This window comes from Falco biarmicus, chromosome 6 (assembly GCF_023638135.1).
Source record: "Falco biarmicus isolate bFalBia1 chromosome 6, bFalBia1.pri, whole genome shotgun sequence".
Taxonomy (NCBI): domain Eukaryota; kingdom Metazoa; phylum Chordata; class Aves; order Falconiformes; family Falconidae; genus Falco; species Falco biarmicus.
Window position 1 is genome coordinate 76,369,518 of NC_079293.1, and position 71,226 is coordinate 76,440,743.

At 42.2% G+C, this 71,226-nt stretch overlaps 2 protein-coding genes across 4 annotated transcripts; both read left to right on the top strand.

The window, feature by feature from the left end:
• The first annotated feature begins 1,861 nt into the window (after positions 1-1,861).
• Positions 1,862-8,127, top strand: LOC130151598 (zinc finger protein 91-like). Of its 3 annotated transcripts, none has more exons than XM_056344074.1 (4): positions 1,862-2,003; positions 2,216-2,845; positions 3,484-4,167; positions 4,519-8,127. In XM_056344074.1, the coding sequence occupies exons 1-4, from the start codon at positions 1,961-1,963 to the stop codon at positions 5,961-5,963; spliced, it is 2,802 nt and encodes a 933-aa protein (XP_056200049.1). In that variant the 5' UTR covers positions 1,862-1,960; the 3' UTR covers positions 5,964-8,127. The 3 variants fall into 3 exon arrangements, with proteins under 3 accessions (XP_056200049.1, XP_056200050.1, XP_056200048.1); XM_056344075.1 differs by having other exon boundaries at positions 4,818-4,953; XM_056344073.1 differs by having other exon boundaries at positions 3,484-8,127.
• Positions 8,128-9,075: 948 nt separating this feature from the next.
• On the top strand, positions 9,076-44,183 carry CDC5L (cell division cycle 5 like). The gene is made up of 16 exons (XM_056343248.1): positions 9,076-9,235; positions 11,462-11,565; positions 12,474-12,635; positions 13,466-13,593; positions 14,414-14,513; positions 14,769-14,987; positions 16,124-16,268; positions 16,393-16,581; positions 17,983-18,131; positions 20,750-20,912; positions 22,362-22,526; positions 24,339-24,419; positions 24,780-25,025; positions 27,688-27,885; positions 41,714-41,926; positions 43,682-44,183. The coding sequence occupies exons 1-16, from the start codon at positions 9,191-9,193 to the stop codon at positions 43,784-43,786; spliced, it is 2,412 nt and encodes an 803-aa protein (XP_056199223.1). The 5' UTR covers positions 9,076-9,190; the 3' UTR covers positions 43,787-44,183.
• The last annotated feature ends 27,043 nt before the right edge of the window (positions 44,184-71,226 follow it).

Sequence of the window (71,226 nt, forward strand, 5' to 3'; positions counted from 1 at the left end):
GTTATGATCTGATTTTACAGAAAAATAAATCATAATCAATTAAATGTTTTACACACACTTAGCTTCCCACATTTTCCTGGTTATGTGCTCACCCTTCTCCTGCCCCTCCCTAAGGCAGGCCATTTCATTCTGGGCTTGTAGGGGCTGTTACAGCAAAGTGTCCTTTGTCTAGAGGAAAGCTCCCTGCACATACAAATTTCCGTGAGTTAAGATCTTCTTTGGGACTATTTAACTTTCCTAGAGATTTTATACTCATGTTTGCAGAAATTGTAAGCCCTTAACCAAGCCGTTAATGAAAAACCAGGACTGGGAATCTGAACCAGATTCAAAGCCCCGTTAGCTCCGAAAATGAAATTAGCGTAGGTACCTGCATAATAATTTTCCAGCATACCCATTTTGTTTGTAATTTGCAGCCACTCTGGATGTAGGGAGCCACAGTACCACAAAACCAGGGGAAGAAGCAACAAGCTATGGCATATGATCATATGCCCTCACTAAGAATGGAAACAATTCACTTTGTGTGAAGGAGTGGTGCCAGTATGGACCTTAGAAGACTGGTGTTACATCATAGGAGGCAGATCAATTATAACTCAGACAAAACATAGACTCTCGAAGTACACCATGTCAGGAAAAGGAACAAATAGGCATGTTTCCACTTTATGGACTACAGGGTGGATACTTGCCTCAATGAACTGGGAAATTACCATGAAATTAGGACTAATTTTGTAACTCACAGCTTATGGACTGTTCAGTACGGGGGCTGAACATGAAAGTCCACTACTGCAAGAAAAAGAAACCAGCAACATCTACACCATATTCTTACTAATGAAAGACTTGAGGATGACAATTGAGGTGTTATTCTCCTCACTGTCAAAAACTTAAACAATGAAAAGGTGAGCATAACACCAAGAAAAGGTGAGAGAAACTAAGTACATATTTTACAGTTCTAATTGAATTGCTATTACTGAGATTTCTTCTCCACAAGTATTCTAAACACCATTTTATTCTTTTTTTCCCCTAATAATTAGATCTAGACTAATAATGATTCTTGAATTAGGCTGTTAAGATATCAGCTGTGCAAACAAATTCTTGGCTTGATATATATATATATCTCAATTCAATATTTATTGATTGATATGAAGTGTGCTGTTTCTCTGCCCATAAACAAGACCTTGAGCACAACACCAGCTATTGCAATGATCTATACTGTGTGTACATATATATAGTATGTGTCACAGCACTCTCCAAACTAGCCAGCTGCAACAAGGTCTTTTACCATCTCATACCAACATACTCTTCATACCAGTTCCTCTGCTGCCTTCTCCTCATCCAGGGCTTACATTCTCTCCTCTCAGCTTCTTCCTCCTCTCTCTTCCTTGACAGCTCCCTCTTAACAGAACAGCTACAGCTGCACCTTATCTACATCACCAACCCGACAACCCTGAAGCCAGCCCACAGTTGTATATTATCAATGCTAATCAACCCAGCTTCATTACTCTACAATTAGTATGCACATACATATATATATGTATGTATGCTCATTCCATTAGCAGAATCCCACTGTGATCAGGCAGTGAAGAGGCACAGGATCAGGCCATCTCTACCACTCGTATTTGTGCGAGTGCTTTACGTTTTCTGTCCGAGTTTACCTGTGTGGCTGGCCATGTGTGTGTAGGTAATGGGTAGGGGTAGGTAATGGGTGAGTAAATTGATTTTTAAACCACTTACACCGAAACGCCCGAGCGGCTCCCACCGCCCGCGCAGTTACCTCAGCTCGGGTCAGACCCCGCCCGCCTCCTCAGGCCACGCCCCCCGCCGCTCCCTCCAATCAGGAGGCAGCAGCTGTGCGCACCGCCCCCACTTTCTCCCCACCCCCGGAGGGTGAGAGCGCAGCGCCGCTGCGGCCCGGAGAGGGTGGTTTCATGCGAGCAGGGAGCCGTCCGTCCGTCCGTGTCGGGACATGTCAGTGAAACAGGGGAGCTCGGAGCTGGCCGACGACAGCGGTAGGTGCCCGTTTTCCTGGTGGGGACCTGGCGGGGCTCTGAGCGGGCCGGGGGAAGGCGCAGGGGGACTCCGTAACTATCCCGTCCGCGCGGCGGCGGGGCAGGTGTGCGCACGCGCAGTGGCACGTAGGCCCGGCGGGGTGTCGGGCGGCCTGCGAGTAGTTGAGATATTTTGAAAATAGCCTTAATAATCTCATTTTTCCTGTCCTCAGAGTCGAATGTCTTTGAAATCGTTCTCCCGATCACTATCTTAGTGCTGAGCGATGATGACTTTCTCTGGGCGGAGGCTGAGGAGCAAGCAGCCAGCGTTCCAGAGCTGAGGAAGGAGAGCAAGCAGGAGGGTCACCTAAACAACAGGGTTTTCCTCAAAAGTGATGTGACACCTGCAAATGACAGTGATAGTTTAAGCATTTTGGAAGAAAACAAGCCTGCTTCAAATAAGGATCGTAGTGTGAAATACTCTGAAGAACATTGGGTTGCTGAGAGTGCATGTAACAACCATTTTGATCTGTTAAGTGACCACTGTGATGCAGACACAGATAAATATAGGCAAAATGACATGTTGCCTACATTGTCTTGCAAAACACAGCTTACAGAGGTAAACAAAACCAGTGACGGAGAAAAATGTGATAGTGATGATGGCTTTCAGATTCGGCTGCCTCTCTCCTCTGCTGACAGTGAGGGCAGAGATGATACCGTTGGGACAAGCGGACAGCTGACTTTGACAGTGGTATCCCAACATGAAGAGGAACTTGTCAGTGTTGCAAGTGTTCTTTCTGATGGTGGTCAAGAGACACAACCAGAAATCCACAAGGAGACGGAGGCAGTTGTTAAAATGGAAGGTAAGTTGTTAATAAGACTAGTGCAAGTTTTTTAAATGGGTGGGAAAGTCTATGGAAAGAATGCCAAACACTTATTTTAGAGTAGGCATTTCAGCGTAGATTATGCAGCAGGAAGAGAACATTGGCTGGAGTATGCTTAGTTCTTTCACAGACTTCTCTGAAAAGTAGTGAAACTACAATAAGTTGGTACTGTTTCGTTCTGCTCCAGTTTGCAAAATGGTGGCGCCTCATGTGGGAAAAAATGAAATACAAAGAAGAAATCAGAAGGAGCATCGTACTTGTGAGATTGGAGTCCTAGCAAAGTCTAGTGGCAATACTTTCACAGTAATTCTGGCATAAAGCTGTTTCATCAAAAACCAGGGGATGCAGCATTCTCCTGTGAAATTCAGAGCTTTGAATGAAAGAAGAAAGTGGGAAGAAGCAGGCTCATAACTAAGATTCCTCTTCTTAAAACATTTAAATGTGGGGGTGGGAAGCATTGAGAGAAACATTAGGAAAGAAGTGGAGATAAGAAAATATTAAGGAAAGAGTGAAGAGCAAGCAAGTCATTAGACAGTTTGGGATTGTTACTACCAATTAATCATGAACATTAGTGATTGTATGAAATGGCATGTATGTGACTTTTTATCCCCATGTAGATCCTGATTCTTCAAAGAATGGAGAAAATGAAGCTAATAACATAAAGGGAAGCAAATATGAAGGTGAAACTCTGAGTTCTCTTTTGGAACATGGCTTGAAAGAACTGAAATTTACCTATAATTGTTCTGCTCCACTTCTTAATGGATGTTCTCCTAATTCAGAAGAACTGCTAAAAGATGTAGGGAAACTGGAGACAAACACTTCCCCTTCTGCTGCATCAAATACTACTGGAGAGCATATTTGTGAGACATTAAGGCCACATGCTAAGAAAAGAAACCGGAAACAAAAAGTTGTTTCTCCTCATGCAAGCCCAAAAGAATTCCAAAGCCAGCAGGAAGGTTTGGCATGCCTAAGTAATAGTGTGACCATCAAACGTCTTTCTAAAGCATCTTGTTCTTTAAATAAGAATGAAAGGTTGAATTTGAAGTGCAGGCTTTGTAATTCTGTATATAAAAGCACTACACATCTAAAGAAACATATTTATTCAGCTCATAAATATAAGAAAATACACAAATTCTACTTTTGTAAAAGAATCTTTCTCTTTTCTCTCAACCTTAAGAATCACCTTAAATTTCATAAGAAAATCACTAGGTTGCAAAAGGCAAGAAAAAATAGAATAAATGCGAGAAAAGTTAGACAGAGAAGATCCAAAGAAAGAAAATCTGACACCAAGAAAAAAGAAAGTAAGTATGAGAAATTTTTCATCAGAATTAAACGGGACTTTACACCTCTGGGTGTGCCGATTAGTTTTTCTTGCAAAATTTGTTTCTTTGCTTCATCAAAGCCTAGGATTTTTATTCATCACATGAAGGGACATAAAGAGAGGCCACCTTACCAGTGTCCTCAGTGCGATTACTCCTGTGTTAGCTTATCCTATCTGTTAAATCACATGTATTGGCATGCTGGGTATAAGCTGTACCAGTGCAGGTTTTGCACCTTTTTTTCGTTGTATTATGCAAGCATGGTAAGGCATAGCTATGTACATACTGGGACTAAACTGTATTCCTGTGAGTTCTGCCAGTTCTCATTCACAGGCACCACGGGGTTAAACAGACACAGAAGATTATGTGCTGGCAAGGAAACATGCCAAGAGCAGCAACTCCACCTACGTGGAAGAAAGAGAACTCAAAGACCTTTAAAGAATTACACATGTGATGAGTGTAACATAGTGTTTTATACGAGAGGACGTCTCAGCTTCCATAAGAAATGTCATGAACAGTTTAAGGCTACTGCTAATAGTTATACAAATTGGAGCAATGAATATCATAAAAGCAAAATATGTGAATCTGACAGTGATTCTAAGGACTGTGTTTCTCTACCTCTTTCTGGTAAGGAAAATTGTCTCAATGGGGGAATGCTGGCTTCTGAAGTAGAATTTGAGTGGGCAGATGATGTGTGTGACAATAAGAAAATGTGCTCTGGAAAGAAATTCCCTGAAAACAGCCATGGAAGCAGCAGCTTACCTGTTATCGGCAATAAATCAGAAGCTCCTCTGAACTCATACAACACAGATGCTATCATTTCCAAAGAGGGACATCTCTTTGACTCCAAGGCCTGTCATTCACAAGTTCAAGATGATAATGCATATCATAAATTTGTGGAAAACACAAAGGATGTGTGGCCTTTAAATTTGTCTACATTCAAAACGTACAAGTGCCAGCACTGCAACTATGCTACCGCTGTTCATAGTGACTTTAAGCTGCACCTAGAAATACATACAGATGGAAGGCCCTTTGTGTGTAAAGAATGCAATAAGACATTTAAAACATCAAACCATTTGCAGAAACACAGTGTTACCCACATAAGGGATGGGTATGAGTTTGGCCATAGCTTCTATGTAGATAACAGCTTAGAGAATCTTGAATTGTGTCGTAAAATCAGCCTGTGTCCAGAAAGAGACTTCGCTTTCTTGGAAGGTTCAAACGGCATCCATTCCTTGCATGGTTCAGAAGTCCGTGGACTACAGCCAGATGTCCGAAGGGGCGAAGAAAATTATTTGCTAGCACAAAGTCAGCCACAATTCTATCAGTGTGCACAGTGTGAGTATGCTACTTATGTTTTAGGCAATCTTGAAGTACATGTAAGAACTCACACAGGTGAGAAACCTTACAGCTGTGGTGTTTGTCAGAAGAAGTTTCGTACTTCCAGTCACCTGAGAAGACACAGTGTGACACATTTTAATATAGGGTATTTAAAGTGCAGGAGCTGTGACTATTCAACAAACAAATGGTTGTCCTTGAAAAAGCATCTGGCCTCACACTCTTCTGAGGAAAGCTCATCTACTGGCTGGCTCTGTGAACAAAAGCTGCTACCTTTCAAAATACATACTTGTGAAGTGTGTGGCTATTGCACACCCCGCAATGGAAACTTGAAGCTACATTTGAGAATTCATACAGGGGAGAAGCCATTCAAGTGTGGTCAGTGTGCTGTTGCTTTCTGCACATCTAGCCATCTGAAGAGGCACTTACTGACTCACTAAAGTTGCGCTGCAAGAGGTGTAAATTTTCTACGGTAGATAAACGTGCTTTCCAAAAGCATGTAAAAGCACACACACAAAAAAATCCAAGTGTGAAAAGTCTGATGTGAGACTGCCTACCAAAAAATGTCTGGAAAAGCATAAGCAGCAACATAAGCTTCAAAATTGCAAGTTGGCATGTGATTCTGGACAGATTTGCATGTCCTGAATTTGTTCATTGCTGTTGTCCCCAGAGCAATGGCTGACCATGGGTGCATCCAGTGTTTTGGCCCAGCGTGAAACTCAGGGTAACTCGGGGTACTAGTTTGCTCCAGGTTCTGCTGAGAGCTTCAGCTTTAGCACCGACTCTGCTAGAGAAGATCATGGAGGAACTTTTTCATGCCCGAGTAGCTTCATAATAGCATGAGGTCAGTTATAATTTGGGCAGTGTTCATCAGTTTAAACAGTGCCACTTCTTTTCTTGTAAAAAATGAATTTAAAAACCCCAAAATAACTCTTGTCTAACTGACACAATGTTTAAAGGGAGGGAAGGAGGTGCACGTTACATTGTATAGTAATAACTTTTCATTTAAAAATTGTGTTTGGAGGCTTCATGGTACATCCCATCTGCTGAAAGTTGCATTCCCTGATCCCAGGTTCTCTTGCAATACTTGTGAGAGGAAAAAAAATAGTATCTCACAAAATTTCAGGAACAGAAGATTTGTGTCATTGCTGGGTAATTGGGATATGAACGTATTTTCTTTATTAGGCAGTTCTCTTGTCTGTACTTCTGATAATTCTTTGAGTAGTCTGACGGAAACAGTTATGTCCTTAATCATATATTTTATACTGAGAATTGATAAATTAATCTTCAGTTTTAAGTAAATACCTGATATTAATCTAGTATGAAATTCCTTTTCTCAAGCTGGTAGTTACTGTGCTCCTTGTTTCTGAAAATAGACAATATAATACTTTTCAAGGAACTTCTGTTAGTTTAACGTCTTGCTGATACATTGCAAATGCTACTTAGTTACATGGAAAACCTTAGCAGTATCTTGAACTGTAAAATGTATTTTCTTTAAGAGCTTTACTGGTTTCTAAAATACCACCTATAAGGACCACTTGTGCCAAACAGCAGCTGTTACCTGGTGCGGTGAAGGCAGGTGGATGCTTCTTCCACTTTATGGTCAAATCTAGACAAAAAAATTGTTTTAGAGAGTTACACAGAGCTGCGTGTGGATGTTGCTGACTGTTCCATGTTCAGTGTTATTGTTAACAGTGGTGTTACCCTCTTGAGCTGAGGAAGGACAGTGCAAAGGGCTGGTGCTACCTGTCCCTTTTGTTTATAAACACAGCTCATACTTTGCAGAGGCTTTCTGGTAACGTAGGAGGCAGGTTGGAATTGACTGTCCAAGGACATAGGGGCGTCTCCCACTTTGGAGATACTCAAAAGCCATCTGGATGTGGGCCTGGGCAACCAAGCTCTTTGTGGCCCTGCTTGAGCAGAGCTTGGACTAGATGACCAGAAGGCTTGCAGCCATTATGTGATTTGGAATGCAGCTTTCCAAGGGCGGATTGAAAATCACAATTGCTGTGTGTTTTTAAGGCCAGCTCAGCAAAGTTATTTAAGTGATCTAGTTCTTTGTAGTTGCACTAAAATCAGACAACTAAATATCTGACCCCTGGTGTTTAGAGATGTTTTTACTGCAAGGGAGGTCACTGTTTGGGAATAAGTGAATGATTGAGTAGCCACCTGATACATTTGTGAGAAAGAAGAACCTTATCCTGATACAAATAAAGAAAATTACTTCTGGGCAACAGTGTTATACAAGCATGGAGGAATTTTTCCCTGCATTACTGTACAACTGATCATTTATTTGAAGAAAAACTCCAAAGAACAGGTACAAAGAGGAAACAAAAATGAAGAGAATTGTAAGCCTATATATCAGATGAGACTAGGAAAGCTAAATCTGGGAGAGTAATTGTTTGAAAGTATGGTGTACAGTGATGAAGAAGGGAGCCCAATTTAAGAGGGATAAATCAATTGATGAAAGCTTTAAAAAGGCTTTGTAAACAGTGTGAATTTCTTTTAGTTGTAAGGAAGAACAACAGAAGATGTTTTCAGTTGGACCTTAATGAGTTTGTATCCAGGTCATTGCCTCTAATAAAAATAAATAGTGTTTCATGACTCCTGAGGTTTCCTCTCTGTTCCTTATGCAATTCACTGCACTTCTAGGGGCTGGAATTCTGATTCTGACAAATCAGAGAAATATAAATGTGAAGGCATACTTGTTTAAAAATAAGGACATGGGCTGTTTTTTATTTTCTATTTTTTTTTATTGATAGCTAAAGGTATATTTTTTATTTTTGCAGAGTTTAAAAAAAATAAATCAAAGCCTTTCCTAAATCATGCCATGAAGTTTTCTATTTCAACCAAGAAATATTTTCTTAATTTTCTTTATGAACACATTATGGATTTGGATAAAGCAGTACAATGTAGCAGGCAATTACACTAATGACATCTCGAGCAAATAGGTGGCAGTTTATCTGCTATGCAGCTGCTGAATAAATGAATAAAAGTTAAACGTGAAGTAAATGTGTATAGGTGAATCACACGGTGCTGCAGTATGGTTCACCACCAAAAAGGTTTATTTGCAGCAGAAGGAAGGAAATTGGATTTATTTATGTGTTTATTTTTAAACTGTACATTACTATATGCTTCAATTTCCTTTTGGGCTACAGCAAAAGCAGGTGTTTTTCTCAAGATTAACCACACTGTAAATGTAGCATTGGTGAAACCCGAATCGCTTCTGCTGTCCCCTTCCTTCCCCGTTTGTTCATCCCCCTTGGATGAACGCTGCCCTTACCGTGGTCAGAGCAGGGCAGAGCGCCCCCTTGAAGCGCCCCCCGCCCCCCCCCCGAGGAGGCGCAGGGCCGCCGAGGCTGCGCCTGCGCACAGCAGCTGCAGCCCCCTCCCCTCCGTTCCCTGGCCCCGGCCGCAGTGCGCCTGCGCACGGCCCCTGCCCCCCCCGGCCCCTCCGTTCCGTGGCCGCAGTGCGCCTGCGCCAGCCGCCTCCGCCCCCCCCACCCCTCCGCCCCCCTACCCTTGCCGCCGCGCGCCTGCGCAGAGCGCGCGCCCTCAGGGCGGAGAGCGCCTGCGCGGGCTGAGGGCAGGCCCCGCTGAGGCGAGCGGCGCAGCCTACGCTTCCCCGCTTCTTCTCTGCAGGGCTTCGAACCCCTCCGCCGCCAAGATGCCGCGGATTATGATTAAAGGCGGCGTGTGGCGGAACACCGAGGTGAGAGTGGTCTCTGTAATTCCTCCGCCCCCCCCCCCCCCCAAGGGCTGGGGCCTCAGGGGCTGGGGGGGGGGGGGGGCGGCCTGCCCTGCGCCAGTGCGCAGGCGCTGGTAGTGGGGTCGCGGCGCGCAGGCGCGGGGGGGGATGTCATCTAGCGGGGTGTCTTGTAACGGCAGGGGGGGAGATGGGGATATTGGTCCCTCTCTGGCGGGGGCTGTAGAGGGTTAGGCCTGTGCAGGCGCTGTGGCGCTGGCTGGCTCGGTTCCTCAGCAGCCTGGCCCAGGCCTGAAACACATAGCTGTCGTTTCTCCTGAAGGCTGCATGTGGAGGAGCGCGGGGGGGTCGGCCACGCCGACCTCCTGCAGAAACCATCCCCACAGCACCCGGAGGGTGTGCGTGGGCCCTGTTGTCTTCAGAGGTGTCCCTTTTGCAGACTGGACTGTGTCTTCCACTGCATAGGCAGGTTTCTTATTCGCTAGGGGTATGAGGCTGCTGAAATCTCTTGCCCTTGAAGACCCTTCTAAATGTGGCAAGGGTGAAGATGGGTGTGGGCTCATCACTTGCAGCCCGAGGTGTTTTGTACACAGAAATTTATCTGTTGTTCCAAAAAAGAGGGGGAAGTCCCCACCAAAACCCAAAGCCCTCCCATTTTTGCCCACACGTGCTTTCGGAACTGCAAGCGATCATGAAAAGGAAAAGAACATGATAAATCAAGGATGTGAGTTTTATTAGTTGCATGTTTAAAGCAAAATGATGTGCCCAACACTGTAAAATCCAGACCTCTGCCACTGTATACTGCGAACACTAGGCATGTACATAGTTCCAGAAAGCAATGAGGAAAAAATAACAGAAGGTATACATATTGTGTGCTGTATGTGCTTTTAACCACATGCGACAGAACAGCTGTGTGCCAGGAGGTAGCTGAGTTGGGGGTGGTCAGCAGAAAGCAGAAGAACCACTGTGTGCTTATCCCATCCTTGCGAGCTTCCATAATTGACTAGTTTTAGCGACTGTTAAGAGAAACAGCAGTGCATTAAATAGATCATTGTTTTACCAGTTTCTGTGTACCAGAGATGAAATAGCTCTCTTTGGTGCTATTTTTTTGATCAACGTTTTGATTATACATACAGCATTAGAAATACAGAAAATGGAACCAGTTGATGTCTGGTCGTTTGTAAAAAGACGGATTACTTGTGAAAAAGCCTGCTTATGTCATCACTATGGCTACTGCCTGCCATATAACACCAAGTAAATTTTAAAACACAAGAGGATTTTTTTTTTAATAGAAATTACATAAATTGTGATTGCTGGCTCAGGCTAGAGCTTGTCATCAGCTTACAGTTAAAGCTGCTGTCGGCTCTGAGAGATGTCTGTGCTAGACAGAGTATCTGTCCTTGATGACTAGCATCTGCATGGTACAGCTGAACAGATTCTGAACACAGCTACAAGTACTTACTGGATACAGAAGAGGAACATCTGTGGTTGACAAGGCTGCAAGAATAGCTTTGATGTGTTTAAAACACTACTTTCTGACCTGTGAGGAAACCAGAAATAATTAACCCGTTTATCTGGGGGGAGGAGAGGGAGGGAGGGATGGACGGATGGGTTGACAGACAGTTGATAGGACCTGTAGCTTTTGATCAAATCTCAGTACATACTTCGAAGTGTATGAACAACCTGGCTCCCAAGCTGAATCCTTTACATTTACACATACCTCCCTGATTTTATAATCTTTGGGATCATCACTTTTGGACATTCTGAACATTAAAGTGATTCATTATGATAATTATATGGTATTATTTAAAACAAGCCACCCAGAGATATATATTATTTCTGGTGTTTTTTTCCCCAATGTTGTGTCATTACCAGACAAACACTTCCTTACCTCTTTATTGCTGTCCTTCAAGGAAGACATAGAGAGCCTTTAAAGACTGTGCTTTAGAGGGCATTGAAAGCAGTTTTGGAAGTTCTGTTGGGTCTGTGAAGTTAGTCACAGTAATCGTCACGTGTCTTTTTCCTTTAATCTTTGTGGATTTGATTTGCCTTTGAAATACAAATCCTCATTAATCTTGAGAATGAGATGTGGAAAAGAAGTAACAGTGCTGTGCTGTTTCTAGTGGGTCGGCCCATTAGATGAAATCTGCTGTGTTCTCCTCTGCTTGAGCTGAGCTTCTGTTTTGCAAGTTTTTGCAATTCATAACAGTTTGTTGGTTTCTTCTTTTTAAGGATGAAATTCTCAAAGCAGCTGTGATGAAATATGGCAAAAACCAGTGGTCTCGTATTGCCTCTTTATTGCATAGAAAATCAGCAAAGCAGTGCAAAGCCAGATGGTAAGTGAGAAGTGCCATGTCTGGGAACGTGAGATTCATAATCAGCAGGAATTTAGAAATTACCACAGATTAATTGATGTCCACAGAGGAACAATAGTTTTAAGATTGTTTGAGTTCTGTTACTGTGATATTTCGAATTCCTGTTGCTTGAAAGTAATTCAACAAAAGTAGCCAGATATTCTCTTTGTCAGTGACTGCAGTGTTAGCGAATGCAGGATCACTTAAAATTGTATATGTGATTTTTTCCCCATATTTACACGTTTTAATCAACATAACAATCATAAGCATTACCAAGAAAGTAAAACTGTAAGATATTAATCTCTCTTACTTTTTTAATTTTCTCATTTTTCATAACGAGAGTTTGGCTTGAGGATAAATTTTTAGAAATTGCACTGTGGAATTTAATTTTATATAAAAAATTGGAAGCTTAAAACTAATGCAGATACATGTATCAGAGTTAGTTTCTTGAGTACTGAGCTGCACGTATTTATTAGAATACTTCTGTGTAAAGGTAACAGTACTGGCACAGTTAAAGATTAGTAAGGTAACTGTTGAACGATCCAGACCAAACAAATCTATCATTTCTGGTACCTTTTGTTGTTGCGATACTTACTTTTCTTTTTCTGGATTAATTTTGTGACTCCTTACCCTGCCAGAATAGAGATGAGGAAAAGAAGAAGAGGCAGTATCTGTATGGAAAATAGTGTGTTTTAAAGCTGAAATACATATGTCATAAAAATACTATGGAGTAACATCCTTTTGTACAGAAAAAAAATGGTATGAAATATGCATGACAGGATCTTGAAATCTCATTGTGATGATTGGGGTAAACACTGTTCTGAATTAATTGAAGACAAGTCAATGGATAGCTTGGATCTGTCATCCTTAAGTTTTTCACTTTTTAACAGGTATGAGTGGCTAGACCCAAGCATCAAAAAGACAGAGTGGTCACGGGAAGAGGAGGAGAAATTGCTGCACCTGGCCAAGCTAATGCCAACACAGTGGAGAACCATTGCCCCAATTATTGGAAGAACCGCTGCACAGTGTTTGGAACACTATGAATTTCTGCTGTGAGTTGCTGTTTTGCTAGAGGTGTATAACAGGAACGTCTGCAAAGTCTGTTGTAGTGATGCGCTCCCACGGTGCTGAAGTATGATGGTCTCAAGTTGACCAAGTCCTTTTGTAAGCAAATCCTTAAGGACCATTCAATGCCTAGCTTGAAAGAAGTTGTTTCTGGAACCTGGAGAGCAAGCTTGAACAGAGATAGGTGTATATTTTCTTGCTTCTGGTCATTCTGGCTAGGGGAATGTCAAGATTGATGGTCTTGATAGGCTTCCATTTCAGGTTTATTTGGGTATTTTTTGATTGGCTGATCAACATAAATGGGTATGTGACAAAGAAGAAAAAAGACAAGACATAAAACACATGTTGAAATGGCTGAATGTGCAGCTGTCATCTCTGTATGCTACAGAGGGTTTCTTCAGGCCATGAGAAAGTGCTATTTTCCCTTCTGAGCTCTCTTAATTCTGGTGTGATTGGTTGAGTATAAAAGCATAATGGGAAACTCGATTGTTTTGTTACACTGCTTGAATTCCTGTTCTTACTGTTACAGATTATCTGAGGAGAGTTCACTGCTATTAGCTTTGTCAATGTTGTATTTTATATAATATTTTATTGTTGTAATGTAATACTATGTTGGCTTCTCTCTCGTCTCAATTTAAGATCATGACTACCATGTTCATGAATCTTTCCTGCAGTAACTGTGTAAGAAGTTTAACGTGTGGTGCATAGTACAAGGTTAAGTTCTTTGACCAGTCTTTAGGGGCATTTAAGGGGTGGTTCTTATGAGTCTGGGGGAACACAAAGAGCCAGTTGTGACATACATGCAATGTGGTTTTAGGGACAAAGCTGCTCAGAGAGACAATGAGGAAGAAACTGCTGATGATCCTCGGAAACTTAAACCTGGAGAAATTGATCCAAATCCAGAAACCAAACCAGCCAGGCCAGATCCTATTGACATGGACGAAGGTAAGATGGGAGGTTGTTTACCATTTTTTGGCAGAAATCTGATCTCTTTGGTTTTCCTTTTACACAGCCTCTGTACCCTGGGTTTCTTTTGTCTTTTTTTTTTTTTTTTTTTTCCCCCTGCTGTTCCCTGATCATTTTTTTCTTACAGGTTTTGTCTTATTTCTGTGTCTGGTCAGTCAGTTACACTTTTTCAGTTTACTTTTCCTTTTCTTGGTGTGCTTTCTGCCTGCTTATCTGTTCATCATCTCTTACCATGACTGACTGTCTTTGCTTTGGCAACTGCTCTGCTTGTTTGCATTCTTATTTCTGTATCTTCATCTTTCCTCATTAGCTCATACATCCCAGATGAATCTGTGTGGAAGCGCAGGAGAACTACATGACTTTTTGCCTTGCAAACAGCAATATTATGAACTGAAATAATGAAGATTGCTAAAATTCCATTAATGGACCAGTGGTGTTTTTGAACAGTCACAGGTTCACAGCGCTTTTGGGTCTGGATGTAAATGAAATTAACAAGTTCTCTAACGTAGTACTCTCAGCTGAAGATGTAAATGAAATTGTAATTTCATTAGTGTGGTCAGTTTGAATATTTTGCAGTTAGGCATTTTTTTTCTTAAGTGCCTTCATGTCATCTGGCCAATGATTTAGAAAATGTATTGGAGCTACTTGGAGAAGACTAGTTTAGCGATCATGCAGAATTCCTGGGAAAACATTGATTCATTCAGCTTTTAAAGATTGCTTTCTGCTCTTACTGTCACTTTTCTCCTTACTTCCATCTGTAAGTGCAAATTCATAGGTGTATTTATCTGTACTATTGTAGATGAACTTGAAATGCTGTCTGAAGCTAGAGCTCGTCTGGCTAATACGCAGGGAAAGAAGGCCAAAAGAAAAGCAAGAGAGAAGCAACTGGAAGAAGCTAGGTAAACTTATTTTTAGTTTTATATGTTGGGACTGCTTTTGTTCACCCTGGAGCATTTACAGTGCATAAAGTGAGGCAAAGCATTAAGTCATTGCAGAGTCAGACTGTTTGGTAGTCATTTGTGGCAAGGGCTTCATTCTTTTTTGAATATGTACGTGCAGCCCTATCTCAGCAGCAACTGATTAAAGTAGTACCAAATCTTAGGAGCCGTCTATAGGTGTGTACTTTAGGTCACATAGTGTTACTGTTTCTTTAGACGTCTTGCTGCTCTCCAGAAAAGACGAGAACTTCGGGCTGCTGGAATTGAGATCCAGAAGAAAAGAAAAAAGAAGAGAGGTGTGGATTATAACGCAGAAATTCCATTTGAGAAGAAGCCTGCCCCTGGGTTTTATGATACATCAGAGGAAAACTACCAGACCCTGGATGCAGATTTCAGGAAGCTACGTCAGCAAGACCTGGATGGAGAATTAAGATCGTAAGTGTGTTTTACTAATGACGTAACAGTACATTTGGAAAAACGACCCAAACAAACAAACCATGTATGTATAAGTGTTAAGTCTTGGAAATGTTTGAAATACAGTATTTTCAGTGGGACAGATAGTAGTGCAGTTTGCTTCTGCCTTTTCAGTCCCCTGTATTTTTTAATCTTTCTAAAAGATCTAGTTGCCTTTTTTCCCATGAGAATAAAGTTCCTCATGCACATACTTGCTCTTTAAATGGAAATGGTAAGTTTTTTGAGGTTCATTTTCTTAGTAGCAGTAGATGGTTTTGTACCAAGTACAAGTAGATTGCTTGTGTATTTGCAGTCCTTTCTCCAAGTAATAACATTAAGACTGCTTACAGGAGTAGATTTTACTTGTAGTGTTGCTTTTGATGGAATTGTTCTGAAGTAGAATCTCCTTAAATGCTTAATTTCTCCCCTTCCCTCCAGAAAATCCCAAAACATGCAGTTGAGAAATTAAATGCCCATCTTCATCTTGAGCAGTATGGTACATATTTAATTGTGGAATTACATTTCCCACTACTTCTGCCAACTGCTTTTTACTGAGGGTGGAGGTCTGATACTACATAATGATTTGGTTTATTAGCTTGCGATCTAATTGATTCTTTCTGTATGGCTCTTAGTTCAGAGGGTCTGGCAGGAGCTTCAAACTGAAGCTTATGATTTCACAGGCTGACTCCACTGCTATTTTAAATAAATACCATTTTTGTTAAATACTGAAGAGAAATTGGTTTCCATATCCCACAGAAAACTTAGCAGCTGCTGGAGAAAAAGGGACTGTTCACATCTGATTCTTGCTATCTAGATTATCAGACTGACATTTTTCTTCTTGCTCCAGTGACACTGTCGATTGTAGCTGAAGCAACCACCTGTTGCTTAATTCCATAGTTTAGAAGCATTATACTGCCTTGTAGGTTCTGCTGTGAGACCTGCAGACCGTATCTAACCACTTAGTTTCTGCACCACAAGGTGGTTGCTCTTCCTGGTATGTGTTTCATTTCCTCATGTCCAGCCTTTGATCAGGATACAACCTTTTTTACTCTGCTTGTTTAGTTTACTGTGTAGCTGTTCTGTGTGTTCTAAAATTACTCTCTCATCCATAATGACAGTGAAAAGGAGGGAAGAGAACGCAAAAAAGACAAGCAACATATGAAACGGAAAAAAGAGTCAGACTTGCCTTCAGCTATTCTACAGACCAGTGGAGTGTCAGAATTTACCAAAAAAAGAAGTAAACTAGTGCTTCCAGCTCCTCAGGTAAGCTATTCATTGATTAAAGAATTACTTAGAAGGCCAATGCCAATCAGTGGTTTCTGTTTTAACAAGTGGATCTTCTGGTTTTATTTTATCTTACTATCCCTTGGAATTTTCTCTTTTAAAGATATCTGATATAGAACTTGAAGAAGTTGTAAAAGTAGGCCAGGCAAGTGAGATTGCACGCCAGACTGCTGAGGAATCTGGAATTACAAACTCAGCTTCCAGCACTCTTCTATCTGAGTATAATGTGACCAACAACAGCATAGCACTAAGGACTCCCAAAACTCCAGCAGCACAGGACAGGATCCTGCAGGTAGAGTATGAACGTAACAGAATGTTTTTTTTTGTGTTAGTGCAATGGTCAACTGAATAGAAGGTGTAAATACCGTAGAAACATTCCTTAGATTATGTGTGGTACTGGGATTTGAACTGACACATGATCTCCAGGACACACTGGAAGGCATAGAAGCAGATCTGCTCCTGTATGATCGGTTGTCACCATGTTTCAAAACACTATGATACTTTTTTGTTTGTTGTAACATATTGCATGCAACTTTTAGCGTTAACCTTTCTCCTGGGGTCTTAGATAATTTCCGTTTGTCTTGGGTACCTCTCAGCATCAAAGATGTAGATGATGTTCATGTCCTTAAAATAGCATATTTTATGTTGTTTCCTACTTAGCTTTGCTATGCAGCTTTTATTTCAATTAACAAGAAGTAATTAACTGCAACAACGCAAGATTATTTTCCTGGAACTTTATTGGGTTAAAATTGCTTAAGACAAAGATTGTAAAAAACCTACCTTTGCAAACTCTGAATTATATATGTTACACTGATTGTGTGAGTGTCTGGGTTCTTTCAAAAACTAATAGTGTTCGTTAATGTTTTGTGGAGTGTGGAGACATGGCTAAATGCCATCAGTGCAGCTAGTGTATAAAACAAAGAAAACTCCTATGTTGATAATGAGCTATAATTTAACAGTTTCATAGGAGAAAAAAAGTTCCTCACTCTACAGATCATAACCTAAGTCTCTGTGCAGTGCCGTTTGAAGGAATGGTCACGTTCCCCTTCAAATGGCGTACTCTGACATCACATATATCACAATGTTATGCCTATAGACAGTTCTGTAGATTGAGGAGTAGCCTTTGTGCAGTTAATTGCTATAGGCAGTTCATTCATTATTTCAGCTCATTTTCAGAGTGACTTAATTTTTCTTTCTAAAAAGGAAAAATAGGGGAGTATTCATAAAAGCCCCAATTGACTCATGGACCAAAAGTCTGAATAGTGACCATCTGTTTTGGAACATTCTCTTTGAAGTGCAGTTTGGATAAACTTCCCTGATTTTGGATTTCAGAGTGCAAGTGTGCTGTTCCCTCTGAAAATCAGTATCCTTAGGATAACTAATAAATCTTGCAGGTGTTTGGAGTCTGGCAAACTGAAGGAAGTTGAAACATTAAGTAACCCATTTATTTTTGCAGTTCCAGTTTTTTCCATTTTACTGAAAATGAAGTTTAGAATACCTTTCAGTAGAACAGTAGGGTTTATAAATAGGAGGCTATGGATGTTGAAGTTAAGTGTTAAGCATTTTCCACAAGCTGATTGATCATCAAATAACTTCAGCTGTTTTTACTGCTACTGAATCTGTTAAACATGTATAATAGAGTGTGGCTGTGAAAGTCTTAAGTGATGTACTGCATGTGTTGTCTGTTATACAGGAAGCCCAGAATTTGATGGCTCTCACAAATGTGGATACCCCCCTGAAAGGAGGTCTTAACACTCCCTTGCATGAAAGTGACTTCTCGGGGGTAACGCCACAGAAACAGGTTGTTCAGACTCCAAATACAGTGCTTTCCACACCCTTCAGGTAAAGCAGACTCCTTTTCTGATGGGTTGTTGGCTGGCTACATATCTAGTGGTGGGGGGACAGAGTGGATTTTGATCTGTGAAACAGTAGGTCATGATCAGCGCTTCAAAACAAATTCTAACTTGCTTTTAGTTGGAGCCCTTAGGCAACTTTCTCCTTCTCTGTGTCTTTCACAAGCTCAGCCACATCATCTGTATTTTTACAGTGTGTAGCGCACTTGAGTTTTGGCCCAAAATGAGGCCTTCTGTGGTCTGGAGCAATACAAATTATACTGGAGTAATACAGGAGTATAAATAGTAAGATGGAGTGTCATTCTGTATGTGGATCCTAGCCTTTCGAAAGTGTTACCTCTGATTCAAAGGTGTGGGAGGTCCCTTAGCCAAACCCACACTGAATTTTTGAGAAGTTGAAGTAAATATTTTATAAGCCATATATATCCAAAATAAAATATTTATTATATTGCCAATCTAAATAGTATGGAATTGCTGGTTTAACTCTTATGGTGGGTCCTGAATAAATATATATCCCACAAATGCCAAATACCATACAGCTAAAAAATATTACACTTGGTACATTTTGTCTGTCAATTTTTTTAATTTAGGTTCTAATTTTACTTGTGTCACACTAGTAGGCAAAGTGGAGAATGAAATAAAAAGGACCTTTATGGCAGCTTTTCAAAAGCAGCTTTATTTTGTTGTTTAAAAGCTGTGTGCAAAAGCCCTGCTTTTTAATTGGATCTACATAAATAAATCCTTTTCTGGAAATCTATTGCTGTCAGTGTGATGCATAATGAATGTAGAGTTTGGCCTGGAGTGATCTGGCTGTTCATTTGGGTTATTTTATATTAAAAAATATAAAGACATTCTGATTTTGTTGTTAATTTGGTGGTGGGGGGGTTGTGGGTTTTTTTTTTTAGCTTCTGAAGTTCAGATTTGCACATGTAAATATGGTGCCTCTCTATGAATTTGGCTTGTTTTGCAGAAATGCTCTGTCAGTGTGAAAATTCAAGACCCTGAGCAGAGAGAAAAAAAATAATCCATTAAATGGTTCAAAAAAATAAAGGGAAGCCATAACTTTTTAAGGAGGCAGAGTAGTGAAGCAGAGCCATCATCTTATTATGTAGGCCAAAAAAGCAAGTAGTAAATTAAGCACACCTTTTTTTCCTATGATGGTATGAAATTTGTAGTATTTTGATGCAAGGTGTTTATGGAAGTTGTTGCCTTGCATTAGGTTTTTTTGGGGGGCGTTGTTGTGGTGGGCTTTTTTCCCCACATCCTAGTTACAAAAATTTTCTTAAAAGGTATTAAGTTGGAAATTGTAATAGGGTTTTAAACACTAAATGGAACTGAGACAACTAGAAAAAACCAACTCCCTTACTTGGAAATTGTTCCTTCTCAAAAGCCAGCATAAAACATTTTCTGCTAGTATAATCAACAAAGTAAATATATCCTATGAAATGTTCATTTGAAAACGTAAAAATTAATTTTGCTGGGTTTTCTTTTGGGGTGTCATCTTACAAATATTATTGCTGGTAGTTTTTTATCCTAATGAGAGTTCATAAAAATCTGTAAAACCTCAAACAAGAGGAAAGAATCACTTGCCTCTCACAGACATACCCAGTAAATAAGGGAATGTTGTATCCCTTGAAAGAGGACCAGTAGCGTTTGTCAGGCCATAGGTACAATTGTGTTTATCCATCATCATGGCATCTTACTGGCACTACAGAATTACAGTAACTAGTAGTGGAAATGACGTATTAAGTCATCTTGTTCAGTTTGTCTCTGCTGGGCTTGTCATCTACAGCACACATATTTGTCATTACTGTTTAAAACTCTTTCCATTAGTGTAGATGAGTACCATAATACAGGCTTTTTTCTAAAAGTTTTTCCTTTTCCTGAACTTGTTTTCTTTGAGACATTTAAGAATATCTTATCAGTTTTTTGTTATCATCATCACTAAGTGAAACCTCATTCGTTGTAAGTTGGCAACAGAAAACCTGTGATTGTATCCAAGACAATGTCTGCAGGCCTTCCATGTAGTAGGTTGCTGGGACAGAGAACGTTTTTTCCCAGTCTAGAGGAGAAGCAACTGAGGCCTACAAAGTCTAAGGCTTAATCCATTTTGCCTAACCTTAGGTGCTTACAAGTAATTATTGTGATGTAATTACTCCTTCAATAATGGGTGAAAGCAAAGAGGCATCTTCAGAGTGATTCATTCAGTTGTAAGATGGGCCAGCTGTTAAGCCTTGATGCATTCAGAATGAATGACTTGTCATGGGCGCTAGGGAAATGACAGCTTGCAATTAAATCCTGATTACTGTATCCCAGAATAGTGCCTGGTAATCCCTTCTCTCAAAAGCAGCAGTTTGTGTTAATATAGTTCCTGGAACTTATCTTAACGTAATGATGTGCCTAGATTTCTGCTGGACAGGTCCTTGGTTACCCCTTGACAGGTTTAAACAACATTTTGGGTTCTTCTAATTGCATATTATAGTTCCACTGCTGCTCCAGAAAAAAAATTAGATTGAATTTATTAACAGTACATAACTTTTTGCAGCATTCACTGAAAGTAGAGCTCTTTAGGAAAAAAATAAATGACTGTATCCGCACTTCCTCTAGAACACCTTCTCATGGACCGGAAGGCTTGACTCCCCGTGGAGGGCTGACTCCTAAACCTGTGGTTGGTACAACTCCTGGTAGAACTCCACTGCGTGATAAATTGAACATCAACCCAGAAGAAGGAATGGCAGATTACAGTGACCCATCTTATGCAAAACAAATGGTAAGAAGCACTTAAGAAGTGGAAATCAGTGCTCTGTTAATTTTCAGGATTTTTAGTTCTCATGTCCTGAACAGAATTTTACTTTATAGTAAAAGCAAGTATTGCTTCTACTGCTTGTCTACAGGTCTGTTCTCACCACCTGATAAATTCAAATCTTTATTTGAAAGAACAGAAATCTTGCCACTTGGAATGGCTTTCAGTGTGCTCAGTAAAAGCACTCTAAAGCTGTTTGTGAAAGAAGACATAGTTCAGCTTCAGTCCTCCTTGTATCTTTGAAGTTGAGCAGGAAATACGTCTCAAGCAAAGATTCATTTTTCTTGCAATCCTACGCAGCCCTCAAATCCCTCATCATCTTGGCTTCCTGATTTAACTACAATACCTTTTCATCAGTCTGTCGTGTTGACAACATTGAGCTAAAGGAGTTTAATTTTTGTCATTAGGAGCGCTTGGGTTTGAGATGTCCAGTAATCTGAGTCCCATCCAGATTCTTTCATCGCCTTTGGCAACAGATGTTTCCGTTCTTGGAGATTCAGCCAGATGTACCCTGCCAATTAGACACGGTATAAAAGGGCATATACCTAATAGGTAGCACCTTGGGAACTCCTTTTATGTGGCTGAATCTGCAGCCTTGACTGTGGCTTTGGGATATCTCCCACCAGAGCTATTGACATTTTTCTTTTTGGGCTAGCTAAGGATATCCACTTCAATTTTTTTGGCATGTTCTTCTCACAAAAATAACTGCAGGTTCAGAATTTCAGGTTTCCTCTTAGCTTGAAGAATGAGGTTTATTTGGTGTCCTTATACTTAGTTTGGTTTTGTCTCAGCCTTTTTATAGTAAAAAAGCTTTTTGCTGCTAGAAGGAAAACTGGGGCTTCAACTTTGTGATTGACTCCACTGTTTCCAGATCTGGTGCTGGTGGTCTCCGTTTTGTACTATGTCACAGTCCCCAGATTTGTGAGCAACGGCAAGGAAACAAGTTCCAGTTAGGCTTGCAAGTAACTGCTGTGTCCGTCATCAGTGTGTGCAGGTTTTTACCTATTTTCAGTTTCTTGAAAGGTATTTATGTGGGTCTCTGCTGTTGTCTGAAACTACTGGGAGGTGTAGGTACCATGCTGCTTTGCTTGAAAGTATTTCAGCCTGTTTGAAGATTTCATTAGCTATCTTTAAGAAAGCTGTCTGATGGGTTTTTTTTTTAGTATCACAGAGTTTCTGTGCTTAAATAGTGCATAAACTCTGGGGTGGTGGTCTGCAGGCCAGCCTGGATTAGTAACATGCCTCTTCTGTTAGACTTCAATTGGATTTTGTTTCTGTTGGCTTTGCAGCAGACTAAGATGGCTAGGTGATGCTAGTTGTGTATTGTTCATATTTGTTAATGTAGGTGAATGGAATTTGATTGTATTGCACCTTAGTGTGTGAATCCAGTGTTATATCTTACTGTTATTTCAACAGGAGAGAGAGTCTCGTGAGCATCTGCGCCTTGGACTCATGGCCCTTCCTGCACCAAAGAACGACTTTGAGATTGTTTTACCTGAAAATGCAGAAAAAGAACTTGAGGAACATGAAGTAGATGAAACCTTTGTAGAAGATACTGCCGATATAGATGCCCGCAAGCAGGTTGGTGTGTGTGTGTGATACAGATAGTGCCTTTTGTGTAAAATAAAAAGATGTTCCTTGTATGGTTCCCATAGTTTCATACCTGTTCAGTGGAAGTGGTACAGCTTCTACAGGATAACAAAGTAAAATTTACCTGGTTTGTGTGTTGCCATCAGAATATACACACACAGGTGCTATATATTAGTTTTCTGTCTGAACCCTTTTCCTAATTTGTTAATGTTACATATCACGTCGTTTTCTATGATGAAGAGTGTGTATGTCCTACCTTGTGTGTTTGTCCCCCAAAAGATAAAAACACAATTAGAAGTTTTTCTACAGGGGCACATGCTTGATTTTAAGCACGTGAGAATTGTGGGGTGGTTTTAGTTATTTTGGGGTTCCTTTTTTTTCATTTTCAGGTTATTTTCTCAAGGTTAAAAGTTACTGTTTGTGAAATACAAGACAGATGTATCCAAATTCAGGCAGGCTGGTGGCACACAGGTAGAAATCTACCATGCAGTGAATTCACCTCTTTTGTGTGACTTGTACCACAGGATTACCCAGACAGCCAAGGTGTGAACAGGTCCCTGGTTTCATTTTCTTTCATTTCAGAATCAAGGAAGGCTGGATAAAGTGCTGGCTTAAATTCTGGTGGTTAAATAGCTGTACTGGCCAGTAATTAGAGACACTTCAAACTTTTCTGTTTTGTCTCTTTTATTGCTTATCCTAATTTTTGTGATGCAAGTCTGATTTTGTTATATACCTTAAATCAGGGGTCCTCAAACTTTTTAAACAGGGGGCCAGTGTGGGGATTAAGTGGCAGGAAGTCATCTGCGGCTGCTTGGTTTCCCCCCCCAACCCCCTGCGGGGGGGGCGGGGCAGACAGGGGGGTTCTGTAAATACCGGGGGCCGGATTGAGGACCCTGGGGGGCTGTATCCTGCCCGCGGGCCATAGTTTGAGGACCCCTGCCTTAAGTAAATGGTTTTTTGAGTTCAGAGAGAGTTTTGCCAATGACACTACTTTGGCAAGTGAACAAAATACTTTAAAAAAATTCTATGCTCTGCTGTCTTCTAGTATGGTAAGCATTTCCCAAAATATGATTCCTAGCATGTCCCATTTGGGGAGGAACACATTATTTGCATATATACGTGTATTTTATGCATAAATACCCTAATGAAAAGTCTGAATAAATACATACAATTTCTGTGTGTAGAATAGAGGAAAGAATTTGATTTGTAATATCATACAAGGGAATATCATCCTGCCTTTTGAATGAAGGTGTGACATGCCTGGGATAAGAACATGGAAAATCCTGGTCACTGTTCCTGAAGTTTTAGACAACACTGCCTTTTCATGTTAGTTATCGCCTGAAAGTGGGATGTAAGGAAAAATCTCATGTTTTTACACTTCTGAAAGTATTGTTTTACTGAAGTAGTTACTTTAAGTCATTGAAGAGGACAAATTGAGTACTAGCTGCAAATTTATGCGTCTTTCTTTTCCTGGTGGATTTCATGTCTGGAGAATTAGAGCAGTTGTCAAACTTGATGTGGAGAAATTTGCAAAGAAAGAAGTCTTCTGGGTTGAGGGTGAAGGAGAATTTTATGGCTGAAAATTACTTTTTAGGGTATCTGCCCTCTTAGAGTTAGTCTGCTGGGCTCATTTACTTTAGAGGCAGTGAGTGTCATCACATTATTTGGTTTTGGCTACGTAACATGAAGTCTTTATAGTAAAGGAATCTTTGCTGCAGTAATGAGCTTTTTTATCATATGCATTTCTGGGAGGCTTCTGATTATATTACAGTAGCTGGAGTAACACTTAGCTTGTTTGTCTAGGCTCTCAGAGATGCAGAGCGTGCAAAGGAACTGAAGAGAATGCACAAAGCTGTTCAGAAGAATCTACCACGGCCCTCAGAAGTAAGTGGAAACAAAATTCAGTTAAGGAAAAAAACAGAAATGAAGGTTTTAACCATTATAGGAGGAAATACAGTCTAAGTAGATCATGAGAGAATGAAATCTTTATTTGAGTATGCTGATTTCACCATTACGGGAAACTTTCACAGCAAAATTGTCATGAGGTATTTCATATGCACAAATGAAAGCACAATTGAGTGTTCAGGTTGTTGTATGCATGTCACATGGCAAGGGATTTTTGCACCTGTTCTGCATGGTTTAGCTGATGTATAAAATTCATACTCAGGTAGAGGTATATGAATTTAATGTGTTCTTTGGTGTATATGTTTGTGAACTTTTTTTTTTTTTATTATTCCTGGGCAGGTTAATGAAACAATACTGAGACCCTTAAATGTGGAACCACCTCTAACAGATTTGCAGAAGAGTGAAGAGCTAATAAAGAAGGAGATGATTACTATGCTTCATTTTGACCTTTTACATCACCCATTTGGAGAACAGCCTAGTGGTAAGAAGGGGAAAGGCCCAGGATTTGGAAGCAACAATGCAGAACATATGGCTTACTTGGAACAAAATCCTTACGAGAAATTCTCCAAAGAGGATCTCAAGAAGGTGAGAATTGTGTGGCCTAATTACCAGTGACCTAGTGTCTCCTTATGTCACGGCTCTGTAATCTTGCAAAAAAAGGTGGATTATTTGGGAGGTCTCCAGAGGGTTGTATGGAGAGCTGTAAGGGTAACTGAAGTGCATATTCTCTTTTCTGTGAGCTGATGTTAATCTAGACACTCAGCAGAATGATGAGAGTGCTGTTATTTGTCGAGACATTGTCTTTTGGATACAATCTTGAATGTGGTGTGATTGCTTATTATTTTAAGTAATGTTAGGAGCTACAATACTCCAACAGTTACCAAATTCTACTTTGCTCTTTCTGGAAATTGGTGTTAAATCATTGAGACTTTAACTAGGTGTGATATTCACCGTCTGCTGCCTATGTAGTTTGTTAAGTCAGAATTATTAAGCATTTTTTTCATAGTGGTGCAAACTAAACATGACCATGGTAGCCAGCTTATAAATTGGAGCAGCAAATCAAGTTGTTTAATTACGCTTGTCAAGCTTGATCCAACAGGGCTGTGCTAGTGCAGAGCCTGCTGGGCTGTGGCAACTGATCTTAAAGCATACCTGGTTAAAAAGTGCTGAACAGGCAAAATAGGTTACTGCTGGTTGAAATGAGTAGGCTGTCTGGGCAGTCTGTCCTGTTTTGCATTGTAATCCCAAGTTAAATAGCAGTCGTGTACCAAAGAGTTCCGGTTCGGGTTGTTCATTTATTTAAGCAACTACAGATGTTGCCTTTTGCTGCCAAGTGACAGATAGACAGTTCAGACGCACAGTGCTGCGGTTAGCTCTTTCAAAGAGTTTCACCTGTGAAGTTGTGCCAGTAACCTTTGACCAAATGCTTACAGGAATAAAAATGAGTGAAAAGGACAAAATCACGTGCCACCGAGTCATCTGTTTTATGCAGACTGCTGCTGAGGCTTGCGTTCTAACAATAGCTGTGGTATCTCTACACCTAAATCCTGTATTACTTTAAAGATACACAAGCAGATTTTAAATCAGTCTCCCTGAGTATATCAGACCAATGAATCAGGGGCCTAAAATGAGAAACACTGAACAGTATGTACTTCCAGTTTGCTGTTAAATGAAAAATTATACTTGAAGATTTCTGAGCAGAAGTTGAAGATGGAAAATACAGTTAAATCATGAATTTCCCTGCTCTGCCAGTGTGAGATTGTTCCCTTAGGAACACTCTCTGAGTGCTTTCTCTGGTGGTTTTGAAGTACAATGAGAATTGGGTTCTGTATCTGTTCCCATAGAGACTACCATGCAGTCCAGTAGTTTTTGTCTGGAAACTTTCTTCAGAGTCACTGAAAATTTTGTCTCCTAACTGATGGGCAGAATTTTTTTGCAACCTTGCGCCTGCTTGCTGTCTACCATTCAACATAATATTCCCTCTTTTGTCTAAAGTCACATTCAAACCAGGAAGTTTTCCTATCTCCATGCTCTCATCAGGGCTTGCTTATTTTGGTGTACTTCATTTGTTTTTAGAACATCTTCCTACTAAAATCCCATCATAAAATGTTTCTTTTCCTGGTGTGTAGTGCTCTTTTGGCAAAGATTAGCAGCGGTGCTAAGCACAGTGTGCTGAGCTCTTAAAGCTATCAAACTGTTTTGATACCACAACTACATAGCCTTAAGTAGTTCCTTATAGTGTACAAATAGAGGCTAATTGAAAGTGAATCTTTATAATATTTAGCTTTGACAAGTGTGGTTGGAGTACTCCTGTTTTACCTGTCCTTTCCCTGGTGTTCCTGGAGTTGTCAAATCTGGTGATACCTGGATTAATTCCTGGGCAATATGTATAAATAATATGCAAGAAAACATACATCTGCTTGCAGTAAGGTATCTACTGGTGATACAGAAATTTGTGATGCACTTGTAAATCCTGTTTAAAGAGAGGACGTGCACTTAGAACCAATGAAGTCCAGACTGGCAAAAATATTTTAGTTATTTAGTGACAAATAAAACGGGAAGTACTTGGGTGCCTGTGTAGTTGTGTGGCCTGTAGCCAGGCTCTTTGTCAGAAATACTAAGTTGTGAGAACAGCATGAATCTCTTCAGTTCTGTCTAAGTTACTTTATAAACTGAACTGGAAACAACAGAATGCTCATATCTCACTAGTAGTTTTCTAGCTACAGAACGTATGTTAGTTAAAGTCAGAGTAGTATTTTCTGCAGGGGAGCTTACGCAGCTCACCCGTTAACGTTTAGAGTTGACTTTCCAGGTTGTGTGGAGAAGGGTAAGCAAAAGGAAATGAAAAGTGAATATTATTTTTTTTTTTTTTTTGTAGAACGGCTGCTTCTGTCTGTACAGTTTTCTCTCCCCTCAAGGTCCTTGCTTTTATCTCTTTTCTTCTGCAGCAAGATGAAGTATCTAGCTGTGCCACAGCTTTCATTAGCTACAGCAGAGTGATGTCAGGTTTGGCCAAATTACAGAAAATGAGGGATAGTTGTGCTGTGAGTAGCCTTATAGCCTGGGTTTCATTTATAATCCACAGCATCTGTGTTAGATTTCATAGTTAGCTTAACCTGATGGTGAGCTTTTAGTATGAAAAGAGAAACTGCCCCCATGAATTGCACACCGAAGGATTGAAAAGAAGAGGAATTTTCTTGTATCCCATGTATTGTAACTGCAATTTATTTCTCATCATTTCCAACAGGCACAGGATCTACTGGCACAAGAGATGGAAGTGGTAAAGCAAGGAATGGGGCATGGAGAGCTTTCAAGTGAAGCTTATAACCAGGTGTGGGAAGAATGTTACAGCCAAGTGTTATACCTGCCTGGACAGAGCCGCTACACAAGAGCTAACCTGGCCAGCAAAAAAGACAGGATAGAGTCACTTGAGAAGAGGCTTGAGGTCAGTGTCACTTTTTTTTGCTTTTTGCGCCTGCCTCTTCTTTTTTTCTTTTTTGAATTTTCTCCTCGTGTGTTTTAGGTTTTTTCATTTATTGAAGAGTTACAGGTTACTTTATAAATCATTCAGGTCATTTGGTGAGATTCCTTTGAAGAAGTTGTTGAGGAAAGTTATGTTTGAATGACCTTCGCTCATCTTCCTCCTCCTTTTCTTAGAATATTCCCACATGCAGTTTCTTCTTGCACTATTAGCTGTAACAGCTCATCTCATCCACTTTTTTCTCAACTGGAGAAAGGGTGAAGTTCTGCTCTGTCTTATTTCCACGTGGATCTTGTGCTGTTTTCTCAGTCTCTGCTATTAGCAGATCAGATACCTGACCTTTCTAGTTTGGCACTTTGTCCCTGATAGTGGCCAGTATGAGATACTTCAGTGAAAGATGCTTAAAACCAACATCTCTGTCCCAAAACTCTTCTGAAGTTCTTTCCAACTTAAGATTTGGTTTCTGATTGACTATTATGTATGCAAAGGTTGAGATAATCCTGAATTCTTGCCAGACTGGCTTCCTCTGCCAATTCCAATGATTCCCTCCACAAAAGAGGACAATAGATGTTTGTGATGCTGTTCGACTTCAGCAGGAAAAAGTAGGCTTCCTTATCGGTACATTTTAAACCCCGATTTCAAGTTTGCCATTGTGTATTTGCATAACTAATGTTTTCTGCAAGTACAAAATGCCAGAGTTCAGGTGGCAGCATCTCACCGATGTGTCTGCGTGCAGTTTGAGTCCTATTGCAGGGCACTAATGGACTAAGAACTGAAAACTACATCTTTTTCTGCTGGATGGTGGAGTACAGCGTCCTCCGCGCAACAGTCACAGCCCTTAACAAGGCGTCAAGTTTTGGTAGGGTGTCCTGGGATTGAGGGGTTTGTGTGTGGAGAGGAAATAATTTGAGGTATGGTACACCAGGCAGAAGAAGGCAATTCAAACCCTTAGACACTGATTTCCCGTGCCCCGTCCTCTCTCTGGAGTTTCACCCAAACGCTTTACACAATACACAGAAATGCACAGCTTTCATGAGAAGCAGCAAACTGGTTTTAAATTGGTTCTTCCCACAGAACATGTGTTTGTTCAGACTTGCAGTAAGTCATGAACTGTTTTCAAAAACAAGTCTCTTTAAATTAGGCAGGCATTGGGTTATTTTTTTAATCTGGTAAAAGGAAACTTTTAAGAAAAAGTTCTTGTGTATTTAACGTCGGACATAGGCTACTGTTGCTAGAAGCAAACCTCCGTGAACAGCTAGTACTGCAGAAATGATACGGGAGGCCAGAAAGGCCAACTTCTCACTTGGTGCATACACATGAAATACGGCGTGGACGTGTGTTTTGGACTCAAGAATGTCACCCAGGTACAGCCTTGGCGGTCGTTAGCCCCCGGCTGGGACCAGGAGCCGCGCAGCCGCAGGTAGCCGGCGCACCCAGCCGCTGTGGGGTTGGAGGCCGAGCCGGTGCCGTGCGGCGGCTCCGCCAGCAGAGGGCGCCATTGCCCCGCACAGCGCTGCCCGCGGGGGGACGTGCTCTCACGGTCTCGGCGCTGCCCTGTGGCCGCAGGAGCGTTACCTGCGCGCGGGGGGGGGGGGGCACTGCTGGCCTTCCGCCAGCAGTCTGAGGGCTGGACCTCATTTGTCTACCAATGCTTTTGAAATCTAAATATCTTACGCTCAAACCTGTGTTAGAAGGGCATTTTTTTAAAGTTGCAAAGTCAAAAAGTTGAAGTCAGGGAATGCACAAACGGCATTACTCCTAGCAGCCTTCATTTGCCTATGCATATGTGTTATGAGACAGTCTTTAGTTGCATGATTACATCCTAATTTTTCCACAGACTCATTTACTGCATGGGGTGGACGGTACTTGCTTAATAAATAGCTATTGAATATTTTTTCTTTTTATTGTTCAGTGTGTGGCCCTGTGCCGTTATGCTGTGCACTGTTTCTGCATTCTAAATTGGTAACTTCTGTGTAGGCTTTCTTGTGCTGTTGATTTCTGTTGGTCTCCTCCCAGTATTTGAATGAGTAGGTAGTGGTATGCTTATTGAGGGTATTGAAGCAAAGGAAGTAAGGTCAAGTCATCAATTCGTCAAACTCCTGTTGCATTTGTTCATACTGTAAGTGCTTATTGCTCTGTAGTCACAAGACAGTCATCCAGGAAGCAAAATACAAGTTGGAGGTCTCACCAAGGAAAAAAAAAAAGGCATTTCGTTTGCTGCCAGTATTGCATGGGACTCCATGGAAGCCAGTTAACAAAGTCCAGACAGCTGTGTGTACAAACAATTGCTGCAATCATGAGACTTCGCGTCTTGCTGATGTGGCTACATCTCTTCAGATTAGTTGGGAGCTTGGAGCACTGCTAGATAGGGCTGATTGCTTGGTGCTCTTACAGTAAAGTGAGAGAGCAAGCTTGTGTATGTGTTCAGAATAGCACAATTCAGTCAGGCACCCAGGGCCAGCAGAGCTTGCTGTGCCTCACAGCTGCAGGTGCAGTGGAAATACTGCACTGTCTTTCACAACTCATTGCTTGTGGAGTGCAGGTGGACTCTTTGCAAAGTTAAATTTGAGCTGAAAATCTGTCCCAAGTGTGCAAACTGCAGTTTAGCGCAGCTCTGTTGCCTGACCTATTTAAAAGGCCCTTCCTAAAAGCAAGATACGCATATACAGTTTTCTATGTATAGCTCACCAGCTAAATAATTTTTAAAATAATAAATAAACCCCATAGCAGTTTAATGAAGAAACGAATATGCAATGAAAAAAGCATAGCCATTATTTTTTTTCCTAACTCATCCTCAGCAATGGCAAAAGCCACCTTCATTTTAATGTTTTTTTTTTCAAGGAAAATTGTCTGAAAGCAGTATCAGTTGAAATAGATATTTTAATGGGAAGTATCAGACAACCTTAATGAAAAGCAGGGATATTAGCTCAGCTTTCAATACCCCAAGATACTGCTTGTACTTTTAACTTCCTTTGAGAGAAGAGTAGAAACTGTAAAATATAGTTTGCCAGCAACAGAAACTGATGTTGGTCAGCTTTGGGGGCTGCTTCTTTCCCTTTATATTGCACTAAGATCATTAGGAAAAAACCATGAGAGTTTAGTGATACTTGCTGGAAACAGCTGCACATCGGGTAGTCACTAATCCTTCCATATGGGACTGCTAACACCCTGCAGATCCTGTTCAAAAAAACCAGCTATTTCTAGTGCTGTCTTCATTGCTCAGAGATTACTGGGTGGATTGATGGTGTGGACAAACAGTCGTCTTTCTCTAATTGGCCTGTTTTCACTGCCTGAGTGATTTAGTGGTAGCAGCCCTGTATATGTTGACATGACTGAAATTGATGGTGGTATCACAAACAGATTTGTGCTGTTATTGATGAACTTGAGAAGGCAAAGTGGAGCAGTTGTGGAGAGCTTCTGTTTGGCTAGATATCCCGTCCAGGCATCAGCAGGGGTAATGCACAACTCAGCAATAGTTTTAATATTGGAATATACTGCTATGTATTAGTAATACTTTTAACTTCTCCTTTATTTTGAAGGTTTTGGACTCTGAATGTGCTACTTAATGTGGTTAAGAGCGCTACAGAATTAGTGTGTGAACTTTTTTGCGTTACGGATGGGGAGTTTCAGGTCCGTGCAAGTGAATCCTGGTGACCTAACTATGTCTGTGGTACAGCTTAGATTTGGCTTGAATCCTGGTGGAATTTTCTGATCTTTCCAGTAGCTTCTAGAAGTCTAGTATATTTGTTCAAGGCTAGGCTACACTGCAGACCTGGTCATTTCAGAAATGGGAGTTTCCTGGTGCTCACAGTTGCACTTAGTAACTGCTTCAGTTCCCTGCAGTATCTTCACTTCTTCCAAGCAATATATTTATAAAGAAAAGCATTCCTACCTAAGGTGTATGTTAAAGTAGGAACCGTATTAGATAAAATGAGATAGCAGAGGCATTTATGTAACAAGCTAGTTGCTTGCCTTCATAGTACATAATGTAGAAACTGCCTGCCAGCATTACTTTTCCTTTGAAGATGGTTCATAGTTGGCTTGCAGCATGCAAATATTTTTATTAAAACTGTGGTAGTTAACATCATCATTTCAGTTGATTGTTAAATTATAAACACCATGAAAGTCTGCAGCGGAAGAAGCTCTAGTTACACTGTATATGTAAAGCATAGTAAATTAGCTATTCTTTGCAGTATCCAAGGTAGACCAAGATGATAATTTATCAGACCAAAGTGTCCACTTTTGCTTTTGGTTGCAGCCCAAGTCCTTTGAATTAATTTACATTGAAATTCAGTTGCTTAGCTGCAGGTTTATAGGTTACGTGGTACGTTCTGCTGCAAGGTGTATCCATAACTAGTTTATCAGAGATTGTATTTTAATTTCTCTCTAGTTTACATGCTTCTAAAGCTTGCATTTTCTTTGGGATTTTCAGGTGTGCTGTTACTGAGAAAACACCTGCAGAAAATTTATAAGACTAGGAATAGAGAAATTACTCATAAAGCTAAACTATGGTGGAATCCCCGAGTAGTCAGCTTTTATTGTCACATATGTTCAGTTATACTACTGTGTTGCTGTTGTGGAATATGATTTTTTTTAATAAGGTCTGTTGGGACTATAGTTGGCACCAGGGGATAACATCTGAGGGTTATCAGTGGTCTTCAGTGGTTGTCACGGTCCACTGTCAAGCTGTTCAGAATCTGATAGAGCTGACAGTTTATGCAAGACCACTGTTGCAGTGTCTGATCTCTGCTTAATGTACAGTTCATCATCGGAGTATGTGTATTTATAGTTCAGTGGTTTTGGAGGGTATATACTTCTCCTGGGTAACTCACATTCCTAGGGGTTCTACCCAGATAATTGTCTTTATCAGTGTGAACATACTTTTACTGTTTACCAGAATGGTTACCATGCAGCTTGTGCTATGGCTGGGATGGTTTTATCATTTGAAGCATTTGAAGTTAGCAAATGTGGTACTCATCTACAAGAAGGGCCAGAAGAAGGATCCGGGGAACTACAGGCCTGTCAGCCTGACCATGCTGCTGGGGAAGGTTATGGAGCAGCTCAGCCTGAGCACCATCAGGCAGCACGTACAGGACAAACAGGGGATCAGTCCAGTCAGCATGGGGTTATGACAGGCAGGTCCTGCTTGACAAACCTGATCTCCTTCGGTGGCAAGGTCACCCTCTTAGTGGATGAGGGAGAGGCTGTGGGTGCTGTCTGCCTAGACTTTAGTAAAGCTTTTGACACCATTTCCCACAGCATTCTCCTGGAGAAACTGGCTGCTCATGGCTTGCACAGCTGTACTTTTTGCTGGGTAAAAACCTGGCTGGAGGACCGAGCCCAAAGGGTGGTGGTGGATGGAGTTCAATCCAGCAGGCGGTGTTCCCCCGGGCTCAGCGCCAGGGCCACTCCTGTTCAACAACTTTATCAGTGATCTGGACGAGAGGATCAAGTGCACCATCAGTCAGTTTGCAGATGACACCAAGTTGGGGGGGGGGGGGGGGGGGAGTGTTGAACTGCTTGAAGGCAGGCAGGCTCTGCAGAGGCATCTGGACAGGGTGGACCGATGGGCTGAGGCCAATTGTATTGAGGTTCAACACGGCTCAGTGCCGGGTCCTGCCCCTGGGTCACAGCAACCCCAGGCAGCACTACAGGCTCGGGGCAGGGGGCTGGGAAGGTGCCTGGTGGGAAAGGGCCTGGGGGTGCTGGTCAGCAGCCGGCTGGGCATGAGCCAGCTGTGTGCCCAGGTGGCCATCAGCATCCTGGCTGGTATCCAAAACAGTGTGGCCATCAGGACCAGGGCAGTGATTGTCCCCCTCCCTGTACTCAGCACTGGTGAGGCTGCATCTCAAATCCTGTGCTCAGTTTTGGGCCCCTCCAAGGAAGACACTGAGGTGCAGGAGGGTGTCCAGTGAAGGATCTAGAGAGCAAGTCCTGTGAGGAGCAGCTGAGGGAACTGGAGTTGTTTACCCTGGAGAAGAGAAGGCTCTGAGGGGAGACCTTATGTCTCCCTACAGCTACTTGAAAGGAGGTTGTAGTGTCTTCACTGAAAAGGGTTATCAGGCATTGGAACAGGCTGCCCAGGGAAGTCATTGAGTCAGTATCCCTGGAGGTGTTTAAAAGGCGCATAGATGTGGCACTTGGGGATGTGGTTTAGTGGTGGATTTGGCAGTGCTGGGTTAACAGTTGGATTTGATAATTTTAAAGGTCTGTTTCCAACCTAGATGATTCTATGGTTTCAGCTTGTGTCAGATAGGGTCAGTGCTACTTTTGTGCAGCTGCCCCCTACCATTGCCTCTGACCTCATAACCATTGCTCTTGTAACTCTGTTGTAGTCTGGATCAGTTCATAGAATTGCCAAAAACCTAATTATTTTTAGATCAAGCAGCAGACCCTTTTCCACAGTTGCTGGATTATTAGATCATCTTAGCTATAGCACATCACATCTTTGCTTGGAGAATTTTGGAATCATTGTGGGATCCACAATAAAGGTAACCCATAACCTATAATGAGGAAAGCAATACATAAAAGGTTTTTGTGTTGCCAGGGATAACTTGTGTCTGCAGTAAGAAAAAATGTGCCAGGGAATATAAATGGATTTAGCCAGAAATCTTGCCTTTTCTTTGTAGTGCAGGTGTGTATTCATTGTCTGGTTTTGAGCAAGTCCCATGAGTTCAGATTTGATACACCTTAGTTTAGCCTCCTAACTAACAGATCTGCAGTTGCCTTAGGTCCCCTTTGGTTTTGGTACAGATGAAGCTCCTCCTGAGAGCACCTCGGCCCACTGAAGAGTTCAATTTCCCTCTCAGGTTTCCTTTTTTTTTCTCTTTTTATTATGGAGGCACCTAGAGCAAGTCAGATCAGTGAAACAAAACTGGGTCTTATTGTCTCCCTTGATTCTTCTGTCACTGGGAAAGGAGTAGTGTCTAACTTATGGGGCTCTGTAGTTTTGTTTGCGAAGCACTAGTAGACCTGTGACTGAAAATCACTATCTAAAACTGCTAAATCTTTAAGTGTACTTGTACTGTCTGGGAAATAGTTGTCTCTTCCATTTACAACTTGTTGAGTTGAGCCGGAGCTTTGTATCTTTGCATGTTAGAAGTCTGGGAAAAAACCCCAGTGTTCACTGCCCTTTAGGAGAATTAACTTACTGTGTCCTTGGTTTTCTCCACAAATGACATTTGCAGTTGGCAGCTGCCCTCCCCAAAACCTTCATTACCATGAGCAGGAAGGAGGAAAATAGATAAGAGTTTTATTCAAATCTAACTAGTCAACTCTTAAAGCAGTGACATTTCCCATACTGCCAACTGAACAGCTTTAGGAAACCAAACTATACTTCTTCTGTTAAAGAGTTATTTTCAGAGGGAAATGCTACTAGTTGACTTTATACCAGTTCTGTTACTGTGACTGACTTTGGGACCTTTGGAAGGAAGCTGATGAATGCCAGTAAGGAGGGTTCTTCCTATGCATATTCTGTGACCATGCCTATGAGTCTGGAATTTGTCTTCAGATTGGACTGTTGTGCTAGCCTTTCTTCTAAGGTCATAATTTTTGGGGAGCTGGATAACTTTTTGTATAGAAAAAAGTTTTTCTGCATGTCCTCAGTCCAGGATGTGCCAGAACGGAAATGAGCAATGCAAAAGTTCTTTTAAGAATAAACTTAGACTGCATAACAGTTAGTTTTTATTTGGCCAGTTGCTCGTAGTAGGGTAAGAGGGGTTTTTGCTCTGTGTCTAAAACCATTGATTTCCTCTGCGGTGGTTGGTGAAATCAGGTTTCACCTTTGGAAATATAGTTCATAATGGGAATTTATGTGCTTAGAAATAAAGGTCAGCATTGACAAAGCTCTTCATTGCAAAAGGCACACCATCACTGTTGAAAATTGTGTTTGAACAGGTAAAAGTATAAATTGATATGGAAGCCACCTGATCTGCAGGCCAGTTGCTCTTTACAGCCTGTCCTAATATGAAGCAGCATTGTCAGAACTTGTGAGTTGCTGCTCATAAAGTAACTTGCTTCATTTATACTTGCCTAATAGTAGCTGCTGGAATAGAGTACTAGTGTACTAGTGACGTCTGTAAGATCATAATGGGGCTTCTGCTATATACTGAGAGGGAACCAGGCTGTTTGCTAATTTATTTTATGAGCTTCCACAAGATTGTTAGCCTCTTCTCTGGAAGGGACCAGTCCAAGAACTCTGGGCTTGCAGTGATAGTTTTTGAAGGTAATTACACTGTGCTCTCTGCCATATTACCTCATCAGACACAGCAGTAACCCATGTTTGCTTACAGTTAATCAAAGCTGTTAGCCTGAGGTAGCTGTTGCTGTATGTGATCTTACTGTAACTTTCCTCCCACTACCCCCAGGGAGAGGTAGTGTTTTCAGGAAAGCCTAGTAAAAAATAAGTTAGTCGATTTTCTTCTTAAACTATGCTCTTCTAGATGTGTTTTTACTGTGATTGTGATATATGGGTATCACTGATAATACTACTAGTCTTAGAAGCAATTCCCAAATAAAAATTTTCAAAGTGGGCTTTAATGTCATCATTGTAGATCAGTAGTGACTGCTAACTTGCTCAGTAACTTTCTGTATTATTCTAGACCTAGATAGGTGGATGCTGTGAACTTCTGTGGGAACAGTTGCTCTTGATGTACCCTGTACTGTCTTTACTCAACAGTCCTGCCAGCTTGTGTTAGATGTTTGAAGGCAAGTTGTCATAATTTGTGAAATGTAGTTCAAATGGAGATTAATCTTGGGTTACTAGTTTTGACTGTGAGTAGAGAGAATAGCTTTCTGCAGGTATCAGTAAGCCTTAATGGTATGTGATCTACATAGCAAAGTACAATATAGGTATTTATGTTGAGGGTTCCGTATTAAATTGGGGAAAGATAGTTTTATATGTTCATGCAAGCTTTGAACATGTGGTTTAGTTTCAGCTGGGAGGTGCAGTTGCATACCAGCAGCACCTTAATTTGAGGATCACCTGTGACTGAACCTTTCCATGAAAAACTGTGATACCAGTCAATTAGATGACAAAATAAGATTTAATCCTCTTGAAAGTTACTCACACTGTCCCTTTGTGACTGCTGTGACACTAATCATCACCTTGTACCCCATCATAATGTGAAGTAAGCATCATCTTCAGTTTTACAGCAGTGTTGAAATTGTGTCAAGCCGTGAAGTGGCAGGCTTTGTAAAGAGTTTTGCCTGGTCAGAATTTAGACAGCTGAAACAGTGTTTCAAGCCAAAGAATGGAGAATTCTGTCCAAGAGCATGGAAGTGGGAAAATATTTTTAAGTAGAGCAATTAATGAATTTATTTTTCAAAAACATGCTATCATAGAGTGCACCATCAAGTTTGTAAAGGCCACCTAAACATGCACAAAGGATGCCATAGTGTTACAGTCATTGTCCCTGGGGTGGTGTGAAATGCTGGTGAAAATTGGTCAGTGTAACCTGGCGTTGAGCAGAAGGCTGTCATCTTAGTGTGCATTGTCTCAGTCCAGCTACTCTGGCAGACTGAGTCAATATGCGGCAAGTTCACAAACCCTGCTATTTAAGTTAGTGGAGCTCCTGCCAGCAGAATTGAGTATGGGAGGACCACTTGTGGGTCTGAGGTGAGGAAGGAAGTTATAGTAACATTTGGAGTAGTCCTATATAGATTCCAGGAGTAACCTATTCATCCAGCGTAGCTGAAGCTGGCAGAGGATTTCTCTGCACAAGCTAAGCAGCTTTATGATAATGTGTTGATTCTCCAAGGTCGCAGAACAAGTGGGTTTACTTTTGAATATGGTTCTGGTAAGAACATGCAGCAGTTTTTCTTCCATGTTTTTTATCCATCAGGCATGATTCAGAAGATCAGTTGGAAGACAAGAGAGCTTAGTGCTCTTCAGGGATTTTCAGAAGCTCCATGTTTAATGGAGGGAAAACAAAACAGTCAGTACAGGGAAAACCAGCCCTTTGAACTGAAGGAGTGGTGTCCTCAGCAGACTTAGTGAGATGAGGAATTGTGAAAATGTAGTTTTGAGGGCACTTGAGCCCTTCCTTCCTCAGGGTCAGTTTTTCTTAACATTTTTCCCACTGGATGTTAGTTCTTGTAAGCAGTCTTTCCCTGTTCTTTGTTGTCCTTAGTTAAACCTTACAACCAACCTCCTGTCTAAAATGTCCTTGCCAAATTTAAACCCATCTTCCTTTCTCAGTGGACATAAGAACAGACTAATTTTTCACAGTGATCTTTGGCATATTTAAAACATGTGTCTGTCTTCATTTTCTAACAAAAATATGGTAGTGAAAAAAAATTATAAACCTCCCTGTTTTTTCAGTTGGTCTTCCTTTTCTAGATCATATTTTATAAACCTCCAGTTATGTCTGTTGCTTTGTTCTGGTTTCTCTTCTTTGACTCTCTAGTGTAGTACTGAAAACTGAACACTACTAGGCATGAGGGAAGGCTTTTACGCAAGAGATTTGGGATGGGATGAGGCGCTCTCACTTGCCCTAACATCATATATAATTTTACCCCATGTATGTACATGCTGTTCCCATTTTGCTATAGCTGGTACAAAAGTCAGTGGAACCAAAGCCAGCCAAGGAACAGTACAAAATAAGTAAGTGGAGAAATCTTTCAGATGTCTTTATGTTTTCTGCTAGGTTTTGGGGGGAAATAGTTGTCAGATTTTACTGAAATCTATTTCTTAGCTTTAAGCAAATAATGTAGACTACTGTTTAAACACACCTCTTCATAACTGCTTGGAATTTTTAGCTTGGTATCTGAGCCTTAAAATTTTACGAAGCTTGACCTAAAAATCATACGCAGTTGTTGGCATTAATGCAGCAGTCAGCAATTTTTAATAAATAGTATTTGTTACAAAAGCTGAGACCTTCTTTTGACCTTTTCGTAGTAGGTCCTAAAATCTCGTAGTTGAGAGGAAGGACGAAAGGTGATGAGTGTTCGCATTTCTCTCTATAAGCAGAGAAGGAAGAAAGGGCTGTTAAGAAGGAAGAAAGGGCTGTTATTTCTGGGTTTAGATACTTGGGAGGCTCTTTTTTTTTTTTTTCCCCCTTTCTCCCCCTCTTACTTTTCTTTTTACAGCAGTGAAGCCTATGATAATTCAGTATAGACAAGGAACTGAGTATAAAAGCCAGGGCTGAATAGCAGTGTGCAACCTAAGGAGCTCTGGTAGTTAAAAATAAGAATCTATGTCCAGAACAACTCGGAAATATGCAGTCCAGTTCTCATTGTCTGAAAATTTCAAGAGTGCTTAAATAATCAGGGTCTAATACTATAATAAGCATTAGATTTGAGCTGGCTTTGGTTTTCCTTGGACAAAAAAAAATGCTTTATTGTATCTCATACATTAAAACAGTAGATGCTTAGGGTGGGACTGATCCACCAGACCTTAGGTAACGGTGTCTGAGCAAGCAGTCTGTGCTCCCATCTCAGTCAGTGAAGAGCACTTCAGTGGTGTGCTTAGTCTCGTTCTGAGGCCCTGGATCAGTTGAACCATGCCCTAGAGTTGCCAGTTTCTCTCCTGATCGTGGAAGGACCTCAGGTGAGAGGCTCAGATGTTGATGTCTAAAGCCAAGCAACGTGAATCCCAGCCTGAGTGTGTAAAGGTGCAAGATCAACCCAGTAGTGCCACTGCTACTGGTGATACTTGGAGCATGCAGCTAATTCAGGACTTCTGACTGCAGTGCCTGATCCAGTCTTGTTTCTGTGTGGTGGAGATAGTGCTTTTAACTGTATTTCATGTTCTCAGGTACTCAGTGTTTAACATTTTATTAGAAAATTAGACTGCTGACGGATCTTCACTTGGGATGACAGAATAGTGGAGCTTTTCTGAATGGTCTTTTTTAACCTGTTCTGGAAGAGTGACATTCTGATGGAAATTTCATTTCACACCAAGCATGCTCTACGTTGTCTGTAATGCTGTGAAACAACATGGAACAGTTGATCTTTGTTACATTAGACCGCTGTTACAAACAAAATTCTGTTTGCCTGTGCATCTGTCTATTCCATGATCTTTAAATGTCAGTGGCTCTCAACATACGTTTTTCATCCAAGAAGCAGTAATTGGAAAATAGTTCATTTACCGCACAGCTGTATTTGTTGTTGCAGTAATAGCATATTATTTACCAGTGAAGACATTTAAAGCTTTCATACTTTTCCATCAGAGAGTATCCTCACAAATCCCTAATCTATTTATTTAATTTTCTCTAGATTTATATAAATATTGAAAAAGAGACGCCTTTCTGTATGCTTAAAGCACCTTGGGCATAGCTTAAGTCTACTTTGCAAACAGAATCTGAAAAGCATAGCAGTCTGCATCTCTTTCCCCAGGAGCAAACCAGACAGCTCAGAAAGTCAAATTTCTCTTTCACTCACTCATTAACAGTTTGCTCCCTTGACCATTCACTATGTTTATCTCTGCACCACCTACTAAAACTGTTTTAAATGAGTGAATAAATTGTTAAGGAGTAGAGCATTTTACAGAATCATGCAGCTGTATAATAGAAGGTACTTTAACAAAATTGGACAATAGAAAGGTTGATGAAATAGCTTGGTGCACAAGATTGTGATGGCTGCACTAATCCTAGTGGCTGTGGTGTTTGGCTGACTGTAGTTACCACTGTAAAGGATACATCACGAAGTAGTGCCTTCCCAGTGGAGTTTAGTTTCATTGGTAAAAGATGATATCTTTGGGTAATTGTAGGGTTCAGAGCAGGGAAAAGCTTCTGCTTTTTGGCTTTGTATGTAAAAGCGTTCGCCAGCAAAACTTTGATTTTTAAATCTTACTTGATTACTTGATACTGGATTAGTTAATCGAGTAAGCTGACCAGCATTCAGCTACTGAGACATTTGAATCCAAGCAGTCTTTCTGAGATGCTTTATGATGACCTCAGGAATGAAGGGTCACCACCTGTTGTGTTCTTGTCATTGCACCTGGGTGGTTCTTGGGATATGACCACATTTGGGGTTTTTTGGATTTGCCTTTCATGCCTTTTAGAACCAGACAGTAGTTGGTGTCTCTATTCTGTCCTACCTCTGTGAGGATTTAGTCTTGGTTCTTTGTCTCCTGATGTCCTGAGAAAGTGCATGCAGAAGGTGGTAGGGTTGAATTACCATTTTAACAGTCCTTCTGCTGTTCCTTGCAGCGGTGCTTCCATGTCCCAACATTGGCATTCATTTGCCACTCAGACCAGTCTAAATGTTTTCATTATGGTTCGCTGCAATGGAGAGACAGATTCAGAGCTGCCTTAATGTTCCTGATTGCTTTTTTGCTTTATGGAGTATGATTTAGGTGAATCCTGTTAGGATAAGCAGAAGAATTGAAAGATGTGGCTGGTTTTGCTGACTAAGAAGATAATTTTGAAAAATAGGAACACAATCTCTTTATTTAGTTTTCTTTTACTAAGGCAAATAGCATCTCCTGTGTAAGTGGGATGTAGCACAGCAAGCTGTCACATCACTTGGCTGCTTACTTAGCTCAGCAACTGCAACAACTCCTGTCTGTTAAACTGTATTCAATATAGTGTGTTGTCACCCCTGTTTTGGCTAGTGGATTTCACCCGTGGAATAATGTATTTACATTGTAAAGATTTTAATCCAGAAATCTAGGTTGTTGTAAAATGTGCAGTATGATTTGTTAATAGAAATCAAAGAACTTGATCAACTTGATAATAGTTCCACAGACAGGGTTTTACTACTCTTTTTTTTTTTTTTTTTTTTTTGTTATTTTTTCTCTTGACTTTTGAGTTCTGGATAAATAAAACAATTCTTGGTTTCCTTCTGGCAGATAAACAGAGGTCACATGACAACTGAAGCAAAGAGGGCGGCCAAGATGGAGAAGAAGCTGAAGATCTTGCTTGGTGGTTATCAGTCTCGAGCAATGGGCCTCATCAAACAATTGAATGATTTGTGGGACCAAATCGAACAGGCGCATCTGGAGCTACGTACTTTTGAGGAACTGAAGAAACATGAAGATGCTGCAATCCCTCGGAGACTGGAGGTGAGATTCCTAATGTAATAGGTCAAGTACAGGCACTTTATGGAAAAGATGGTTTTTACAAGGCATGGGCTCTGGGGTTCACAGCCTGAGTTTGTATCAAGTATTTAATGTTCTTTTTAAATTACGCTTTTGGCTATTACCAGACTTCTCTGCTATTTGCTTCAATATCAAAGCTTCTGTGATATATATTAGAAGCTGGGACTAATCTACTAGTGTGTTCTTCAACTTTGTTTTTATTTTATTTCCTTGTGTGGTTTATTTTATTAATCTTCTGCAATGCATATCGGCAGAAGTTCCATACTATCTTAATTCGATTTGTTTTGTTTTTAATTACTGTTAGAACTTAGGGTAGATCGGAAACTTCAGTGAAGCTTCCTACTTCCTTAAAAGTCAGTGGACCAAATGCTAGTATGTACTACAGGAGAGTCTCCTTTCTTTTCACATGTCGATTATATTACTCCCTCAAGCTGACAATGTTGTCAGACTTGCGGATGGCTGGACTTGTAGAAAGCCAGTACTGAAGTGGGGTTATTGTGCTGATTTATACATGGCTGTCAGTTTCAGAAGCTGAGCAGTTGTTCTGTAATCAAAGTTTTGAGCCATCCTCAGAGTTCAGGGTGTTTGTCTGCAGTCCTGTTGCTGGCTAACAGTGTGTGCGTGTGTCATCTGGACCATTGTTCTTGAATAACATCACGTGCCTAACTGGCTGGCATAGCTTTGAGAAGATACTTCTTTCTCTTTAGCAGCTTTAACTTCAGCCCAGAACTAGCAGAAACAGGTATACTCAGATACCTGAAAACAGTTCCTCAGAACCACTGATCTTAGTTTAAGAATCTCCAGGATATTCTTCTCTGCTGTATTCCACTAACAAGGCAGCTCTCAACCAAGACTCAGTCCTAGGCTTGAGCCAGTGCCAGGCTTACTTTCCAAGAAATAAGTACTCATTTGCACAGTTTTTCCTTTGATGCCTTTTTTTTTTTTTCCTTCCAGAAGAGAGGGCTCCATTCAGTTATAATCATCTCAACCACTTGCTTTTAGAAAGATAAAATGTATCAGTTGTTAGAACTGACTTTGTGAAGAGCCTTCAGAAATGCTGATAGATGTGTTTACAAACTCAGAAGTGATGATTGATTTAGTGAAAGTTAATGGTAAAAATGTATTAAATAGCTTGATAGCTACTAGTAGCACCTGTTTTTTAGTAAATAACACTTTACTTGTTGGGGCTAATCCTCAGAATTCATTTACTGTCTCTTCTGATACAAGAGTAAAGGAAGATCAAATGAACTAGCAGCTGACAGTTTTAGAACAAGCAGTAGTTCTTCATGCACTATGCAGTTACAGGACAAAGGCTTGTGGAAGCCCTTGTTGTAGGATGCAGGGTTAATTAGGAAGATTGCCAGAAAACTGTTTTGAACAAACTCATGGAGGAGGAATCTATGGATAACTGTTAAATACAATGCACTGCTTCTGGCAAGTTTCCAATTTGAATTCTCTTCTCTTAAAGCATTTGGTATTAACTGCTGTCAAAACCAGGGTAAGGTACCTGACATTTGAAATATGATAACTGTGATTCTTAATGTTCTAGATCAACTGCTCCATTTTACATTGCTAAAATTACTTATTTAAAATATAAATGTCCTGTCTCAGTTCTGACCCCTTCTTCTGAAGGAACTAAAATATAACCTTTGGTAAAGATCTTCATGGGTGTGGCTGTTGGAAAAACTGACTGGTTGCTTCATTTAATGTTTTCCTTAGTGTCTGAAGGAAGATGTGCAGCGACAGCAGGAGAGAGAAAAGGAGCTGCAGCAGAGATTTGCTGACTTCATGTTGGATAAAGAGACTTTTCAAGCAAAGTATTAAAGCACAAAATTTCCATTCGTCACTGATGTAACATTTTTAAAGTGTACAGATACTTCTTCAGCAGCTTTTCCCATCAGTTGCAGAAATCAAGTGTAGTCTGCTGTTCACAGCTTGTGAAGTTCTGTTCCTTTAATGAACTGTTTCAAATGCTCTAGGTATGAATGGCTTTGGCCAGTATTAAAAAATTGATTGAAATGTCCAAAATTTTATTAAAATAATATTAAAATAATCACTGATATGATTTTAGCCATGTCTTCATTTGCTAGGGTAATCACATTATTCCTAGTGTTTTATCAGTCTTAAGACCTGTAAGATACATGCCTGCAGAATGTCTTTTGAATAAACCTGGAATGTTAAAAAATAATTAAGAAATAAAATGCCTGTCTTTTAACTGAAATTGAATCCTCCCCTATCCCAGGCATCTTCTGTGTTTCTAGTAAATTATCTTTCTTCCCTTCCCCTGCTGATGCTTTTATTTTCCAAAACTAATTTCTAATAGGAAGGACCTGTGCGGGATAATTGTGGTCCGTGTAATACCATGCTTCTTACTCTTCCCTGTGCATGTGACTAAACACTCCTGTTTGTGTCAGGATGTTCAAATGGTCATCCTGGCAGTAAGCATAACTTCACCATCCTGAAACAGGCTAGATTTAAGCTTCATAAAAGCATCCAGCATAGCCTAATGGTTCCCGTAGATTTCAGAAGAAAATATACTCTTAAATTTTCTAAGTATTGATGCTTTTAAAATCATCTGTGCGTAATGCATGGGCCTTCCACCTGGCTGATGAACCTTTTTCTGCTGACTTTTATACAGTGGGCTGAAGGACATGGGTAACATCACAGTCCTACCTTGGCCCGGGCCTTGTGGAAGATGGCTGTGAGGGCTGCATCCATGTGTCTTACACATCACAAGCACTGGAACTCAGTTGCTTGTTCTATTCAGTGTTTTGGATTGTCCTTTGTTCTGGCTCTGGACTGTTGTCTTCAAGCACCTCCAGGTCACAGTTTGTGAATTAGTGTAGCCAGGGACACTGGCAATGATGTGGCAGCCCTGATAGCTTAATTGCGTGTGTCTATGCTGTGCCAGTTAGCCTGAGTGCTTGGGGGCGTGCTGGAAACGCAGTTGAGATTGTGCCTGCAGCAGTAGACATGTCATCTCACAAGGTCACCGTTGCATGCCATTGTTGGGAGGTTTGTGGAGTACCTCCTGAGCACATAGTAATTCTGTCATCCTTGGTAGGATTTCCTGTTGTTCCTTGAGAGCTGGTTACTCAGTGTGCCTTGTTGCCCAGAGCAGCCGTGCAGTGAGGTGGAAAAAAGCTCCCTATTTGCTCATCCTCTCACCACATCTCAACAGGTTTTCATTTTCTTGCTGCTTTTGACTGTTCTGAAGGGTAAGGGTAGGATTACTGAAAGAACTGAATACATTATTTCCTATTCACTGAGGTACTTTCCTAAATCGCACCCAGAATCTTTCTCTCAGACTGTGTATTCAGACCACATGAGTTAGATGTTACTGTTTAAAATTTTGTCAGCTCTTCCCAATGGTTTTAATACATGCATTTGCCAGTCAAGCATCTTATTAGAGAATTTCTTTCTTGTTTTTATTTTTGTGGAAGTGTTCGTCACTTCAGGGATCCATCTTATTTCCAGCTCTTACACTTTGGGTGTTTTGAGCAATTGTTTGTGGAAATGCATAGGGAAAAAGGCGAAACCATATTGTTAACAGCACAGAATTTAGCAATTAAATACATCCAGTTGCATGCATCATGCAGTTATGTTTGTACATACTTGAATTTAAATAAGGACTTTGCTGTTTGCAATTTTACCATGTCACAGAATGTCACTTTGTTTAAGCCTTGGGAATATTACTGGGGGATGCTGTCAGGGTTGTGGTTGTGTAGCTGTTTAAATGCCATCCACAGTGATCAGTGGTAATCGGATTAAAGGCAACCTGTCTGCTTTCTGCTGATCACTGGCAGAGGAGGTACACAGCCAGCCTTAGAATATCTTTCCTTTACTCACCAGGACATCATTCTTCTGAAGTATTAATGCAATTATAGACTACATACTTCTAGAAATGTGTTAAATATTTAACCAAACCAGAGCACATCTGGAAAGAAGTTTTAAGCATCAATCTTTTAGCATATGGGATATTTTAGCTTGGATGGTTATACCCAAAAGGAAAAATCATAAATGCAGATCATGACAGTTCTTGTGGTTGTGTGGTAGCTAGAGATATTAACAGAAAACCCTTGTAGGTTTACCAATACCACAACTACAATTATTTCCTTTCTCTTTAGGGCTGCAGCAGAGCCTCTTTGATGTTTTCTGTATTTTTGACAGCTTTGGAGCTAGACAGGTATTAAAACACTGCCTTAGCAAATATTTCTAAAGGCAAATTCAGGAGGACTGATAAATCGCAAAAGACTTCATTCTTGAAATGCATACAATTAAGCAGTCATTAATTGTAGGAGATAAGTATTTGTGGCATGCAAATCAGCAGATGCAAGGTGATTATATTTGAAAAGTACCTCCAGGAGCTTTGTTCACTGTTTTCTCCAGTTTGCTTACACGATGCTTAAGCAATTCACTGTTTTTAGTCAAGAGTTTTTGCCCTGAAGTTTCTGCCTATCTCAATAATGAAAGAAAACTAATGAAACAAAGTCTCTAGCCTTACTTAAAGCCCAATTGTACCCTACTTTGGCTTTTTACCCGCCTTGAGCTGCCAAGAAATCCTGCTGTGAGCCAGAGGGAGACCCTTTTGCATCTAAAGGTGCTCAAGTCCCTCTGGTGCTTCTTGAGCTCAAAAAGAGTGCTGGGGAAGGCTTGGTGTCAGGTACTGCTGAGGGTCCTAAATGAGCCTTTCTGTAATCGGGACTGTAGCGACCAGAGGACAGAAGGTGCAGAGGTGATAGTAAGTTATAGACACTCCCTCTTCCCCATCTTGACTTTATCCTAGATTACTACTAAAGCTTTGGGCCATTATTTCGCAGACACAAAATACTGACAGAGGTGTGACTGTGGCACCACTGCTGCCTCCTTTTTCAGAAGTATTTTGATGCCATGGGACAGTAACTTACCACTGGCAGATGCTTAAGATGTTGCCTGCAGTTGTTAGTCCTGGCTATCCTTCACAGCCTCAGTGCCCACTCCAAGGCAGCCAGTCTTAGATCTGCTGAAATCACCCCTAAAACTTCACAATGGGTACTCTGTGCATGAGGGAGTGAACTGAGCAGAATCCCCATGTCCTGAGGGATGTGAACTGAGCAGCAGAGCCTGACTAGACTGTCTCAAGATCAAGGAGTTCAGGTGTGGTAGCTTAAGCTGGAGTGCTTAGGAAATTTGTTCAACCGAATTTGGGTGCTGGTAGGTGTCAGTGCTTCCAACAGCAGGTGGTGATGGAGCTTGGACTTTCTAGATCTCTTGTTTGGGCTTAACTCTAGGTTATGTCCCAAACAATGCTCCCTGAATCTCTTTCTAAAATGCTTTGTAATCCAATACAGATGTTTGGTGGACCCAAGAGTGGCCAGCACACCTTGACATCAAATTTTTAAACTTCAGAATCCAACCACTGATTTGGTCTTTGTTTCCAAGAACAATGGTGAGTATAACCACAAACAGTGAAAACTAGTTTACAGCAGTGGGTAAACCATAACCTGACTGAGTAACAGAGGTGGGATTGGGGTTGTGTTTTGGGCATTAACAATTATTTTGAAAATTATTTAACATTCTCCCTGAGAAATTCCTTCACTTCCATTTAGCATGCCAAGATAGAGCTGCAAGTCTTCAAAGAATTTCAGATGATGATTTTCCTCCCTTCCTGGAATGGCATTTACATATTGGATCAATCCTGTAGCTGGAGCCTGCTTCAAAGTCCATGGAGTTGATAAGACTGTCATTTGCTTCAATTGAGTTGGATTCAGGTACCTGGGAAAGCTAATAGGGCAGCATCATTAAATTACAACAGCTGAGTGTCTCATCCAGCCGGCAGATAACAAAAATCAAGTATGAGCTGGAGTTGAGGGGGAGACTTCGCTAAGGTACAGGAGGTTCTCTGTGAGAAATCCAAGGGAGCTGGAGCCAGCTCTTCAAAACATGGCAAATCTCCAGAGGAATAACCACTGTCTTAACAGTAATTAGTCACTCCAGCCAGCAATGGCGAAGATACACTGTAGTTCTCTGGCTTCCTTAAGCAGGGACTTAGAGTGGCAACTAAAGGAGCATCTTGTCTTTGCCCATTGCTGCTTGTTCTGCTTCAGCAACCGTGTTTGCGGGTGCAAGCATTGGGGCAGCCACATCTGTGTTAAAATGCATTAATCCAGGTTGGTTGTCCAATCCCCTGTACAGACATGAAGTGGGGCAACTTTTGAGGTCAAAGTGAAGGTGGAAGTGGGGTAGAATTGCCTCTGTCAGAGGCTGTCCTAGTTCATGGTCTGCTTAAAGTGACTGAAACATGGTCTGCAGTGCTCCAAGACAGGTAGCTAACGTGAGGCAACTGCCCACATCTAGGCACTCTGACCGACTCAACTGGATCTGAACCCCTGATGATAAACACTGGAGATTCATTGCTTTTTGCAAACATGGCCTGAACATAGATTTCTAAATAAAATACATCAAAACCGATGTCTGAACGGGTTTGGGTTTTTTTTTTGGCTGCAAACTAGCTAGCAGTATCCTAAACTAATGTGTGAACTTTGGCTTGCCTTCGACATCCCAGGACAGTGATGTTGCTGGAGAAGATGACATTATTGTGGTCTGGATTTAATCTCCCTCACATTCATCTCAGGAATCCAGCTTGCAGTTATCTTCTGTACCGTAGGTTCAAAGCAACACCTGTCTTCCAAGGAGGATTTAGAAGTGAGGTATCAAATAGCATTTCCCCCATTTTCTTAGCTGAGTGAAATGCATGTTGAAAAATAGCCAAATACTCATCTAAAAGCGAAGTGTCCTTATAACTGATTCCAGATTTGTACTTTTTGCCTTTCTGGGACTCCAGCTTGTTACCTTTGCTTATGAACAACAGAATAGCTGTCTCTGCTGGTCTTGGAGACTTGTACTCACGTTAACTCACATGGGACCGAGATCAGACCCTGATTCAGAAAAGGACTTAAAAGATGTGCTTAACATATATGTAAGCCAATCCATCCCTGTATCTCCATTAAGTACACAGAATTGTCCCACTGTTTTAAAAGTTCAACATGGTCTTTAAGGTCTTTGTTGAATTAGTGACTTTGAAGCAAAGGGCAGTAGCAGTGGATAAAAAGAAGAGCTTCATTTTTTGGTTGCTTGCAGGCACTGCTGTTAGGTAAGTCTCTCCTCTCCCCTCCAGCTCATTAATTTTTTTAATGTATTTAAATGAGGTGGCTTTAACCAATCCCTGCTGCCTTAGGCATAACTGTGATCCGCACAGTAGGTGAAAAGGTAAAGAAGTGGGTAGAAGGAGTGTTTTACAGCATCACTTCTGCTGTTGGTAGGATTACTTACGGTAGGTTTGGTTGTTTGCCAGTTGTTGGGGGGTGTTTTCTGGGTTTTTTCTATAATTTAGTAATAGATGCCTAAGTGTCAGGGTTAGAAAAATCTAGCTTTCAAGTCAAAGTCAAAGGTTTTTCACATATCAGATTAGACAGGGTCTGACTCATTAGATCGCTTTCAGGTTTCCAAGTTACAACCGTGGTTCTGAGGTATCTGGATTCCTTAAGGATTCCTCAAAGGAAATGCAAATACCTCTTTTAAGATCATTTATGTACATTGAAAGCATTTACAAATTGTGATGCGAGGAAACACAGGCTATTTTATTATTTGTTCAGTTCATATATCAGTTCTTTTGCCAAGTACATGCTACAGGTAAATGCCTCATAGGATCAGACAAATGTGTGTGTTAGGTTCCCTTCTTCTCCTCTCACTCCTTCCCCTCTCCCCCCGAAAAATGAAATGTGGGTTCTATTTTGTATAATTATCATGCCAGTAGCATTTTAAAGGGCGTTATGCGGTTTAGGTGAGATTGTGGCCCCAGTGAAACCAATGAGGGATTTGGCTTCGGTTTCAATGAAGCTGAAATTTCCTCTCCTCTCCTCTGCTGTCTGTTTTTGATGAGCCCTTCTGTCAGGAGAAGACAGAGATCCCCTTTTGACAAATAGTCATAGATGCTTAATAGAGTTGAACAAGCCAACCAGGATTACGTTTTTAGCTCTATGGCCAGCAAAATCTATTCCAGAACTAATTCTGATTAAAAGGACTGAATCCACTGGTTGAACCTCAGACACACAGGCACCCCTGAAGTAAATCAACTGTATGATTTATTTTTAAAAAACGCAACTAATTATTGCACTGATCTTTATAATAGCTGGCCCTTGTGTAAAGCATTGATTTCAATGCTGTCTCTCTTATCTATTAATGTTCATTATTAATGTTCTTAGGGCTTGAGCAGGACTATCACTGTAGCTGGATCTTAAAAAGAGTGTTTACTGGCCGCATTAATTAATCTGCATGGCAGACCATAAAATTACTATAAATAAAAGTTAAATTATTCCACAGATTGTGTCCCCCCGCTTTTCTTTCTTAATTCGAACTCACCCAAATCAATTTCTAGCACAGAACAGGCTTGCTCCTCCTTGGTCTGTGCTACCAAAGCATTTTCAAGGGTTTTGGAAGAGGTAGGGTCTTTCATTAGACAATATAGGTGAGGAACAGACATTCATGAAATCCTGAACTCTGAAACTAGATTCTCACCTTCTTTTTCCAGCTGGTTTATTCAAAGATATTCTCCTTCCAAACCACACTGCTTCTATGTCCTTAGCTCATCCTGGCTACAGCAGTGACCTTCAAAGATTTTCGTTCCCCTTTTTCCAGATTCTTTAGTTGAAAAGAGAAAATGCTGGTCTTCTTGCTTTAAGTTCAGAGGAAAACAAGACAAAACCTAAGAGCAGCAAGTCCTTTGGTGAAAGAGAAGAGACCCCCTTTAATACTAATGTCCCCCAGCTTTCAGGCATTGGTGGATCACATGTGCTTCAGAAATCACTCTGTTGACCTGGACTGAAGGAGCTCTGAGCACAGAACCTACCTGGCCATGATCAACCTGCCTGGTTTCCATCACTGTTGACGTGCTGAACATGGCTCAAACCCTGACTGCACCATTGCTTGGTGACTTGAGAAATGGGAGAGGGGGGTTTGAGAGGCCTCAGCTCTGTGGGGTAAATTCCAAAGGTATTACTTTGTGGTGCATCTTCACATGTCTAAACCCAGCCTTGGGCTTTCTGGTGTTACAGAAACCTGCCTCATTACCATGTAATAGCTCCATGGTGTTTAGTTTGGCCATGTGAACCTCTGACCAGCATCCTAACAGGACTCGTGTGCACCACTTGCAGCCTTGGCCAAGCTGAGTCCTGCAGGGTCACCAACCTGCAGAGCAGCTAATGGAGAAAGGACCCAGGTTACTGGGAGAGCAGAAGGAAAGCCTCACCATCCCTGGCTGCATCAGGGCTTCCTTAGGGAGCCAGAGCAAAAGTCCAGAAGGTGTAACCTGGAGCAGAGCACAAACCCTGCTTTTCTCCAGGCCAGGGAAGCCCCAGCCCTGCACTTCCCAGAGCCTCTCTCCTGCATCCCCATGTATTTTCATGGTGTTTTCACCCCGTGTATTAAATGCATGTTCATGGCTTTAGAGGGCCCTGGCCAGTTCTGTCCCTGTTCTGGCAGATGATCAGTCACACAACTGTGTCATTTCTGTACGACAAAGTGCCTTTCTGGAAGACATAGCAAATCTTCAGTGCTGTCAGGAATTTGAAGTTCCAGACCTATGGTGACACTTTTGCCAGTCCCAGAAATCAATTGTGTAGCACCACTATGTTGCCTGGAAATGTCCAAATTCCAGTGAAGGCAGAGGTTTTTGGGTCTGGTCTCCTGCCTGGTTTCTAGATAGGAAGATGGGAATAGCCGGCCACCCTCTATCTCACGAAAGGATTGTACAGAAAGGAAAGTAGGCGCAAGAACTGTATTTTACATGGTTTATGCTTGCTATAGCACATCCTGTGGATTTCATTCTGTCATCCTTAATAATGGCAATGCTACCAAAGGCCAGGCAAAAAAAAAAAGAGGTCCTTGAACCTACCATCAACATAAATTATCCCACCTAATTCTAAGTCACATTAAACCAGGGGTGAACTTAATCATGGGGACGAGGAGAGAGTAGTAAATCCAATTTCCTAGCAGGTCCTATAATGTATTGTTAGCAGCAAAACAACCCCTCCAGCACTGTATTTAACTTCCTTTTATTGCAAATGCCTTTTGGTTAACAGCAAGGATCTGTTTTAATTTTACAGTTACCCGGTGACCACAGGATGCAGATTGTGCATCACCAGAGAATGTACAAACGTCTGTCTGCCTTCCCTTGTTCCAGCAGCAATGAGTGATCACAGGAGCACGGCCAAGCCGATGTGGCCACGCAAGGGGCGGTTGTGACTATCAATTGAAGGAACTGCCAAATCAGCCCGAAGAACAAGGGTTCACAGCAAAAGCTTGTCTTGGAACCACGCATGTCTTGGAAACACCAAGCAAAAGATAACCACAAATAATGGTGAAGACTTGGCCAGGAGAGGTCAAGAGATTAAAGCTGGTTGGTAGGCACCTACCTACCTACTAGGAAGTCTCCTTCAGCAGGACAGAGGGTTGCCAACCCTTTGGTGTTGTAAGGGTCAGATTTTTCTGAAGGATTCCTTGCCTTTGGATGCAGAGATACTGAGTGGTACCTCCAAAAGTTTTGAAGCATATGAATGAATGTAGTTGTGGCTGCTTACACTGTGCTGAACTCCAAAGTGGGGGCAGGGTTATACTGTACCTGGCCCTTCTGGGGACACCTTGGCTTGTGTGAATCATGGTGGTGTTCAGACTAGAAAAAAGCCTCCAGCCTAGGCCAGTTCTGGGCATGTTTGTGACAAAGAAATGAGAGGGCCTAAGAACTGCAGAGAGCTTTTTTGGGCCAAACTAGCTAAATTCTCTGCGAGTCCCACTTGCAAGCACTTAGGTCTTTCTGTTGATCTCACCCAATGTACTTGAGCTATTTCTGGTTTCTTCAGGACCATGAAACCAGCACCTCTGTCCCATTGGTTTCAAGGAGAAACAGACACCCAACCTGTCTGGACACTGCTGAGAAGAGCCCTTGGCACAAAAGGAAAGTTGCCTTAGGAAACTGGCTGAAATGTTCACAGGAATTTTAACTTTTCAGACAGAGAAATTTCATCTGCAGTCACCTGAGTATCCAAAGCTGTATGACCAAAACCAGAGAGAGTTCTTTAAGGAGGCTTGAACAGCTTCCTTCAGAGTTCGGTGATACTTGACATCCAACCCGACTGAGTCAGTGACAGGTTGAGGAGGTAACTGAATGGGGAGAAAGCACATGCTACAGGCAGAGCTGCCTGGGCACAGCACATACAAGATCCTTTTTTGCCAAATTTCCTTCAAGAAGGGGAGATTCCCCAAGCAGCCGTTAGACCCTTCTTGCATTAATGGTGTGACACCAGATTGCTACGACCCACCTTGCTGAAATCTTCCTTTAGCTCTTGTAGCCCTGCACATCGATTTAGCTTCTCAGAAGGGTCCTGTGCCTGTTTCTGGCAGTGTCCAAAGGCAACCTCTGAACCCAGGCTTGGGTAACTGCGTCTGAAGACAGTCAGCAGTAAGGATAAGCCTTTCCCCACCCATCCCCTTGGTTTTGGGAGCAGAAGCCCGAGAACAGCTGCACAGCGGCTGAGAGCCTGTCACAGCCCACAGCTGGAAGCAGTTTTCTTGCAGAGCCTGAGCACAGCTTCCAAGTCCCAGGGTGGAAGGAGAATACTGCAGGGAAGTGGGGCAAAGCGGAGGAAGGAAAGGAGACAAGGAGCTGTAATGAAGTGCACACATACGTATGTGTGAAGGAACGATCTGACACATGAGACGTGTGCCAGTGAAATTAAAAAAAATTTTTTAAAAGTGCGTCCTGATGCTTTTCTGTTCATGTCACATATGCAGGGCTGACCTCAGATGCCTTCTGTCTGGCATCACCAGACTCCCAGGGATGATGGGACTCAGGTGACGTATTTGGTCTTTAGCCATCTCTGGCTCAAGCTCTTTGGCAGAGCAGCTGGTCCAATAAAACCAAGAGAAGGGACAGCCGCCACTGGAAGAGACTCATCCCTGTAGCTGTCTGCTGCAGAGGAATGCTTGGACCAGGAGCTGCCTAATTTGCACTGTAGCAACAAGGCACTCAGCTCCTCTTCCCCCCTCGCCAGACCAGGCAGACAGGAGCACTTCAAGGAAGAGGTTAGGAGGCTCTGGTCAGATTTGTCTTTGTTTATTATATCCAGTCACTGTTAAATGGCAAATACCTGAGCAGCCCTTGGACCTGCATGTAGAGTCCAGAGCTGCTCACTGCTTGCTGCCTGCCCTGCTGAGGTTACAGCATCCTCTTTGCTGTGCAAGGCCACATCTGTGCCAGGAAACAAAAACATGCCTATCCCTGTCCCTAAGGTGGGGTTTGGCCATGCCTTTATGAATTTGATTCTCCCAGAATGATAACTATGTTAAAAATTTGCCATGGCTCCTGCTAACATCTGAGGAAAGCTTGGGAATTGGTGGTGCAAGGGGAGCATCCTACCAGCTGCACAATACAGACCATTGGGTTCAGCACACTGGTGACCCATAACCCTGTGATGCATCTGTAACTGCTTCATGGGAAGTGGGCAAGGAAGAGCTGCTCCCTCTCCCCCAAAAGTGACAAGGTGACGGGAGCCTTTTTTGTGGCCAAGTGTCCAACCCTATGGGCTGCAGAGCCACATTACACATCCCAGTGCTGTCACTTCCAGCATGTACAGACCCAAACCAGTCCTCCCTGGGCTGGCTCGTGCCTCCCTCACGAGGGAACAGCCATAAACAAACAGTCTTTGACCATCTCAGCAGATGCTGGCACAGCTGCAGCCTGATGCTGTCAGGTAGGATATAACATGATTAATTCAGTGTAAACCCATCTCTCTTGAAGGATGTTCTTATACCATAGTGAAACATCTACAACTGTTGAAGCAGAGGACTGCAGTGAATTATTTTTCTAACACAGTTTAAAGGCTGAAGATGCTTTCAAGCATGTCTAGCTCAGATTTTTAAATGTTCCTTTTTTTTTCTGCCAATACTACCAGCCTATTTGCTTACTGCCCTCACTCTACCTGAAAGCTGACTGATTTCTTCCCCCCTGCACCCAATTCTTCATTCATAAAATATTCCGAGATTTGGAAACAATTAAGCAGGTTCCCTTTCCTGCAGGAGGGGAGATGGGGCTCACTTGCACTACCAGCGCTGGTTTTTGATAAGGCTGCCATTTTCCAAGGAGCTAAGCTGCAGAACCACCATTGTGTCCTTCCTCCTTCTCTATCAGTGTATGGAGCCTGCGGCAGGGGGATGTGGACCCATTGGCTGGTATTGTTGCAGTATTTCAGTGGGGAGCATCCCTGCTGGATTTGATGCTCTAAGACTGTGTGAAAGATGGTGACAACACTCCCTGGGTGACTACAGCGGTCTCTGGCCCATGCAAGGATAAAGTCATGAAAATGCATTAGAGGTGAAGTCCATCTCCCTGTCCATGTTAATAATACAAGGGTGGGAAACCTCAGAAACACTTAAGGGTATACCAGCAAATGGGCAATAATACTCTTATTCATGGCCCCTACACGGGAGAACTTGTCCCACATGGTGGGATGAAATTCAGTCCTCCAAAGCTCACTCCAAGAATGGAGGTCCTCTCCACATAGGGCCAAAGCATGTGGTCAGGGTCCAATGACCACACACTAAGAAATGCCAAGCTCATGCTGAAGGACTCTGCTTGAGCAAAGCTATGGGTTTCCCCTGATTTCACAGTTCTGACATGTTTTAAGGTTATGTCTCTGCCCTGCAGCCATATCTACTGATGTACACAAACCCTTCCCAGGCCCATCAAGCAACACCTCATTCCCACGGCCTGCAGCAGGACACCCTCCTCCCGAACCATGGCTGCAGGTCGTTAAAGACGATGCCAGACCCTGCCTTCCCTGGCTGTGTAAACACTGCAGAGGTACTAAAGATAGCATCAGATCATTTCTCAAAATCACATATTTTTTTCTATGCTGAGGCTAGAAAATGGCAAATAGGATGCAGGATTTGGCTTCACAACATTCGCTGTTGTCATGAGTCACGAGTTATTTTTGTCTTTTTTTGTAACGGAACAAATGGCTGCAGTAATTAATCTCTGTCTGTTTTGACAGTGGCCTGGCCAAAACACATTATGTTCCTGCACACAAAGTGAGGAGAGAAGCACAATAACCTGATGTGTGCGAGTCAGTATGTTAAATCTTTTCTTTATGTTTGCTTTTTTACGTGTCTTTAAAATATGCTTATGTAGTGTACTTTATTAAATAAAGTCAAAAGGAGCAGTAAGTGCTAATCCACAGGTTAGCTGCACAGATATAAATCTCTGTTTAGAAGCTCAACCACATGTGAAACAAGAGCTAATCAAAGCATGGCAAAGGTGAAATTAATCTGAGTCTTTTCAAGAGGATCCAATGAGGAAGCACCCAATCCCACTGGACAATTTAACTCTGCCAAGCTCCTTCCAGCTTTATTGGCTAATAATTATTTCTACAGAAAAAAATGTTGCAATCAAACACTCCCCCAACTGTACTTTTGTTTTCTACAGAGCTGGTTGAGCAATGAAAAGATTTATTAGTGGAGAATGTATTAACGAGGAATTTGAGGAGAAGCAACCAAAAAGTCAGTGAGCGGGATTTCGACGAAATATCTCTGGGGTGTGAGTTTGCCTTGCATCCAGCTTGCAGATGCCCAGCGCTCCCTATGGGGTAACAATCATACCAAAACTCTGGAAACAAGCATTTTTGCCACTCAGCATGCCTGAAGGGGAATACCAATTTGCACTAATAGTCCAGATCTGCTGGTACCAACTCATCTGTGAGCTCAAAGGAGCAAGTGCTTCATCTGGGTTCAGGCTACCCCTAAATGCTGGCTGAGCAAAATGCTTCTGCACAGAACTGCTCAGCCCATAAGTGCAAATTATGGTTTCTTGTCACTCCCTATGAAGCATCATGTTCTCATGGTCTAGCGGATATGAGCTAGACAAGCCTGTCTACTAATCTTGCCATTGTATGACAGTCTCTCGTGGGACTTAAACAAGCACATCCTAAAATAAGAAACATGCAATTTCGGTACCCGCTACTCACCACTAACATACCATCTGAACTATCCCGTCACCTTTATTTAATAGTGTTTTCTTTGCAGCGACCCATGAGATAAGACAATAATTAGAGTTTTCCTTAATGGCTAAAAGTCTGGCGCAATAGGATGTCAGTATAATAGCAGAATTTTTAAGATTTCAGAACAAAACTTGCAAGTCTGTTGTAGCAGTAAGGGTGATGCTTTTACTTCCTTCAGACTTTGCAAAAGTGGAGAGGGAAACTAGTTTACTGCATTGTCTAGGTCTTTAATTTGTGTTTATCAAAGCAAAGAATCTGTTTTGGAATTGTCTTTTTTTTTTCTATCTATGGGAAAAGTTTGTAGGCTACATATTCCTAGTTCTTCCAGTGCTGTGATATCTCTATTTGTGTTGCAGATAAACAGTGACAGATTCCTCTTATTTCCAATTTACAGAGAATTTGGACTGATGTATTTCCTGGAGTTTCATGGAGCTGATGTGTTTGATAGTTATTCAGAAGATATTTTTGAACCGTTCAAGGAAAATACACAAGCATTTCCTGAATTTGTTTCTTCTTATCCTGTAGTTTACATGAACTGTTCAGCAAAGGGAAGTAAAAGCTGAGTTTCAACCAAACCCAGACCAATACAGAGCTTCTGGTGGAAACCATGTTGGGATTAAATGATTTCCTTTGGTTTCCATCCAAAACCAAACTGAACGTGGATTTCTGGGTTGAGTTTCACTTTGAATTTTTTGGTTTTATTCAGTTATGAAGAATTAAGTGAAACTTGGGAGGTTCAAACCCTCATTGAATGATCCTGAAAAATGATCTGCAAAACCCCTTGCTATGGAGTCCTATTTCATACCTTTGATCTCTGTGGATGCTGGGAGCAGCATTCACGTATCTTCCAACCTATAAAAAATAGGCCAGTGAAGCCACCACATTTTTATGTAGAGACTTCAATATCCAAGAGACAACATCCAATCCCAGTCACCACCCTGGGGCTAGCTGGAAAGTAGGAAATCCCAGAATTGTCCCTTCTCCCAGACAGGGTCCACCAAAGCCAGCAGGTACCACCCTGCGCACTCTGCAGCCTACTGAGAAATAGAGAAAGAGGCAGACAACTAGGGGTCCTGCTGACTTCTTCCTCTAAGAAAATTAAAGCATTTACCTTCCTCAGCTCCCGGCTTGTGCTGAAATCCACAGACAGTGTTTTTTGGGCTTCCCATCACAGTCAGTGTGATCCATGAAATCCCAGCTATGTGGCATAGCTGCCACTGAGCAGCCCACCCCAGCTGAGAGGAGCAAAAGGGAAACCGTTGAGCTGCCTGGCCATCCAAGTACCAGGCATTTTACTTTTTCTTATCCACCCATCGTGCCCTGGGGTGTAATCCCATGTGTGCCAGCTTTGGCAGGAGAGATGGTGCAAGAACTTCCTCCTCCATCATCTTGGATCTTCATAGCTTGCCTTCTAACTGGGGTCATTTCCATGATCTGACTTCAAGCCTGACCCACACAAGGTGGTATGATGAAATTGGGAGGGGGCATAAAATCCATCATTGGATGGGGGAGGAGAAGCCTTTGAAGCTACTGTCTCCCCCAAAATATCCACAGGTACTCCTATTGGACCCTTCTGGTGGATGTGTTACACATGTCTCCCAGTTAAGGCATCTTTATGGAGCACGTATTTCCTGCTCCCTCGTGTTTTTATTTTCTGCTCCCTCTTCAAATATTTCCTGCCTTTGGCTGTCTGTGACTGAATTCCCTGGAGCCTTAATAGTCTTGGGATCTCTCAAGTTTTATAAGTTGATTTTACTACTCAGAAGAAAGTTTGATTCCGCTCCCTCCCCCCCCCCCCCAAAAAAAAAAAAATAAATTAACATAAAAAGAGAGAGAATAAAAGGAGGGGGGGGGGGGGGGGAATCCTATTCATCCACCACCAAAGCAGCAACATACAAAAGGACAAGATTATGCTCATTCAGCTATTCATAGCGTTGGGGTGCATTTCATTTCAATGTCTGCACAGGCCTTTGTAGCAACCATCTGATTGAACATTACTTATACTGCATATTATATGCACTAATGAGAAAATGATTCTAAATTGCCCCTAGGGATGGTTATGATTAAACTATTTGCCTTCACTTCCTCTACTAAATTAAAGCAACCAAAAGAAAGAGAGAAAAAGAAAAGGAAAAAAAAAAAAAAAAGAATCTGGCAAGCAGTCAGAATAACGGTTTGGTAAAGTTTCTGAATTCCTAGGAATATTTTTGCTCCTAAACCTGCTGATTGGCTGTATATTTCATGCTGCAGTTTGAAGCTAAAGCTGTGACAAATATGTGACATGGAGAAGCGTTTTGGAGGGCTGAACTGGGCATGATTTTCTCTGTTGTCAACCAGTCCGAAGCCCTGATCAGCTTTAATTGCACACGACTGAAGCCGCTAAAGCCCTCTCTGCCACCAAGGAGCTCCTCCAAGGCGTCAGACGTCTGTCTCTTAAAAAGAGCATTTCAGAGGCTCTTATACACGGAGCCTCATTCAGACATTTTATTTAAACTCTTAAATCTTTTGAGCTTCGGATGAATAAACAAGTCCCTGAAATGCAATCCATTCTTGCTGGTCAGAGTTTGCAAGTGTTTTTCACAGAGAAGAAACAAAATGTCATTTGTGTTTCCTTTGGCCTTTTTAAACACAGCAGGATTTGAGGTGTGAGGAGCAGCGTTACATTAAATGTCCATCTGCTTGTGTGTGCTCACGCACTGGGACTTCAGTGGGAGTCTTAGATGTGATTGTCCGTGGCTGTTGAATTACCTAATTAACTGATTAAAAGTGTGCAAACTCCATGGGGCAAATTGCCAGGTTACACAGCTTCGGAAGCACGAGTTAAAATTTCTGAAGACGATTCCCAAACTGGAGCCCACATCCCTCTGGTGGTCCCCAAGTCTCTGCAAGTGTCCCTCATCATCTTCACACTCTCCAGCCTGGACACTTCTCACTCCCATTACCCAACCCAGCATGCTGGGGTCAGTTGCTGCAGCTGGTTTATGGACTCATCCTGTCATCCCAGTGACGGAGAAACCACCCTGAAATGACCGGTTTGTCAACACGCCAAAGCACTGCGGCTTCTCTGCTACAGCCTGAGCTGTGCACGTCCCCAGCACAGAGCGGGCTTACACCCAGGCTGCACAAGAGTTTGTCTCACCAAGCCCTGCAGATGCCTTGGTGGTTCCTCAGAAGACAGCTAGGCTCAGAGTTTGGAGACCCAACGGAACAACCAAAAGCTGCATTGTAGAATCTTACTATAGAAGTACTGATGATGTTACATCACAGCTGTCAACAATGTGTCCCTTGTTTTATTCTTTATATATCACAGTAACATGAAAAAAAAAATTCTTGTAAGCTTATCTGTACTATACCAGAGATCACATGGAGCTTCAATAACATGGGATGAGAGGAACATGCTTTTCCTTTCCTTTGTCCATGAAGAAGAGATAACTAATTCAGATGTAGATGAATGCACCAGTGACATCTGAAGCTGTGGAAGTCTTGTGGATAATGCTTCATTCCTCTGGGTTAGTGGAGGCAGCTCTGGGATCAAAAGGTCTCGGAGATGCCAGGCAAGATCTTGACCCAATGCTTGCATTAACACAGATGGTCACTGGGATTTATTCACACTGCTTAATTTGCAGTGGACTACATCAGAGAGCTGAGGTCTACACCACTGAGGCCTGATCTGTGCCACGGCTATAGGTGTTTAATTAATTGGTTCCCTTGAAGGAAACCATCTCTGTCCACATACAGTCAGTGGTGAGAGAAAAAAGCCTTTGAAGGTCTTGAGGGGAACACGACTACCCACAAACAACCCAAAACACAAATACCCAAACTACCTACCCAAGGTAGACAGACTTTCCCCTTTAGAGATTTTTCAAAGGTGCTCACCATTAACTACCCAAAAACCCGTGGATCTTGGTCACAGGAACATCTACAATTTTGCCATTACTTAGATGCCTGAGCAGGACAGAATTTGGGCTGCCTGTCAAGAAAGGAAACTGATTTTCATGCTCTTGTTTAACAGGGCCAAGGTCTAATTTCATGCATCCAACCGACGTGTAGGTATCTGTGCCACCATGTCACCCCCATGGAGTGTGGCCGTGCGCGTTTCTGTGCACGTGCACAGTCGGGTGGAAGGAGAAAGAGGGAGGAGGCAGACTCTGCTGGACATATGCACTACAGCCGAGCAGCTGTCCCTTAAATCTCCTGGCCTCTTGTGCAGAAGGATTCTGGCTTTGGTGGTAAGAACGCATTTTCAACTGACCCCACGCTCAAACCCGAATGCAGAGTCTTCTTTGTTTCCTCCCCACACTGCTCCCCCACTATAACTGGAAGGTTATGTGTTTCTTAGCTACTGGTCAGACTGGTAGTGCCTGCCAAGAAGCTTTCAGGGAATTTCCTCACTATGTAACAAATTTATGAGTCATATGAAAATCTGGGAAATGATTCAACCAGCTGTCTTTCGTTGACTCAAAGATTTTTACAACACCTCAGTGCCTCATCTTTGATTTGAGCCAACAGAATGTTTTATTGTAACATCAAATGGTCTTATGTTCACTCAAAGGATGCTTCCTACTACCAAAAAAAAAAAAAAAAAAAAAAAAAAGCTGTAAAACTTTTGAAAACAGGCCTCTGCTAGGTGAATGATGCACTGAGCTGCTATATTTATTCACCATGAATTGGTGAATGTGGCTGGAGTGCTGCTTTCCCCCAGGACGGCTACAGAGGTGGCTGTCACTGAGCGGTGTGGCTCAGCTGCTGCAGGTACCACCTTCGTGCATGGCAGGGATCAGGCTTGCAAAAGCTTTTGTTCAGGTTCTGGGCACATTTGGGATTAACCAGCTATTTCAAGGAATTTGAGCAGATCCTGACCGAGCGGCAACTCAGTTAAAGCCAGGGAATGTTGTTAGTTGTTATCTTTTCATCCTGCAGTCTCAGGCATTGCCTTCAAAACCTTGGATTTGACTGAGCAGATAAGGATCCTGGCCCAACGACCACTGAGCAGCCTTTGGAGCAAAAGTGACAGGGAAATTCTGCACTGGCACGGGGTTTTAGAGACCTCAGTCCAGCCAGCACACAGCTCCTGCTGGCAGCCGCAGAGCCCATGGCTGGGCAGGAGGGGATCCTGTCCTCCCAGCCACACTCCTGAGATAGTCTCTGTCTTATACCCAAGGAGTACAATCTGCAGTACGTTATTTACCCAGGGAGCAGAGCCTTACGTTGCCTTTCTCCCAGCTGGGGTTGCAAAATATCCACTTTCTCTTACCTGTTTTCCTCCTGCCCCCAAATATCTTTAAGTCTTGCCTGCAGAGATGCCAAAGATTTTTTAAAAAAGGTCTTATTGTGTAGCCTATCCAGGTGGGAAAGAAGTTGCATCCCCTCAAAGAGAGGCAGTAACTGGACCAGGACCCTCCATCATCATGGAAAGTGCTCACTGTGGGAGACAGTCATAAAGAATGTTCTTTCTGTCATGGTTTTTGGGAAAAATGATCCAGAGCTGCTCTTTGCTGTGCTGAAATCACTGGCACTGCTGCGCAGAAGCAATGCTCACAGACTGGGCTGGCCAAGGGACAATGGGGAGCCCCACCTTACAGGTGCCTTGGGATGGTCTGAAGCATGTGGAGCCCTTGGAGAACAGAGCTTCAGCTAGAAAAGAGCTGGACTGAGGAGTAGGCAGATAGCTACAACTGTGGGCACTAGGCTGAGGAGCAAAGTGGGTTAACCCTTTAATCAAGGATGTTCATTTGAGTGAATGCCTCCCTCTTGGGTGGCACAGCCAGCTTTGGATGCCCCTCCTCTTCTTAAGGGAGCTTAAAGTACCAGAAAATCCATCTGTAAGTTATTGCAGGTGGAGGATGATCCCTCAAAGCCTTACCTGACACAAGGACAGTGTACCAGCCAGGGCTGAACCTCTAGCCAACAGCTGACATGTACCCCTATGGTGTGGTATACCATTCCAGTCCTGGTGGCACCAGATGGGAAAGCATTCCCTCGAAAGCCTTTCACTCCTCCTCTCCTCCAATTTCCATTATTATTTTCCTGATGGAGTAAAGGTTGAATAGAAGTCACTGGATTCAGGCCTAGAGTAATATTCTTGTAGGCACTGGAATTGCTTCCTCAGCATGGAAAAGCAGGTCCATCATGAACACGCAAGCCTTGCCAACAGCCTCCTGCACAAGGGATGGGGTAAAGGAAACCTCTGAAATCTCTATCAGGAGCCAGTGGGCAAGGCCCTTACACTGCAACGCATGGCCAGCGCTCACACCCAGCAAACACTGTAGTTTTATAGGTACTAGTGAGAAAAAAAATAAAGGTGTCCTGCGTGGAGCTTGTTGTGGCATGGCACCCAGGAGAAGGGCACCTATGCACTCTGAGAGGCTTATTGAGGACAGTACCACCAGCCACCAGCCTTTGCTGGAGGCAAAGCAGGACTGTGGGTCTTCTGCTGCTCACCCAGGCACTGCAGGCAACTGCCTACAGCCAGGGTTGTGCTCAGCAGACCTCAGCTCTTCATCACCGCTGCTATGGCCAATAACCATCTTTAATGCGAACTGTGCTTTTTGCTCAAGAGAACTGAAGTAAGAGCAATTAGATATTGGCAGAGCTGCATGAGATGTGAAAAGCCAGCCCACCTTAAGAGCCAGAGCACAGCAAGGGTGTCATTAAGCAACTTCAGCCCCAGTTTAATCACTTAGAATTCAGGGATTTGTATTTGCTCATTTGATATACTTCCAAATACAGAGAAATCACTGGGATCCTGTTGTTTTTAAAAACTACATAGGTGGATACATCCATTTAATAGGTGGCTCTAGAGCTAACCAGAGTGGGAAGCAGAAGCAGGGCAGAAATTATTCTTCCAGCAAGAGTTAAATTGCTGCAAAGAGAATAGAAGAAAACCTGGAATTTATTATTACAGAACTAAACCAACACTCTATATTAAATATCCAAATGAATTTAATTATTAGAACCATGTTTCCAGCATGACTTTCCATGTCTATGAAAGCAATCAGCCACACAAAGAATTGCCCACAGTAGCCCACAATCCTTTGTTTTAGCCACTCGATTTCACTGCCAGAATGCTTGTGGCCAGCAGCTCTCAGCATAGCTGAAATGAATGCACCTCTTGCAGCAGTCACCCAGCATATTGCAGGTGCAACGGGGCTTACAAATCTTGAAATGCTTTGTGTCAGCACCTGGAGAATCCACTATAGAGCATGGTAAAGGCAAATACAATATATTTTAAAGAGACAAAACAAGTAAGGGTTCAGAGAAGAACAGTATTGTTTCAATTTATTGAGGGTCACAGCCCACATCCAGTGAACTGAACCACCCTTCTGTGTCCAGGGACTTAGTGCAGCTGTACTCTTAATACAAGTATTCAGGTAAGCCGTATAAATCCTTGTCAAAATGATTATCCATATCACAGATACACATATAGCTCGCATGAAACTCCTGTTTCTATCCATTTCCAAAGGATGCAAGGCTGGGCACAGTGGAGGATGAGAATTAGAAACTCAGGCCAAATAAAAAAAACCCTAAATTATTATATTGTCTCGTGGCTATTTTCTGGATGAGAATTCTCCTTTCGTCCTTCCATTCCCTTTGTGCTGAGCAGCGTTGTGGCTACCATTTGTAACAGGCAGAGAGCACAAAGATGTTTAACTTCAGGGGATTTGGCAAAGATTCTGGGCTTGAACCTTGCAGCAGATACAGAGCTCTTGTAACATTCAAAACAGGCCTTCTCTTTCTTGACCTCTGTGATTTTTATTGCTTATCTGGGTATACATAATCATTTTAAGATGTCTCCCCTTACTTACCATAAAATAACCATGAATTATTTTTAAAAAGGTAGATAATAAACTTCAGAATAACTCTTAAATGTACCCAAGCAGACAAGGGGGAATGTGAAGTTACTGTCATGAAGGATAGCTTCTGGAAACTGATCTGAGAGAGCTGCTAATGATTTTAATTAGTATTTGGAAGCAGAATCCACCCATTCCGAAGCCGGTGCCTTGCTGCCAATGGCGATGCTCTGGAAGATCAACAGCATAAAACATTTTCTGTAATGAGACTTCGTACAACTCCACGTGTCACGCAAGGAGCGATTTGTCTCCTGTGGAATTGCAAGAGGAAATCTGTAGCTGGAAGTCTTTCCAGCTGCAGACCTCCAGCGGGTAACACACGTGCTCCCCTGGGCAATTGGGGATTAATGACCAGGCACTGAGACCCGGCGCCGTCAGGTGCAAATCTGAAAATCAGCTTTTCCTCCTGGTAACTCGTTTCACCTCCTTATTTATTTCATCTATTTAGGTTACAGGCTGTTCTGCGGGATGTTAATCTCTGCCTACATGTTTGTACAGTGCCTAGTACATAGTAAGGACTTAATCGCATTTGGGGCTGTCAGCCTATGGTAATCGGAACAGCAAAGTAGCAATAAATTGGGCAAAGCAGCAGTAGGCACTGGTGCCTTGGAGGTGGTTGGAATAAAGTTGTCCACTGGAGGACCAAGGCTGAATCGCAGTTCAACAGGGAATGGCAAATCTGTTTGAGTGAGGAAAACGCAATAGGAAAAGATATTTAAACTATTTCAATATATATAACTAGGTGAAAGACCCTTACCTGCATTCTCCTTTAGAGTTTGGTGGACATGTCAATGTTGGCCATGTTTGTACAGCTGCAGCTGTGCTGGCCAGAGCTGGGAGAAGCCCTGTTCAGGGTCTGGGTGGCCTCAGGGTCAGGGCAGGGAGACAGCTGTCCCTGCATGTCCCACAGTCCATCGCACTGAGGAGCCATCCGTAAGATCCTGAGAGCTGCAAGGGGGTGAGAAACGCATGCATGCAAGGGCGCCAGGCAGCTGCCCAGCCAGGCAGCCAGTGTCCAAAGGCAGGAGTTTACCGGCTTCCCAAAAACTGGTCTCCCGGTGAGGTGCCTCAAGTCAGGAGATGAAAAGCAGAGGGACCCAAAAGCAATAATATCTTTGGAGGCTTTCAGCATGTCCCAGCAGGACAGTTAGCAGAGCTTGATGGCCCGCAGTACACATTAACGGGCGCAGCTTTGCCATCTTACAGCACCTTCCACATCTCCATTACAGTTCACTTGGGAAGAGCCAAAGAAAACCCAGCAAACTGGGAGAAAGACACTTGTAAAGGACTTCCAAAACTGCCTGATGTCAGAACAAAGTGCATCACTTCAAAACGCCCTAACTCAGCACCCCTCCAGCTCTGCAGCTACCTGCTAATGCATGAATTTTAGGAGAAAAGCTTGAAGCAATGACTGAGACCGGGAACAGTTGGTCCTTCAGCACTTCTACAGCAAGGGAATGCAGGAGGGGGAAAAAATATTTGCAAGGAGTGTGTGTTACTGCTGGGGAAAAAGACATTTAACCTGGAAGATATTTAGATTGTTAATGAGCTCAAGTGTTTGTGTTGAATTTTTGACCGGGGGGAGGACACTGCACTCACAAAGACAGAGATGTCCCTGTGCTCAGCAGAAAATAGTTGCTGCCCTCCCAGCCTGCGAGGGAATTTGAAGTATTCCAGAGGAGAGGAGGAGGCATCAACAGATGCAGAGGTGGAGTCACCAACAATTCTGAGCTCTGCATGACTTTATGCTGACTGATGGAATCATAGATAGGTAGGTATAGAATATGTTATTATTTAAAACACGTCAGATCAAAGATAAGAGGAATTGACTAGAGTTTTCACTAAAAATGCAAATGAAAGATGGGCTTAGTATTTTCTACAGCTTAGAAAAAGTTTGGGTTACTTTTATACCTTCTGTTATAAATCACTGGGCCCAGAGCACATGTTTAAGTACTTTGCTGAATCAGGACCATTATGAATAAGAGCTGGCAATGCTCCTCTGTTAATGAGCTTCCAGGAAATGTACAATTGTTTTTAGAAGAAGTCTAATGAAGACAGATTTGTACGAGATCTCATTTGATGCAGCCAGAAAACTGAAACTCATCAACCAAACAAAAGCATGGGAGTAATTTTTTTTGGGTGTCTGATTATACTTCCAGGAGTGCTGGTATGTAATGCTTTCAAACTTTCATTGAACTTTACTCTCTCACTCCAGGCGATTATTTTCCTTGATGTCTGATGGTGAATGATATATGTGCACCTGTGTGATAATGGCCAGTTAGATATATCTTTACTGAGCTGGGAAAACCCAGAATGTCACCTCTACACTTAACCATTTTATTTCTTTTATGGCTCTGGTATGGATCCCTTCTCTAAAAGCTACTGGTGAAGCTTACATTTGTCAGGGGAAATTGTGGGTGTTTTATCATACCAGCTGTTTAAAGTCTCCTACAACTTTTCAAACTGGTTTAAGAGTCCTTGCTTTTATCACTGCTCAGACTTCCAAGCGGTCACCAGAACAAAGGAAAGAACAGCTGGGATGTTTTAAAGCAGTGATGTTTGCCATTTTACTCAGGTTTATGCACAGTAATTAATAAAACTTCCCCTCCTCTTCCACCCCATCTCAGTGCAGCACAATCCCTTTGGAACAAGACTTCTTGCCGCCCTTTCTGCTGAGTTTCAGCAGTTCCAGTCCCCTACTCCAAAACAGCAGTTACTACTACCACATCACACATCCATATTGTGCTAGCATCCTGCATCAAACTGCTAAGAGGCAGCGTGCCCAGGGCAATTTTTTCTTAAGCATAAGAAAATCTCCTGGTGTTTCATTCATCTGAAGAAGAAATTCTGCAAAGGAGCAGCAATACAGCACACATGGCCAAGGCAGGACAGAAACACCTTGCTTCAGCAATCTAGAAGTTAAGCATCTGACATAGGCAAATCATATGGGGTCCATGTACAGCCGACTCAGAGAGTAGGGGCCTCTGAAGGGTGATTTATCTTCCCTGCCTCAGACACCTCTCTTAGCATGGGATGAATCAGCCTCTGACCCTCTCCTGCTCTCTCCACAAAATAGAGAAGAATACCTGGCATTAGCCAAGCTTCCAGGCACTTGCCATTAGGTCAGGCAAACCCCATCTGGGCAGCGTGGTAGTCTGCCCAGCCTGCTTTTTCGTCAGGCTTTCCATCAGCGGATGATGACGGATGCTCTGTAAGGATGCAAAACAAAGAGCAGCACCAAGATCTGTAATGTACTGGGCTGCGCGGTAATAAAGTGTGAAGAAAATTGCTTCCTTCCCCTCTGCAGTGATTAGCGTGTGCTCTGAAGTATGAGGGCTGGATTGAATGCCATGGTAATTTTATCCCAACTGAGGCTGCTGTTGTAGATTTGAGGGGCAGAAATAGCACTGCAGATCCCTAGAAGATGAGGCTGGGTCCTCCGAAAAGACCCAGGGGCTTGAAATGGTGCTTGCAGGGAAACCACATTGGGGAATTTTAATGGGAAATAGCAGTGATCATGTTTTCACACAGTACATGCTTGGAGAAATAACAGCAGCAAGTACCGTTCTGAATATTTCCCAAAGGTACTTAGAGGGCTTAACTCCCACTAAATACAAATATAGGCATTGAAATAATTGATCTTTTTCCTTTCTCTGACAATTAATGCCAGGGCTGGTGGCTTTGGCCTTTTAGCTCTGCTCAGGGTATCCCCATGTGTGCTGTTCCGCATCCTAGCGGGACACTGTGCCACAAATTGAGTCCTCCCGCCAACAGGTCAGATGGGTCCTTTATTGACATGATAGCGCATCCAGCTGCAGCTGCAGCAGGGATCTTCCAGGGGTGAGTTGCCCTCACTCAGAAATGACCTGGTGAGTTCTCCAAGATGTTTAGCCTCCCAAATGCCAGGCTAACACCATCTGCTCCCAGTGGTGACCTCCCATGTGCCACCAGAGAAAGCGACAGCTGAATCTAGCCTGAGACCTTGGCTGTTCAGCACAGCACCGTTTCATTGTGGCCACACAGACTGGTGGCATTAACAGGCATTACTGCAAGGAAAAACACTGGAAGCACATTAAGTAACACAAGGTACCTGTGTTTCCCTGCCGAGACTTTTCCAAGATAGTGGCAGCGGACACTTCCAACAGATGGCATTTACAAATCATTATTAACAAAACAAAGCACTTTAAGAGAGTCACCCCAGGGCACTCTGGCCTCTGTTAAAACAGATTTTTCAAAAACATTTATGGACTTAAATAAAACTTATTTCAGAATGCCAGCAAAATTGCCTCCAGGTTGCACTCTGGCTTTGCTACCAGTCTAGTCCTTAAAATTACTCACCGTGAAAGGGAAAGGGTTTTTTTTGTTTTGTTTTGTTTTGTTTTTTCTCTCAGCTAAAGGGTTCCCGTGTGTGCTGCTCAGCTGTGAGAGTCCTGCCAGAATGCAGCTGGCCAGATGTGGGTGGCTGAGATTTGATGCAGTGTATATACCAGATTGGCATTATTGTTCTCATTGTGTATTGTCTTCATCATCATCATTATTTTCATTATTAATGTTATTATTATATTATTATATTTTTATATATATAGCATTGCCCAAAAATTTGCATGGGTGAAGGACAGGAGTTAGAAATGCTATAGCAGCAGGACTGGGGCACAGTGAGATTGAGTGATTTGCCCCAGGACACACAGGAGGTTGGTGGCAGAGCTGGGAAATGAGCTCAGCTTTCCTGGGATCGAAATCCACCTCTTTAAAATAGGTCTAACTGCAATATTTTTAAGGTGTCCATCACAACTGTCACCCAAGGTCCTGTCCCAAAACCCCAACCTGCACGTAAACTACTGTGCTCTGGAAGCTGTTCTTTATCCTTCTGACAGTAAATGCAAAACCCTCATTAATAAGAGTGGGAGAAATGGTTGCAGAAATGGATTTGCTGGTAACTTTCACTCTCTAGCTCATATTGTTAACACACCCGGCTCCAAATGCTGGATGGCAGATGGAAATACTCATTGGCCTGATGGATTTATGGATGTCTGAATCCTTGTGGCAGTACATATTGCCTTCAGAACAACATTTTCTTCACAGTGAGCCAAGTTTTGGTGCAGTTGAAGTTATTGGAAGTTTTGCCACTAACTTTAATGGGATCAGGATTTGGATTTGTGTCTGCAGATACAAAATAACCCACTATTGCAAATTTGGAAAGCAAGAGTTGAATTAAATGGGGTGAGACCGAGGAAAAAGAGGGAGAAATATTGAAGTTCTGGTAAGATTTAGGATTGTGTTTTGCCCTGTCTCTGCAACTCCTTGTTCTGAAGGAGGTAGTCCCATAACCACACAGATGGTACAAGCAGATCAGCATTCGGCCCAGGAAGGAATGTTTTTGCATCTCCAGGCAAGTAGCCGTGACCTCAGCCCATACCAGCAGTGACCAAATGCTGTTACCTGTGTGGCGTTTGCCTGGTGCAGTGTGTGAAACCAAGTGTTGTTCTCTGCCTGGTTTCCAACACGTAGTTGTCTACACTGTATAAAACCTCTTAAATCCAAGTATAAGATGGACACACTGCTATATATAGCAGGGGACTGAACTGAACAGGGGACTTTGGCCTAAGAACTGTCCAAATGCTTTGTTTGAAATAAATCTGTAGAGGAGATATGAGCTAGGAGGAGAGAGAATTGACCGCAGAGTTTTAGGTAAGACAAGCCCAGACCTGAACGCTCCTGTGACACAGACCCCAGGACATATCAGCAGCCCTCTTTTTTCTGTTGCCTCCTCCACTGAAAGAGTTGCCCTGGGAGGCACTGCCTTCTGTAAACATTTCTGCTTGGGCAAATACCAAGAAGCACAAGACTTTTCAGACAACTGACTCTTTTGGGGTGTTTTCTGGTGTGTTTGGTATGAAAGCATGGTTATAAAACTCACAACGATCTAAATTGGTACCCTGGTGGCAGACAGGGAGGAGAGGATGCTGATTTTGTGTATTCTCATGCTGCTGTAGGATTGCAGCACTAATACATGACGAGCAAAGGCTGGAGATGTCCAGCGGGTCCTAGAAGCCTATGCTCATCTGTGGTGAGCGACACCATTCCCAGGCTGAGTAGTGAAAGGATGCATGTGGCAAATTGGCCTTTTATGACACTCAAGTGTTTCTTTTAACTCTTTTGCCAGTGACAGGGGTTTGTGTCATAAGATACCACAGCCTGTGAAGGTGGGTTTCACAGTCAAAGCAAATCAACAGGAGCTGGTAACACTTGGACTCGGCTCCTGACATTGCCTTGGTGATTTTGAGGCTACTCTGAAACCACCGAGAAAGCTACAGATGCATTTGGTGGA

Coding starts and splice junctions, on each gene's coding strand:
- LOC130151598 (XM_056344073.1), top strand. CDS start 1,961: ATGTCAGTGAAACAGGGGAGCTCGGAGCTGGCCGACGACAGCG. Junction 2,004..2,215: donor GGAGCTGGCCGACGACAGCG/GTAGGTGCCCGT, acceptor TCCTGTCCTCAG/AGTCGAATGTCTTTGAAATC. Junction 2,846..3,483: donor GGCAGTTGTTAAAATGGAAG/GTAAGTTGTTAA, acceptor ATCCCCATGTAG/ATCCTGATTCTTCAAAGAAT.
- CDC5L (XM_056343248.1), top strand. CDS start 9,191: ATGCCGCGGATTATGATTAAAGGCGGCGTGTGGCGGAACACCGAG. Junction 11,566..12,473: donor AAGCAGTGCAAAGCCAGATG/GTAAGTGAGAAG, acceptor ACTTTTTAACAG/GTATGAGTGGCTAGACCCAA. Junction 14,514..14,768: donor AAGCAACTGGAAGAAGCTAG/GTAAACTTATTT, acceptor CTGTTTCTTTAG/ACGTCTTGCTGCTCTCCAGA.